General features: G+C 37.4%; 1 protein-coding gene and 2 long non-coding RNA genes across 15 annotated transcripts; 1 reads left to right on the top strand and 2 right to left on the bottom strand.

Annotated features, from left to right (window-relative positions):
* Window positions 1-6,159: 6,159 nt before the first annotated feature.
* Window positions 6,160-12,709, bottom strand: LOC118354791 (uncharacterized). Its single transcript, XR_007410835.1, has 2 exons — window positions 12,393-12,709; window positions 6,160-9,266 (listed from the first exon to the last, which is right to left on the bottom strand). It is a non-coding gene; the product is annotated as an uncharacterized LOC118354791 (long non-coding RNA).
* Window positions 12,710-13,759: 1,050 nt separating this feature from the next.
* On the bottom strand, window positions 13,760-56,574 carry MYSM1 (Myb like, SWIRM and MPN domains 1). Of its 9 annotated transcripts, XM_049110381.1 has the most exons (22): window positions 56,447-56,558; window positions 55,591-55,669; window positions 51,413-51,488; window positions 49,709-49,779; window positions 47,836-47,913; window positions 47,721-47,744; window positions 46,511-46,589; window positions 43,677-43,775; window positions 40,501-41,273; window positions 36,044-36,174; window positions 34,838-34,941; window positions 33,356-33,433; window positions 31,195-31,280; window positions 29,983-30,018; window positions 28,503-28,557; window positions 28,108-28,158; window positions 27,324-27,398; window positions 26,509-26,697; window positions 25,440-25,572; window positions 20,378-20,483; window positions 20,142-20,199; window positions 13,760-19,120 (listed from the first exon to the last, which is right to left on the bottom strand). In XM_049110381.1, the coding sequence occupies exons 1-22, from the start codon at window positions 56,490-56,492 to the stop codon at window positions 18,953-18,955; spliced, it is 2,595 nt and encodes an 864-aa protein (XP_048966338.1). In that variant the 5' UTR covers window positions 56,493-56,558; the 3' UTR covers window positions 13,760-18,952. The 9 variants fall into 9 exon arrangements, with proteins under 9 accessions (XP_048966338.1, XP_048966335.1, XP_048966342.1 ...); XM_049110378.1 differs by lacking the exon at window positions 55,591-55,669 and having other exon boundaries at window positions 56,447-56,574; XM_049110385.1 differs by lacking the exon at window positions 55,591-55,669 and having other exon boundaries at window positions 13,760-17,801; window positions 56,447-56,574.
* On the top strand, window positions 55,776-62,537 carry LOC112647114 (uncharacterized). 5 transcript variants are annotated; one of them, XR_003128097.3, is made up of 5 exons: window positions 55,776-56,048; window positions 57,014-57,214; window positions 58,956-59,069; window positions 59,253-59,443; window positions 62,322-62,537. It is a non-coding gene; the product is annotated as an uncharacterized LOC112647114 (long non-coding RNA). The 5 variants fall into 5 exon arrangements; XR_003128098.3 differs by having other exon boundaries at window positions 59,250-59,443; XR_003128100.3 differs by lacking the exon at window positions 55,776-56,048 and adding an exon at window positions 56,114-56,218.
* Window positions 62,538-64,862: the final 2,325 nt, after the last annotated feature.

Raw genomic sequence — 64,862 nt, 5'->3', positions numbered from 1 at the left:
GAGAAGCTTGACAGGAAATACCACTATCCAGAAACAAACCCAACTCCAAAAAGTGCCCCTCACTGGGCATTGCCCTTGGCCACTGGGAGCTGCTTTACTCCTTCCCAGCAGTAGCCAAGGGCCAATGCCTGGCTGAGGCAGGGGACAAGGGTCCAGTCCTCTTTGCCTCCATTTGGACAACCCTGAAGAGTTGGCTCGAGTGCAAGCTCACTGTAGTATCTGCTGAGGGCTCAGATGTAATCACCCTCTGGTTCTGCCTCCTCTCTGCCCAATCCCACTGTCCTCATTTTCTTACAGTTGTATTTCCTGAGAGCACCTCCCAATCAACCTTGTGCATACAAACTCCTGCACGGAGGGTCTCTCCAGGGCTCTGAGACTAAGACACTACTGTTTTGGGAGTTAGGTGTCTCCTTTATTTCTTTTTTTTTTTTTCCTCCTTTCTTTAAATAGTCCTTCCTATACACTCTCTTTACATTTGTTCATATCATTTACCAATATCTTATATAGTAGTCTGTATTTATTCATTATTTGCTTTTTTCTGTCCCCAGAGCATATGCTCCACGCAGGCAGAGGCTTTGTTTTGTTTTCGGTTGTATTTCTGGCACCTAAAACAGTCCTGGCACTCCTTAACAATAAAGGACTTCTGGGACACCTGGGTGGCTCAGTTGGTTAAGCAACCAACTCTTGATTTCAGCTCAGGTCAGGATCTCAGGGTCATAAGATGGAGCCCCATGCTGGGCTTCACACCAAGCATGGAACTTGCTTGAGATTCTCTTCACTCCCTTTCTCTCTCTGTGCCTTGCCCAGCTCACATGTGTGCATGCCCCCCTAAAAAATTAAAATAAAAAAATAAAGGATTTCTAAATTCACTGAATAATTGATTCCTTTGGGAGTTTTTGAGACATCATAGAGAAGTGGGTGAGATCATGCTCTTCAGTATTAGACAGACTGCTCTATTTCAACCCTGTTACCAAAGGTAACTTTGGGCAGGATTCTTAACCCATCTTAAGCTCAGTTTCCTCATCTATAAAATATGGTAAATAGGACCTACATCCCAGTGTTTTTGAGATAACCAAAGGAGATAATGTACACAAAGCCGATGGTGTCTAACTCGAAGAGTTTCTGCTCTGAAACATGTGAAGTGATAATTATAATTCTGAACAGATTTCTGAAGAAAAAGGGTAATTATAAAAAAAATCACAATTCTAAATTATTTTTCTAGACCATTGTGTTAAAATACTGGGAGAAAATACAATTAGGCAGTAATTATCTCTCCAACCTGCTGCAGGAATATTTTCCCTAATTACAATGTAGATTTCATTAGCTGGTTCTGCAACATTCAGTCCAGGACACAAAAAGCTCATTGGACAAATTACCACCTTGTGCTCACTGGGCACAGGGCCCTTCATCTGAGCAACAAGAGCTCTCCAGCCGTATCATCATCATTTGTAGCAGCCTGCAATGATAGAGGTAATTTGGGAAATCTGGAAGTTGGAGAACTGGTTTCAAAGCTGGGTAATACAGAATTAAGAACATAGAAGGAAGGTTTGACTTTGAGTCCTTGTTACTTCATCTGCTGGCCATGCCAACTTGAACAGGAGACCTATCCACCCATCCATCATCCACCCTCCCATCCATCCATCCGTTCAACCTTTTCTCAGCACTTCTATGTAACAATCACTGTACTAGACCCAGGAGATAGGAATGAACAATTCCAGCCCCCAAGGAGCACACCCTCTAGTGGGAAAGAGAGAAAACAACTTCATGTCCAAGTAGGAAGCATTGGAGTTGTGTGGAAATGTGCCTAGATGGGGCCTAGTCCTGTGTTGGGACCAGCGAAATCAGGTGAGGCTTGCTGGAGAAATTGATTAAGTCAGTCAAAATTCCAGGCAGAGAGAATGACGCATGAGTAGGGATGGAGAAATGAGGCACATTAGCGAACTCTGAATAGTTGAGTAAGACCAGGATAGGGATGCCAGGCAGAGAATGAGGGCCATTAAATGCCTTCTTAACCTATGCTAGGTATTATATACTAGGCACTGGGGATACACAGCTTAAAAAAGGCAGGATCCATACTATTCAGAAGCTCACAGTCCACTGAAGGCAGCAGAAAAGTAAAGAGGCAAGGAAAAACCAGTTCTACTGGGGCTTTGACAGAGGGCTCAGCTGAAGGGCTTTAATCCAGTCTAGAGTAGAGAGTCAAGGCAGGCTTCTAGGTAGAAGGGATGTTTAAATTTTGAAAGTCACACAGAAGACATGGTTGGAACCGGGGGACGTGTTCCATATGAAAGTAGAGGAGTATATAGGCCTGCTGGGTGGAGCTCTGTGTGTTAGGATTCACCAAATAGTTCAATATGATTAGAACGAAGAGTACACGTGTGTGCATGTGCATGTGTGTCTGTGTGTTGGAGGCGGAGGAGAACTGGCAAGACATGAGACTAGAGAAGGGATAGGGGCACATCCTAAGAGTCTTCTAAGCATCTGTGTTGGACCTGGTGCAGAAAGCTTGGTGAGCCTTTGGAAAATCTTAAGCAAAGTACTTACATGCTCAGATTTGTGCTCCATCAAAACAAAACAAAAACAGAACAAAATGCATCTGGCTGTAGTGTAGAGGGTGGAGGGATACCTACGGGAAGCAGAGAGATTACTTTTGAAAATGTTCTTCTTATGAATTCACTTCTCCCAGGTTCGGCCATAATGGGGAAGACAGAGAACCATGTTGAAGCAAAATTTTTAACTGTAAGGTCCATTTCTTCTGTCGAGGTAATAGACTAATAATCCCATGGCTTTATCTACTGCTTCGGGGTGTATGATGGTGCAGGATCTATGAGCATGGGATTTTCTTAGTTTCCCAGAGAAGGCAGGATTTCCCATGAGGTGTGATCCAGGAGCACTGGCAATGGGAAGCCCATCATTTCCCATCCTGGCCTTGACTGAGTCTGTGACTTGAACAAGTCACTTGTCATCTCTGGGTATCAGTTCTCTCACCCAAACATGAGGATATGGAACTAAATTGCTCCTTAGGTTCCTTCCAGGTCTGAAACCAATACCACGATAGCTTGGCGAGCTGATTTTAGAATCCTATGGATCTTGGTATGAATTCTGTTTCTGCCACTTCTGGCTGGATGACCTCGGATAAGCTGCTCCTTGAGCACTCGAAGGCTAAGTTTAAAGTGGGGATAATAGAACTTCCTGCATGGCTATGGTGGGGATTTAATGTGACATTGTACAAAAAGTGTTTAGCCCTGCATCTATAAATGGATGGATGCTATTATTATAAAATGCCTTGATGAATGAAAATGGCTGACCTGGAGAGACCTTAAAAAACAATGAAATTCACCCCTAGATCACACAATGTCAAGGAACTGGACAATGAAATGTGTCACAGTGTTTGTAAATGCATTGATCTGGGCAGTGTTTTCTGAGGATTGGGCTGGTGAACCTTACAGGGCTGGGATCATGGTGCTCATCCACCGTGACAGAGCGCCCTCTGGCGGTCATGGAGTCAACGTTTTCATTAAGATGATTGAAGAGCAGATGTGGCTTTGTGGATTTATAAAGCAAACAGCAAGGATTTGTGTGTTCGTTAATCTTAGATCAAGCTAATATAGCTAATCTTAGATAAAGCTAGTAAAGTGTCATTAATTATATCACCTCTAATAGTAATTCTTTAGTCAACTTTTCCATAAAAGTCATGTTCCAGGCATTTATTAGATCTTGCAGTTCTAAAAGACAAAATTACATTTTAAATTAAAACATAAATTATATCGAACGTTTGAATTGCACATAAAATCTTCACAGTAGTTCTTTGTGCTATGAAATTGAAAATAATTTGGCATCACTCAAAAGGACGGTGCAGTAGCAGAACTGGGGTTTTCTCAAGGTGGCCTGGCTGCAGCAATGGGCTGTGTGACTTTAGGCAAGGTGTTTCATTTCTGGGGACCTGTTTCTTCATCTTAGGATAGAGGACTCTAGGCCCGAACGTTTCCAATGTCTTTTCCAGCTCTCAGAGTCTTTGATTTGAGGGAGAAATGTTTTCCATTATCTTTTATCTTTTTATCTATTAGGACTCTGGCTTCAAAGAAATTTGATGTCCACTTTTCTTTATAAACCGGGGGTCTCAAGCACAGTATGTAAGGCCCATCTGAAGATGAATTTATAACATTCCAGCTATCTGTAGCAGAAATCACTGGTTATTAACAAAGATTCATGTTCTCCTTCCATCGGGTAAAATTTTGTGCAGAAGCAACACCCCAAAAGGACTCCGCTTAGAGTTCCTCTTTGCATCCAGGGGGGACCATATGATTAGTTCTTGACCAAAAAGTTATTAGCCATAAGTAATGTGTGTCCTCCAAGCCAAGGTAGGTAAGTATCAAGTGTGTTCCCCCATTCCTTCTCATTCCCCTTGTCCTCAAGTAGATGACACTTGGGATATGTGGAGTCACAAGATGACAGAGCCACACGGAAAAGTACGTGTGTGCCTGAATTACCTACTGGAGATGTGCTGCCCAGGAGAGCCACCCAATCAGAACACCTGCAATGGACTCTGTGTGAGTGAGAAATAACCTTTCACTATGTTGAGGTGCTGATAGTTAAGGGTGGTTTGGCATAGGAGCTAACTTTAATTATCTCAACATATTCTCCAACTGCATGATGCTGAGATCTAACTTGAGGCATTGTATCAAAGCAAACTGATCTCATAAAAGCATGTTCTCGCACTCTCTCTAGGAGAGAGGTGGAACTAGCTTACTCAGTGTCTGTTTTCTGGTTAGGAGAGCAGTACTGCTCTGAAAAACGTCTTACCAAGATTTCCTTTGAACTATTCAATTTTGTTACACAAAATGAGTCTGATGTAGACAATCTTCTGGTTATGGGTGGGCACAGGCGTTGCAATTACTGCTGAGTCATATCTGTCAGGTGTTTGGGAAAAAAACAAAGTTCAATCACCGCTGATCTAGAAAAAAATGACTAAGCAGTTAAACGGCATTCTGAAACTTTCCAGTTCTTCTGTATTTTGAAGTGACCTTGTTAATGGGGGATTCGTGGGGAAGGTGGGAAAGGAATCACTGATTACGCCTAGTAACAGGTATTGGAGTTATTCATTGATAAGTCTTGTTTTTGATAACAGGAAAAATATGGGAAGACAAAAGCAAGGGTCTTTCTAAAAAAAATTGTGTGATTTTTAAGTAGGCTCCATGCTCGAAACTACAACTGTGAGATCAGAACTGATCAAGAGTCAGATGTTCAACCGACTGAGCCACCCTGGAGCCTGAAAAGCAAGTTTTTTACTTAGCTATATCTCTGCAAACACTGACAATATTTTATTTAAGCTAGCCTTCTAAAAAAAAAAAAAAGCTAGCCTTCTACGGGAAGATAATTGAGACTCAGTGATGTAGAAACACATCAGCGACACTAAGAAAAACCATTACAGTACAAATAGGATTGCAGGATGATGTTGATGTAGAGTTATTGGCTGAGTATGATGCGGGTCACAATCAGGAAATTACAGCAAATGTTTAATAAGCAAGCATCCACACAAGCTGCACAAAGGAATGAACTTCTAATGAAGTAAATGTCTTGTAGAACTAAAACTCTTAGGATTTTATTGTACTTTGCCACCTAAATCATATCATTTAGGAGCCTTGAGTTCAAATTGGTTCTGTAAACGAGATGATAAATGTGGCTGTACTACTCTGAGGAAAATTAGCTTATAGAAATGGAAGATTTTTCTGCAGATACTAACAACATTTAAAGGGTACATAGTTCTTGATCTGGCATCTAAACTTCTAGGAATCTCTTCAGAGAAATACGAAGTGTGCAAGAAAAAAGGAATAATTTTTCATAGAAAAATGGAAACCTCTAAATAAGGTTCATCAATAAAAAACTGATTGGATCAATGATGGCAAATCTGTACTGTAGAATGCTGTGTACCTCTTGCCAAGAATGAATAGATATTTATGTGCTGTTGTAGGAAGAAGTCCTCAATGAGAGGACAGAAACTGAAGATGTATAGTATGACCCAGTAGGTCCTTGTTATGTTTTAAATTGATAGTGAAACAGGGGCCCAAGGGTGCAAGAACACCTGACTCCAGGTTCCTCAAATAGATCAGGTTTGATTGGCCACTCGCCACTGAAAAAATCCAAAGGCAGAGAAGTGGGTGGTGGTGAAACAAGAGAGGAATTTATTTCTGTGAGACCAATATCAGAAAGGTAGGCAGTGGACGAAAGTTACAAAGACTGTCTCCAAAGTGCTGGAAAGACTTCTAGATTTCTTTCAGGAAAATACGAGACAAACGCAGATGGGTACATGCAGCCCGGGGAAGTAAAGGTCAGGTTGATCTCTTCCCTAGGGTCAATCACATGAGGTCTTGCTGGTGTCAGGGCAGTCCCCGTTAGTTGAGGGGGTCGTTTTGGTCCCCATCAGGGGACACTTTGCCCACAGGGTCCTTTGCCTGAGTTAGGAAATGAGCTGGAAAAAAAAGAACTTCATTAATTAGGAAGTGCAGACTGAGGTCAGAATGGAGGTAGTTGATATCTTCTTTTCAAATCCCTACCGTGAAATCTCCATTCCATTTCTACGGAAGGAGATGGGATGACAACCATATCTTCTCTAGCTACTTTCTGCTGCCTGGGATGACGTAGGGGTTTAGGAATGGAACACTTTGACAGGTAGAGGAACTTCATTTTAGGAATTTCTCCCAAATAAGCACTAAGGGCATCTCTAGGCTTGTGTGAATAGCACAGGCTCCCACCTGACAAATACTAAAAGTCAAACAATCATCACAAGAAAAAAGCACAAGAAATATAGCAATGCTTAACAGCATATTTCCATTAGGAAAGAATCTAATTTAGCCAACTGCAAAAAGGATCTAGAGCTAGGGCATCTATAGTAGTGATGTGTTTGTTTAAATCTTTCAAGGCTTCAGTTACATTTTTTGAGTAATTTGGAATATATATACAACATTCTGTTTTAATGAGAGCACAGCTTCCTCTCTGGGCCACAGTCAAGATATCGAGGGCCATTTGGTGGGGAAGAACTATGGTTTTCGAATTTGTGTGGTTTCATCATTTAGAAGGGTGACTGTGTGCTGGGTTTGGTTAAAGGCGGCTGCTATATGCTTGGGTAAAGTCTCTACTTGTAATTCTACACCAGTAGAGGAGGCTCCTCCAACAAATATGGTTAAGGGATAAGACCATCAAGAAGCCTTCTTTGCCTGTGTCTAGCTAGCTTTTAACAGTATCCCAGTTACAAGGAATCAGTGGCAAGTGGGAGATGACTCATCTCAGGAGACATGTGCATCCCCAAGTACACCGTCCAATCCAATCTTCCATCCATTATTTTCATGAGTCCATAGTGAACCCCATAAAGTAGGGGTATGCACTGGCTTTTAAGGAGTGATTTTGCCATCCGAGCCACATAGGATTGGTCAAAGTTATAGCTGAGTTACACAGTCAGTTGTTGGGGGAATCCATCCATCGTCCAGCTGTTGAAATAATCATATGCCTGTGGGGTCCTTATATTATCCCCACAGAATAAGGGAGATTGTCTATACATGGGCTATTGTAGCAATTTCTCTGAGGTTTATTTACCTCAAGTTATCTAGCTTAAGCAAACAATAAACATTCAAAGACCATCAGAACTAGAATCTAACTTCCACAAGGGTGTGTGTTACTGAGACATCATTTTTCTAAAATCACCCTTATTTCATCAAAGATAGCCAAATTACGACTAATTCGTTTGTAAAACAAGTCCAGTTTTACCAAACTTGGCCTAATTTTTTACATAAGCAGAGCAAGAATGATGATTTATGATACAAGTTCTTTTTAAATCTGCTTTGCTGGAAATATAAAGAATTTCTGATTGAACTTTTAACAGCCTCTCAAAGCCAGAAGCCACACCAAATACTTGTCATCTGATTTGCCTGGAATACCTATAGATTTGGGTGAATTCCTCTTCTCAAGGTCCCCCACAATATCCTTAGGTTCCTGCACCTGCCGGGAAGGGACATTCTTTACTCAGCAGGTAAGGCTGCTGGGAACTCTGTAAGCAAGGTATCAGGCCAACATTTCAAGAGGGCTCTATTGGCTCCATAAAGTCAACCTTCATTCCTTAAAGCTATCTGGTCATGTCTGCCTATGCACATCTCTGTCAAATATGACTTTCCAGTCAAAGCCTCAGTAATACAAGCAGTGTTTTCAGTGGTGTCCTACTACCAGGAGAACAGATTCTTTTTTATTTTTTTCACCTCATTAATTTTTATTTGTGTGTGTCTTACATAATTAGATGGGTTTTTAAAAATTTTTTGCACTTTTTTTTATTGGAGTTTGATTTGCCAACATACAGCATATCACCCAGTGCTCATCCCGTCAAGTGCCCCCCTCACTGCCCGTCACCTAGTCACCCTAACCCCCTGCCCACCTCCCTTTCCACTACCCCTTGTTGGTTTCCCAGAGTTAGGAGTCTCTCATGGTCTGTCTCCCTTTCTGATATTTCCCACTCATTTTCTCTCCTTTCCCCTTTATTCCCTTTCACTGTTTTTTATATTCCCCAAATGAATGAGACCATATAATGTTTGTCCTTCTCTGATTTACTTACTTCATTCAGCATAATACCCTTCAGTTCCATCCACATTGAAGCAAATGGTGGGTATTTGTCGTTTCTAATGGCTGAGGAATATTCCATTGTATACATAGACCACATCTTCTTTATCCACTCATCTTTTGATGGGCACCGAGGCTCCTTCCACAGTTGGCTATTGTGGACTTTGCTGCTAGAAACATCGGGGTGCAGGTGTCCCAGCGTTTCACTGCATCTGGATCTTTGGGGTAAATCCCCAGCAGTGCAATTGCTGGGTCATAGGGTAGCTCTATTTCTAACTCTTTGAGGAACCTCCACACAGTTTTCTTTTTTTTCTTTTTTTTTTTTTTTTCCACACAGTTTTCCAGAGAGGCTGTACCAGTTTACATTTCCACCAACAGTGCAAGAGGGTTCCCCTTTCTCCACATCCTCCAAGGAGAACAGATTCTTTTTTTTTTTTTTTTTTTTTTTTTTTTTTTTTTTTTTTTTTGGAGAACAGATTCTTATTGAACTTAGCAAATAATTATAATTGCCATGAAAGAAAGCATACTCGCTGAGAGTTTCTAAATTCTGAGGGTTGAGGTAGGGGGAAAAGTTAAATGTTTAAATTTGTTTACGAAGGAACATTTTCTCATATTTCTGTAAATCATAGATATCTTTAGAGAAAAAGTTTCCTTAAATCTGGAATCTGGGAGAGCAAACATTAGAGAATCAGCAATGTTTCAAGAGTCACAAAAACTATAATCATTTCCTCAATTCATTCAACCCATGTTACTAATTCCTGTTCTGTTTGAATGCAGCTTTCCCTCTAGTTCTCGAAATTCTTACTCAAAGGCAGTTCTCTTAGTTTAAAAGTATCAGAAAACTGTATTTGTCCAAAGTCATTTTTATGCATCTCCTTGATGAAACGCAGTTTTCAAGAGCATCAGAACAAGAACTATAAAGGACAAGACTCAACAATGGGCTTGGTTAGAGATCTGATGAGACTTCATTATAATGCAGTTGACAAGGTAATCCTCTTATCTCTATGACACACATTTCAATAATCAGAATGTCAAGTGACCTTATATCAGAACATATTAAAACTTTAGGGATTTCATATAATTTCTAGAACAGTTACAGCATTTACTCATACAATATAACCCAGGAAGGTTTATCAACATTGGTTTAACATGCTTCCATGTAACTTAACATACCAAATAAACTAGCCTAATTAGTCAAAAAGACTACATTTATAATTTGAATCTTGGGAAGTTTATTAAAAACCTCAGAAGGTTTTTAAGGACATGCTTAAATAAGATTCAGATAATTATAAAACTCAATATTTAATTATTTATTCAAGGTGGCATTAAGAGAGATTGTAAAGGCAGATACAGAAGGTCACACAGTTGTTCGCAAAACTTAGCTCTTTCAATGTGGAGAAGTTTTAACTTTAAAGGAATCAACAACGTGGTTTGATAAAGACAATGTGGTTTTCTGGGCAGATAAAGAAAAAAATTTGTTTACAATTTCTTAACAAGTGCAGACCTACAATCTAAGAGGGAACTTTGTCTTTTTAATAGAGAGAAAAACCAAATCCCAATCTTATACTAGAGTGTTTTTTAAAAAAAAATCACTCATTTCAAATCTTGGTTCTGGCAATACATACAATTCTTTTCCAATGATTCCCCTTCACAAACCTTCTACAAATTTTTCATTCATGAATTTTTCATGCATTTTGTCCTTAGCTTTCTCTCTCTAAATAATCAGTCTTTTTCTAGGACAAAATTACTTTCTTTTCAACAAAAATATATTCCTGTTCTTCATGCCTTTCTTATCAAAAACATAGCTTATTTTCCTTGCATACAAGGTTGCTTTCTTTATCATTTTCTGGCAGTCCTGATTACATTTATCAGAATTTTTACTTAGAACCTTAGTTTCCAGTGCAAACTAGCTAGTGAGTGAGTGTATACTATTACACCAGAATTCTTTAACTCAGTTTATGAATACATTTCCTAATTTCTGGAAACATGTGCTTCTCCACAATAGAATCTTTCAATTACGCATAAGGCCTACCGCAGCGTCTGGGTTCTCTGTAACAAGAAGCCAAAGCCGATACAGCGATGTTTAGTAATTAATATTTCAGTATTTTATCTTTTTTTAAAATAGAAGATAGTATTTTTTTTTTTTTTTTTTTTTTATTCATGAGAGACACCGAGAGAGAGGCAGAGACACAGGCAGAGGGAGAAGCAGGCTCCATGCAGGGAGCCTGATGCGGGACTCGATTCCGGGTCTCCAGGATCACACTCTGGGCCAAAGGCAGACACTTAACCGCTGAGCAACCCAGGTGTCCCTATTTTGTCTTATTTGGAAATTATTTAAATAATTACTGAGTTCAAACCCATTTGTTATTTAACCTAGCAAAACTTCAGTTCTTGGTTACCAAAGATGTTGAAAGCTATACACCTTTTTAGTCAACATACTTGCTCTTAACAATTACCCATGAAAGCTTTATGAGAGAGACAAAATTATCCATCATTTTACATCAAATTGCAACAGATTAAATATGAGTTTAATTCAGGTAGAAATTGATAACTGTATTATATTTGATGTTTGATAGCTCTGAAAGGCACGCCTATTTTAGTTAAACCAGCAAACTTAAATTAGCTTTAATGATGATATGTCACACCTGTGTCCAGTGTGGGTCAGTCCCTCTACTCCCCACTGTCAGTTTTACCTGGGGCTCCTGTGGGGAAATCTCATGTGGGCAGTTTGAGCCCATGGGCCCCTTCATGCTGACTTGGGAGGTGCTTCAGTTTGAACCTCAAAAGGAGATGGCCTGACAGCTTGGGGTGCTTTCACTCAACAGTGATGGTAGGAGGAGCAGGAGGATGGTGTAGGAGGCCACTAAGAAGCACCGGGGGGTGGTGCACACACAGAAGGAGAGGCCAGGGTGCCACTGTCGAGGCTGGAGGTGGACTCAAAGTCTGGACTAACACCCCTTCATCTATCTAACACCCCTTCATCTATCTCTGTCTTCCGTCTCTCTCGCCTTCAGAGTAGGCTTTTACTCCAGTTGATTTTCAGGTCTTTGCACCAAATTATTCAAATTATTGCACCAAATTATTCAAAAATATATCCTAGTGCACTTTCTTGGGAAAACAAAAAGATTCCGTCTTCCTAGGCAAAAGCTCAGAAAGAACACAGAAGAAACACAATTATGGCTAAATGAAGCTCAGAGTACTGATGTTAGCATTCATTCTGCCCCAAAAGTCAGAGCTTCACTGACTGAACCAAACGGCTTTCCAGAACAAATTGGGAGAGCCAAACAACCCTCCCTGCCAGCCCTCACACCACCACCATCATTTGGAGACAACCAGATGAGAGGAAGGAATACCAGAGAGCCATTCGGTGGCCGTCTTTCCTCTGAGCTTCGCATCCATGGGCCAGGCAGTGTTAGAATAAAAAGTCCTCTTCTTAGTCGTAGGGTTATAACTAAAGGTACACCAGCCAATATTCTCCCCAGAGGCCTTCGGGAGGGGTTAGCATCCCCTATCTTGTACACACACACACGCGCACACACACACACACACACACACACACAAATTCCAACAGAGATCTCCCCAAGTGCATACCCTGGCTTCCCGTTTATCTCCCTCCTACCCATTCCTTTCCAAGGGCACCTTCACAAATTAGAACAGCCCCTGCCACAACTCAAGGAACACGAGCCTGAATAAATGGGTTATGAAAACCTGAAATAAATGGTTCCAAAGAACCCAAGAGCAGGGAACCATGGAAGGATGGGTTCCAATGTACACCTGTGGAGGGAACTTACCAGGAGCCAAATTCCTAGGACCTGCTTATTCTTCAACCTGTTTCTCTGCTTCACCAAATGCAGGTAAGGCAGTTGATGCAGTTCAGGGCAAAGTTGCAAGAGAATCTTTGCAACAAAATAAGTTTCAGCAGCTGCCCAGGACTTCCTGTCCTCTGCATTCGGGGGAGGGGGGACATTCACCACAGGAGCTGACTCTGACGACCACAGCCACCTGCTGGGTCAACAGCTGTGCCCTGGTGCACCGCCCACACCAACCGCTCCGTTGGTGGGGGGACCCCAAGGAGGCTGGGCAAACTGAAAAGATAGTTCCACGCTGGCTTGCCAAGAATTGCCAGGTCCCAAACGGGCCTGGTTCAGCCACTTGCCGACAAAACTCAAAGGCAGAGAGGAGTGGAGGTGAAACAAGAAAGGAGTTTATTTCAGCGAGGCCACCACCGGGAAGAGAGCCAACTAGTGGCTCAAAGTCTGTCTCCAAAGTGAGAAGAGACTTCTACTCCCAGGTGTATCAGGAAAACGTGGGGCTAAGTGGACGGGTACAAGCAGGTGGGCAGTGAAGGTCAGGTGGATCACTGTGTCGGGGCCAGTCACGCAGGCTCTTGCTGGCTCAAGGCAGGCCCTGTTAACCAAGGGGTAGTTTTGGTCCCTATCGAAGGATGCTTTGCTCACAGCATCTTTTTGCCCGAGTTGATAAGCTGGGAAGAACTTGGTCAATTAGAAAGTACAGACTGAGGTCAGAATGGAAGTAGGTAAAGTCCTCTTTCAAGAGGTTTTGTATATGATAGGAAAAAAGACTGGGGAGTTAAAGACCGGTGAGTTAATTCTGATCTTAAGATGAGATTTTCTTTCACTTTATAGCTTCTGTATCCTTAGTTGCCTCAATGTGAATTACCTAATGAACACCTCCATATACCCTACCCTCTGGCCAAAGACTCACCATTCTCGATTTCCCACTTCTTATCTCCGAACCTGTGCTAAGGTCACCTCTCTGAAACATCTTTCCCCAAATGTCACTTACCAAACCCTGCCAGGATATCTAAAGATGAGGTCTTCCAAGAAATCGATCTCACTGCTCACATTCTAGAGAATTATTTGTCTAAACACTTATTGCCCTTGAAGTCTTTACAGGCATTTATAATCCATTTCAGTTTGTATCTTAGTGTCTTACCTGTCCATGTTGGGTTTTATGTGTTTCCCACTTACTAGGTAATAGGCTTCTTGTGGGACAAAAATCAAGATTTACTCATCTTTGTGTCCCCTACAAAGCTCAACATAATAAGACATTCAACCAATGTTTGAATTAATGGGGCATATTTGCAATTCAATGTGTATGCTGTTAAAACTTAGAAAGACATCAAATGATTCACCACCACTTTTTCTCAGAATTTTATTTATATAGAATCTTCAGAATGTTTCCCTTTAATTTTTATCACAAGCTAAAAATCTCAAAGCTTAAAATCAGATATTTTATAACATGTCATTGTTTAGTACAGGGAGAAGAGTCCAACCATTTTGAGGAGAAGCTTTCATAACTGTATAAACAATATTTACAATATTATTTAATATAGATTTAGACAACGTGGCATCGTATTTAAATGTACAAAATAGTTTATGTCATATATTTTAATTATAGAACATTCCAAAATTCAAAGTAATAAAAGAAATCCATCAACACTAATAACAATAGCAATAGGTTCATCGATAATCACAGTAAACTTATATGATACATATACATAATACACAATTTACAATTTACACATCAAATACACAAATTCAAAGATCTATGACCAGTCTATTTAAATCATGCTGGATTCTAAATACTATTTTATAATTCATAGCTTGAAACAAATGTTCTGTGGTAACCTATGAAACAGGAGTACAAACTATGAAATCCTAGTTAACATTCTTCTTAAATCCTAAGAGACTACTCTAGGAAACCTCAAAGACAGCACATAAGGCATTTTTCCCTGAAATTAAAATTCTTATGAATATATTCATAAATATATTCAAAGGAAGAAAATACAAACAACCCAGATATCATGAGTTAATTTTACCTTCTCAAATTTAGTTCAGTACAGAGCATCTGGTATAATCACAGCTTCTCTGGGAAGTTTTGATTTTCTCCTGATTTAGGGGGCTAACATATTTATTCTCTGCCTTTTTCCACAAAAAATTTAAGGTGGCTAAAAAGATTCAGAAAATGCCAGAAAGCACAAATTACAGGGCAAATGAAAAAAACAGAGAAAACAGAGTTTTGAGGAATAGAATACATAAAACCATTTAAGAAAAGGTCAGAAATTTAATTAGTTAAAGTATGTGACATTATTCTCCATAGTGATTTCCTGGAAATATTCCAAATTTTATATTGATTTGTAAGAAAACTATTTAAAATTGCTGGTAAACTGAGAATACTGATCAAATTTTGTATTAATCATGATAGAGATGATGATAAAAATGTGCTTTTTCCTTTGTGCTTGGATGAAGTAAGTTTTCCTAAATGCCATGATGTAGGACTCTAGACTTAAGTCTCTTACTGTTGGTAAAGGAGAGTGTCGATAAAAAAAATATAAAGTTTGGGTGCCCTTATTTAATTTCTACTGAGAAATCCATCCACTGAATGCCTGTTGATGACCTGAGGATTGACAGCTGTATGTCAGGTGGTCAGATGTCCATAAGTCTCTTTATCCACAGGTAAAGCATCAATCCTGAAGCATCCTGCCATTACATCACTTCCTGCAAGTCTTCCAGCTCACCTCGTTAGGACCCAGCAAGAAAAACATGACCAACTGAAGAGCAGGAGGCCTGCACAGATTGGCCTGTTGACACTGCAATCACCCTGTTGCCCAGACAGCTGCAGAGGCTCTGACCCTGCTTACTTAACAGTCTGCACATCACAGACCTCACCTCTACTCCTGTGGGGGAGGAGAGTTTTGGAGAGAAGGCATGGAAGCATTAATCAGCTTCCATGAAATATGAATGGGTCTGTTCAACTCTATCCTTCTAGGTCCCGCTTTCAACAAATGTTATATGAACCATCTTGTACCTATGTGCCAAGAGGTAAGAAGTAGAGGGAGCGAGTATAAAGTGGGAGTGTGTTTGAAGGAAATGAAGAAATAAAAGGTGGTAGGATATGTGGCAAGAGCTTCACAACTACAGATTAAGGATCAGACAAAAATATCCACTTGAAAGCTAAAACTAATCACTGTGTATCTTTTTTTTTTTTTTTTTTTTTTTTTAGGAGGATGATTTTTCCCAAGCAACACTCTTTAAGTTTTGGTCATGTCAGTGAAGAACAAGGTTCAAGTCTATAGATTTAAAGCCCCAGGAACTGCAATATTCTTGGTGGTGATGGCAAAGCTACCCCAGGGTTTGTGAGATAAGTTTTACAGGCGACAGAATCATGACTGCTATTTCTCCAGTGATACCCTTGAGAATATAGGAAGGGCCACCTTATCTTTCAGGCACCATGCCTCCAGCCCACAATACTTTTAAGGCCCATAAAAAATGTTTTCATCTTTTAAATTCAGAAGGAAAAAAAAAACAATCTTTTAGATTGAGGACATGTTTATATATAGTATTAGACTCATTTTATATAAATAAAATTGTAGTGAATTAATTTTTAATTTTTTATGGAAGACAACATCTAAGAAGGCAAAAGTGTCTAAGTCCTACATAATGTGGGTTTGAAGACCGTTCAAAGATAAAATAATGGAGGGATGAGGAGAGTCTGATCTTGTTGATCTTATTCCACTGATTTTTCTTTTTTGCATGTTACTTTGGGATTAGATTTTTAATAGAGCTCAGTGTAATACTGCGAAGTACTAGTGTCCATTTCTACTAGTCAAGCAAGAAAAGAAAAAAATTAAGTTCATTATTTTATTGTCATTGTGCAGTCTTAAGAATCAAATCAGGATGAAAAGATCTGGATGTTTTCAGGTCCTGTCTCCACTCCTGTAAGCATCACCTGAGGTAAGTTTCCCTTTGAGTCTCTGCCCCCTGAACTTCCTATGTTAGTTACACTGCCCTCAGTAGACTTCCTCTGTGCTTCTCCAGCACCCTGGCTCTGACTACCCTAAGCAGCCTAAGTTGGCAGTGACAGGAATGTGGGTGGGCACTTGCAATTTCAAAAGTGTTTCAAGAATATGATAAGAGAAAAAAAGAAACAGGGAGAATGAACAATGAAGGAGAGAAGGAAAATATCACAGATTATAATGTTCTAAAATTATATGGTCCAGGAAAAAAAAAGGGGGTAAGAACTTATACTAAAATGTTAACCTGTGGTTTTTTAGATAATAGGATTTATATATTTTTATTTATGTTTCTGTTTTTTAAAAAATATTTTGAGATAAATGTACTCTATCATCAAGAAAAAAAAAACACTCTATATATTATTTTAAAAATTGTGCTCTCCACACTCTAAACTCCAAGGATTACTGTCTTCAAGTTCTTCACAGTATGGCTTAGGTTAGAAAATATGGTTAGTTACTGGCACATAAGGGATCCAGATTTGAGAACAGAATTTTAAACAATTTCCATTATTTTCTATCACCCAAATTAATCGATATTATAGGGAAATGTCAATCAAGAGAGTTAATTCATACCAATTTCTAGGATATGTTCCCAATGTACAATGAGAAAAACACATTAAAAGGAAGAAATACAAACGAATCAATTACTACGTATCATAGAATCAGACTTTCTGTGCTCGGAAGGAAAAACAAAGTCATAAAACTCAGACCCAAACAAAACAAAACAAAAACTCAGACCCATGGATTACAGGTGAAGGGCATGAGGTCCAGACAGATTATGTGATGTTATCACTTCCAGAGAGTGAAACCAGTAACAGAATTAGGAGGAGGACTCAGGTCTCCTGACGTTGGTCTACAGCTCTTAACACCTCTACTCCCAAAGGTAATTGCTTTATAAATTATGTTTCATTGTTTATCCTAACTACATATAGAGAAATGCATTTTAGACCTGGAAGGATGTTAAGAAGGTAAGTTAGTTCTCAGTTATACAAGAACTTAGGCTTAGAGAAGGTCAACTTATATCCACCCCTCCCTTTCACCCAAGTCACAAGGTTGAGCCAAGACCTAGACCATCTAGATCTAGCTCACTACTCCCTCAGACACTGTCATATTCTTCCATGGCTAATGATTACTACCAAAAAAGGTAAAAATACAGAATCATATCCAGGTAAGATGTAATAAAACTATTATTAATAAGAGTGCTTGAAGAACGGGTATAAATCAGTTCTATGGCTAACAGAATAAACTGAAATCCATTTGAGTAAATCAGGCAGCATGATTGCTAATTTTACTTGAAAATGTACTTAAATGTAAATCACAATCTTAAGTTTTGTTGTTTGAAGATGATGTAAACAAGGCCTTTCAGTGTCTCAGGTTCGTATATCTGAAAGTAAATTACAAGTGTTATAATTCTCTAGAGCAGAGTTGGAAGATAATGGCCAGCAATCCATTTTTTGTGAGGCTCACGAGGTAATAAGAATGGTTTTTACATTTTTAAAGGATTATAAAAAAAGTATAAAGCAGAATATCTGATAGACACGGTATTTGACCTGCAAAGCCTAAGTTTTTGACTAACTGTCCCTTTACATAAAAAGTTTGCTCACTTCTGTTCTAGATTTAGAAAGTATTTGAAACTGGGCTAGATACGTAGTATGTCCTGGAAGGCTTTTTTGTTTTTAAAATTAAATATCTGATTTAATATTTAAGTGTTATTATAATTTGCCACTTTCTCCTGATAACAGGTAGTAGGGGAAAAAAAATCCAATACGAGAGTTATGATTATCCGTGTCCTAATTAAATGAGGTTTCATCACACATACGAATATAAGTGGACATATAGTTGAAGCTAATTATTTTATGTATCTGAAATCCATATAAAATGTTTCAGCTAGCTGAAAAAATGGCATATCCTGTAGTATTACTGCTATAAAATAAAATGGAAACAAATAGCTATTAACTGAAAAACTGGCAATTTGATTTTCTCCTTTGGGTTTCTTCTCTATGTTTAAGATTTTCTCCTTATGCCTCCCCTGGCCTCCCACAGCTTGTTGTTAGATTTATTATATCGATAGTTCTCAACCATGTTAATTATCTCGGTGCCATCCATCCATAGCTCATTTGCAACCATAAGCAAATCTCACCAAAGCAGATGGAAAAAAATGGAAGTACTCCTAATGAGACAGAGACATGAGGTACCAAAATTTGGGGAGAAATAAATATTAGAGATACATTCCATTTATCAACCTGAATACAACAGTAAAGCAGACAGCCCTTTGGTCTCCTGCACTGCTTACTGGCCATGGCTGGTCTGCAGCACTGCAGCAGACCCTGCTTCACACAACACTCTGATAATCACTGTATGAAAGCCAGTCCGTATCTCTTTGTCACATCATTTATGTGGCAAAGTTTCGATTTTGTGAGCTAGAGAAAAAATATTAAAGTTGTGCCACTATTAGCAAAATTACAGTAATTTCAAGGATATTACTTTGAAAGCATGATCACTGTATCAAGATTAGAATGTCTTACTTTAAAATAATTACATTAACAGTTCCTTTGTACCCACAGCACAGTTCTCTTCAGCCACTCCATTCTCCTGCTTGCTTTTATAATTGGAAAGGAATAAATTTTCTATTTGAGTTAAGAATTCTTCAGCAATGAAGCAATTAGTCACTTTGCTCAGAGTTTTCCTCAGACACTCCAAAAGCTAGTTGGAAAGAAAAGTTTTATATTTAAAATACGCAAAAAGTATAAGAGGGTTTGCATTACTATCATTATTGTATCCCTTTCCAAATCTCAAATTTTCTAATGTGCAAGTAAGAAACAGTCTCCTTAACCGTGGCTGGAGATGTATTTGTGATGAATAATCAGACAGCCAGATGCAGCAAGTCACTGTTGAGAAATGCTTAGGTTAGTTCCTTTATGATCTTATGTGAGGAGACAAACCTAAGATTTTAAGTGTGATGTTTTCTACTTTGGACAAGTTTGTGACTTTCCTTCTTTTTTCTAAAGTTACATTTACACAGCAAAATAATCCTGTAGAATAAAAATCTGTGTACATATACAGGACTTGACAACTTCAAAATTAGGATGCTAGAGTTTGATTCCTGAAAAATAGGCGTATTAATCTTCCAACAGAACAAGGAGAAAGCAGCTTTAAGAGAGGGAGTAAAAAAATCTAAAAAGAAACTTAGTATGTTTAAATTTTCTATTCTCAAACTGTTACCAAAAAAATAAAAAATAAAAAAGATGTTGCCAGTCTCATGGTCTTTAACTCTTTATACTCATAGAAACAAAACAAGAAGTGAAATAGAAGAATTCAGAACTCTTACTTCCTACCAGAAAGTTAAATAAAATGACCACTTACATGTAATTATTAGATTTATTCTACCATTCTTAAAAATGATCAATTGTTATGCCTAAATGGAAACATGGCCTTGAATTTAACAAAATGAGAAAAGTGTTCTCCACTACATACAATAATCTGCTAAGAAATTTATTGGCCAACACAAATTTATTCTAAAATAATATTATTTCTATAAGCAAGTATGGGCAACAAAACATATTACTAATTATCTCTTAGAAATTAAATTTTTGAAAGGAAAAAGCAATAAAAAAATACACAGAAAATGTATCTACAAAGCATTTGGCATCCTGGGAAAACACATCAAGATGAATAGCTTTAGAATTCATGAACAATAGAACCAATTAAAATGAAGGCAGCTTACTTTCTGCAAACAAGTCAGGTCAGAATCCCGGTGAAAGATTTTATCCATAGGGACACTGCTGTTGGAAGAAATATGAAGACAAACTGATGAAACAAATACCTTAAACTAATCAGTTTTGTAATAAACTGTCACTGATGTCATATATCATAGTTTTATATTTAACTTGGGTTTTCTCTAAAACATAATTTAATGAGAAACACTGCAGATGTGCAACCATCTCCAACCACAGTACATACCTATGGGAGAGCCGGTATTTTTCTATTATCCATCTTGTCTTTTCAAACACTAATCCCCACTGAGGTTCTTCCAGCATCTGTTGTACTTCAAATTTATAAGGTAAACCTAGAAGAGCATAAAGAGGCAGACAGACTATCACCAACTATTTCTTAAGTCTGCAATCTCCTTTCAATTACCTAAAATCCTCACCCTCTCGACTTGGCAGACCAGCTGAACAGCACTTTAAACATAGTGGGCATTCATTAAATATTTACTGCCTGGCTGAACCAGGTCCATCAAGCACATTAATGCCAAGCAATTAATAATAATAAAGAAAAGTAAAAGTACCATTTGCATGACAATTAAATGTAAGGAACTGAGAGGCAGGATGATCACATAATTTATATCCAAACCAAGAGACTTTTGAGTGAAAGGGGGCACTGTTAAAAATTGTCAGAAACACGGGCTTAAACTGACACTGAGCTAGGCAAAACAAGACATTCCATTCCAGTGATTTTTATTTTTAAATAGGTTAAGCTTACAGCAATGCTATAAGGTAGGCAGCATTATTCCTATTTTACAAAGAAACAGGCTGAGACCAGTGAAACAACTTGTTTAGGCTGGGGAAATTGAAGAGCCTGGATTTTAAACCCCAGCAAGTCTGCCTGGCTTCTGAGCCCACACTCACTTTACCTCCTTATAGGAGTTAACACCAGTCAGGAAATAGGATTAACTCTGGAGAAGCAGCAACTGCACTAGAGTCAAAACTGTCAGGCTAAACTCTGGAGGAAAGGAGCCCAAGGGGTAGATACCATGCACACAGCTAGAAAGGAAAAATACCAAGGATGAGCCTATTGGAAATTTCTCATATATCTTTCAAAATCTCCCTATAATTGTATTTGCAGTGTATTAAAAAGAAAAGCTCAGGTGATTCATTACCAAAGGTCAATACCATAAAAATAATAGTAAAATTTACATAATGCTTACTATATGGCAGGCTTACGGTGCTTTATATATGTAAGGCCACTTTAAACTAGCTACCAGTATTATCCTCTATCCCTGCTTTTTCTGGGGCGGGGGGGGAGATTAGGACACTGAGTCACAGAGAGGTTAAATAACCTGTTCATCAGCATATATATATATAATTATGAAGAGGCAGAGCCAAAATCTGAACCCAGGCAGTCTGGCTTAAGTTTGTTATTAACTTTACAATATACTGCCTCTCAACTGGGTTTTTGTCAATATAAGGCTTTTTAAGTAAATACAATGCCAGCAAATCAGAAGGCATGAAGAAAATGAAATGAAAAACACCATGACTAACTTCCTTGAAAAACAAGCTTATTTTGTCAATGTGTTCTAAAAAGCACCCCTATTTTTTTCATGTGGATCTTTTTTTTATTTCTCAATTCTCCTCCATTTCACTTTTTCCCTCCAAAAACTTGAGAAGAGTGACACATTACAGCACACAAGCTATTAAGCAAACTCCTTTTGGTGATATTGATAATTTACTTGAAATGCTCTGATTACTTACTAAGCTCAGACAACAGTATAATCACAAGTTCCTATTGAAGATCTATTATTTGCTAAGCACTTGATATACTAACAACAATTTTTACAACTTCCCTGAAAGCAAGGAAATAGTTTTTTTAAAGATTTTATTTTATGTATTTGAGAGAGAGAGAGCTCACACAAAGGTGGGGGGAGGCAGAGGGAGAGGGAGAAGCTGAGTCCCTGCGGAGTGTGGTGTGGTGATGATGAACACAGGGCTTGATCCCAGGACCCTGAGATCATGACCTTAACCAAAGTCAGATGCCTGCCTGAGCCACCCAGGCGCCTCAGCAAGGTAATAATTTTTTCTCATTTTACAGATGTGGCAAAAGGGAATGAGAGGCTAAGTAATCTGCCCAAGGTAAAATAACCAATAAATGTCAGAACTGGGATCTGAATAATCTAGGCAAGCAACTCCTACTCTTAATGAGAACCAAAAATAAGAATAAAGAATGCATTTTCAGTCTGTGCTGGTGAAAAACTGTAAAAACACACACACAAACTATTCAGCTTTGTTTGGTATTAAGAGTATTTTTCTAAGTTAAAAAAAAAAGCACTAAAATCAGTACAAATTTCTTTTTGTGCTGAATATTTTTAATCCATTAAAATATCAGAAGAAAACTAATCACTAAGTATATTTTTTGCCTATTCCAAGTACAGAAAATGCTTATCCATTAGAAACATTTAAAAGAGAACATGGCTATATACCTAACAGGAAAAAAGAGAGTAGGACAGGAAAGGCAAGGAAAAGAGAACCTAAGTTAAAAGTACTGTAACACAAGGTATCCCATGGCTTCTTGAAAATTCTTGAACCAGAATGTTTCCAAATAAGAGCACAGTGAAGAACCTAGGATTAAGACCTAGTAAGCAGTGTTAAGAGGCATTTAAGAGACAACTCTGCCCAATAGAACTTTCTGCAATGATGAAAATATTGAATACTGTGTGCTGTCTAGTGGTACCTTATGAGAGCATCCAGTACAGTTCCCTCTCATCCTTTCAAGTGATTCCTGCCCCTGCCTCGGTACTTTCTTCCATGCATACACTGCTCTATATTTTGCTTAATACTAAATCTGTCCCTTCCCACAAATCTCTAGAGTTTGGCTCCCCATGAAGCTTTCTGCTCTCGGGTACTCTGTCCTACAAATTTAGTTGACTTTGTCTTCCCTCTGTCACCTCAATTCAGTCTGCCATTCCATAGGTAGGTTTCTCCTCCTTGTGTCATACTGGGAAACTCTTGTTAGGTTGGTAAGCTAGGATAATTTGGGGCTCCCCTCATTTGTTTCCCATCTCTCAGCAATATCCCTTCACTGCCTGATGTTGTGACCTAAACACCACTGTCTTATACATTTGTCCAGTTTTATGGTTGTTTCAGATAGGTCTTTGTTACTTTCTTTGGGCCAGAAGCAGAATTCTAGGAACTGAATTTTAAATTTCATTTAATTCTTAGACTATTTAGTAAATAGTCTTATGCAGCTGGTAGCTACTGTATTCTCTGTATACTCTGATAGCATCAGAGTACAGGCTCATTTCCTAAATTTAGCAGACTGTAAGATTTAAAAAGTGACTTAAATTGAGAATAAGTTAATTGTGATTACTCCTTTTGTAACTTTTTATAAAATTATATTGGGTTAAAGAATGTTATATACATGAGCTATGTTCAAACTGGGCATTTTGGACTAAAGCTAGTGTCAATACTCTTTGTTCAATAAAAACCAGTAGAGTGCTGACCACTCCCTAGGTGCAAGGCAACTATTAATTAGGTGCTGGTGGGGATACACAGACAAAGAACACAGTTTGGGCTCTCTGAGGTTCAGATTTTAGTGTGAAATGTCAAATGGATAGATTAAACTTAAAGGATAAAAGCACCCTGAGGGCAGGAAACAAGTGTTGCAGATGCACAAAGAACAGAGCAACTAATTGCAATGACATGGGGGTAAGCACTACTCTGCCAAAGAGATGGCATCATTAAAGTGACATCATTAAAAACAACGAAGTTAATTTGTTAAACAAACTTTCACTCAATACCTACTTTATGCCAGGCCTTGTGCTAGAGACTGAGGACAGAGAGATGAGTCCAATATAACATCTACCTTCAAGGAGCTCATGAGCTAATGGGGAGCAGTATAATGTTCAGTGACAATATCAAAAAAGGACAGTGAAGGAGAGCAGCTGTGGTAAGGATAGAGAGGAGAAAATAAATATTCCAGAAATGTCATTGTTTCTTCAAGTCTTTTCCTTTCTACACACTTGCCTCTTACATTCCCCTCTTTTCCCTAGTCTGCTACACTAATTCCCTGTCCAGCCAGAGTTGACTGGACTACAAGTAACGTAATTCCCAAAGGAATCAAATCATATGACTGGGCTAAGCCCAGCACATACTTTCTTGGGATAGAATGGAAACAAAGACTAGGAAACCAGTCAGGCACTATAAAGCCTAAACTGAGAGGCCACAGAGAACTGGTAACAGGGTGGTAATTTTTCCTTATTATTATTATTTTTTCCCATTTGAATGCCACTGTAGAGAAAGCCAGTCTATATTCATACAAGATTTCCTGAGAATAGAGACTTTGTCTATTTCACTTACAGCAGTAACTCTAATAACTCTAGGACAGGCATACCTTGGGTTATTATGCTTCATTTTACTGCGCTTCATTTCACAGTTATTGTGTTTTTCACAAATTGAAGGTCTGTGGCAACCCTATAGTCAAGCAAGTCTATCAGCAACATTTTTCCAATAGTATTTGCTGACTTTGTGTCTGTGTCACGTTTTGGCAATTCTTGGAATATTTAAAAATTTTCATTATTATTATATTTGCTATGGTGATATGTAATAAGTGATTATGACTCACTGAAAGCTTAGATGATGGTTAGCATTTTTTAGCAAAAGTACTTTTTAACTAAAATATGTATGCCAGGTAGCCCGGATGGCTCAGCGGTTTAGCGCCACCTTCAGCCCAGTATCCTGGAGACCCGGGATCGAGTCCCACATCAGGTTCCCTGCATGGAGCCTGCTTCTCCCTCTGCCTGTCTCTCTGCTTCTCTCTCTCTGTGTCTCTCATGAATAAATAAATAAAATCTTTACTTAAAAAAAAATAAAGTATGTGTGTCATTTTTTAGATATGATGTTACTGCACACATAATAAACCACAGTAGATTGTAAACATAACTTTTATATGCACTAGGAAACCAAAAAATTCATTATTGTGGCATTTAATTTATCATGGTGGTCTGGAACCAAACCTGCAGTATCTCTGAGGTATGCCTGTACCTAACATGGACACTGCTTGGCCCAAACTTTTCCCCACATTGTAATCCTCCTGCCCAGTGGCCATGATTAACACCGTAGGGACCTGAATCTACAAGGGGATCACCAAAGGGAAGAGGATGGCTGCACTACATGGTATGCAAACAATTATTCCCTAGTTGATGGGACAAACTTCTCAATCACACAGCCTCACATATGTGAGATTTGAAGAAAGGAAGGCTGAGATAGGGTGAAGTTGTTGGGTGAAGCTGTTTTTGTTGAAAACTTACGATAAGAGCCATCTGAGCTAATTTCATCACTTATAACCAGGCAGGTAATCTGGGAATAAGGTAAAGGATTGTTTTGATTATAAGGACTAACAATCATTCCAATGAACTTTGCACCGCCTCTGGAGAAGTAACTCTACAGTGAAAAGAAAAGTAGAATTAGTCTTGACTGCATAAATTTAAAAATCAGTATTTACCCATACCAACATCTTAAACACCTAATGGAAGAAAAAGGAATACAAAGGTGTGTTAAAAACTTTATAGCCAAACAGCAACTAATTGAAATATGTATCATTCCGCACTATTATTTTTCAGGCCAAAATGTGCTCAACCCAACCAGAAATGACCCTTAAAAATTAGATCATGTGGCCTCCAAAATCTGTATTTGCCATGAATATGTTTACAGATTATTTTCACTATAGGTATAATCTTTATCAATACGGTAATAATTTATTAACAGCTACCTATAACAAAAACATTCACCTATCCAACATAAACTATCAGAATAAAACAAAACTTTGTTTTTACCAGAGATGTAAAATAGACTGGTACTGATTACTTCATTCATACCTAGACCCTGTCCTAGTTGTTCCCATCAATTATTTTTTAAAGATTTTATTTTTATTTACAGAGAGGGAACGGTAAGGGGGGAGTAATAGGGGAGGAGGGGGGGGGAGGAAGAGGGAAAGAATCCCAAGCAGACTCCACACTGAGTGTGCAACTTGATGCAGGACTTGATCTCACGACCCTGAGATCATAACCTCAGCTGAAATCAAGAGCCAGATGCTTAACCAAATGAGCCACCCAAGTGCCCCATTCCCATCAATTTTTAAAGGCTCTAGAAGTACTTATCACTGTTAGATGGTTTGTCTGTACTAAATAAAATAGCTAAGTGTTTAAACACATATTACTCTTGTGATCAGAAAAAATGCAGTTATTTCAAAGCTCCAGATGTAAATAGTATTAGAAATGCAATACTTGGCTAGGAATGCTATAAATACATTTATTTCATAGAAAACAACAAAGGAGGAGAAAAGGTGCAATTATTTACACATAAAACCTACAAGCCCACCTGGTATTTGGCTTGAGTGTCAATATCTCGTAAGGAAGGATTTGGATCAAAGGCAGGATGAGAATGATACCATCCAATAACACTATAGCCTCTCACAGCCAAGGTCTCTGAGGCCTGTGTTTGTGAGACAGGATCCATCTCACACTGCAGTCCTGTACTCAGACTATTACATGGCTCTGCTGCACAGACCTATAAAAGATTAATCCTTATATGGTTACACTGAAATCCTGTTAATTCTATTACTTTAATGTTTTAGTTCTTTCATACATAGATACAGAAACTTTTTTAAGCCAGTGAAAGTATTTGGCAGTATCACAGGCAGCCTTTAACTGGCAAATAAATAACACTCCAAAAGTGTGATTGTATGTAGGAACTCAGAATCCATTTTTCTACTCAAACAAGGCCGTAATAATAATTATTTTTCTAAGTCAGCCCTTATCATATCTGTACATAGTCTTTCAATGACTCCTATTATTTATGATAATGATTACAACAGAGTGACGCATGCCAAGTTTCAATTTGGTGCATGCTTCCTGGCCTCTTAAAGTAGTTGTAGCTTTTTATTGGTGAAGGAAATGAGAAGGCAAGGCCTGGCTGGCAGCACTCTCTCTTTCTTGATGGCAAAAGGAACAGGTGCTCAATATGTGGAATGTTAGTTTGCTCCTGGGAATATCTAACACATTTGCATAGTCTCATTTATATCACAGGTAAAAGTCTGTATTTTAATTATATCCACTGAAATCTGTAAAAATATTTGGTATGGCAGCAGGACTAAATAATTTTTAAAAATTATTTTAAAACAATAGAGAACTTACTTCAACTACTTTATCAACTTCTGAGTATCTTCCTCCTAATAGACCAATCACTTCTGCCATAGAGACATGAGCATGCTAAAAAGAAATATAAAATAGACTTAGCTCAAACATACAAATCCATCTGACAAAAAATCAGAATAAAACTCACTTATCACAGAAGAGTCATCTATAAGTATGTTAACTATGCTTTTCTAAAATAAAGTAGCATAGTAGAGGAATTAGATGCTAGGCTCAGTGCAAAGAAATTTAGGATTTCAGATTTATCTTCACTGCCAGCTGGGAAGCTTTGAACCAAATATTTAAATACTCCAAGATACCATTTTTAAATTTAAAAAAAGGAAGATACCATTTGTTTTCCTTACTCAGGAAAGGTATCAGAAGGATACAAAGTAAACTGCTCTGGGTCCTCCTACAGAAAAACACCCTGAACAAACACAACTATTGGAGGTCTTGGTAATTTAGTGCCAACAAGGAGCCTCCCAAATGTAGGAGTTGTGCTTTGTTACAATTATCTAAAAGGCAGCAGACAAAGGATACCAGAAAATGAATATGGGGTTAATGATGATAAACAGTCTGCAAAACTCACATTAATTTATTTTCTCTAAAATATGGAAACATGCAATTGTTTGGCTTTTCTCCAAAAGAAAAGACTTATTTTTAGATTCCTTGTAAAAGAGGATAGTTAAGATCCAAAATACACGTCTTCCATACTCCCTCTTAAGCCTGCAATAAAAATACACAAGAATAGAAATCAGAGTAAGTAAACACAATAGATTATCCTTACCAAATCCATTATTAAAAGTGCTTCTGAAGCCACTTTCACCTGAAATGGCTCCTGAAATATAAAAAAAAAAAAAAAAAATGGGGGAGCATAAAAATAGAGATTTTGTTCTTCCTCACTGGAACGTCCACCCTTTTCTCCTTCACCTGTCACACCAAGTTCTCATCACCAACCAAGGCTCAGCACAAGCCAGAGAATTTTTAATAAACTATCATTCAAAATCCTAGCATGGAAAAATTCTTTAATTTCCCAACTGTATCACTCATTTGACCCTTAATGTACTTTGCCTTGTCCAATCTTTCACATATATATATGCCTCGCACACACAGAAAAAGAAGAAATACTTCATGCCTGACGGGGGCATTATTTATGGCCATTCACTAATGCATAAATAGTACCTGCTTTTCTTCACTGAAAAAATTACAAGGTATCAGCTGGAAGGGATCAAACGAGCTGGAAAAGAAAAAAAAATCATTTCTAATAAAATTCAGTAAGAAGATCAAGAAAATAACATTCATTTAAATTAGAAAATATGTATCAATAATCTAAACCCAAATTTTCAGAAAAATACTAAACTAGGAGAATTTCTTAGGACATTCTATACAACCCTTTGAGAGACGCACTGGTTTTTTGGACTCAATAAAAATATGGGAAATAATAAGACCTTTGGGAGAAAGCAATTCTGTTGTCTTAATTTAATACCCAAAGAAAAGAACATTATAATACACACAAGTGTATTTCAAAAAACTGGAAGAAAATGTAAACAACTCTCTAATATGACATGGGAAAGAAAGTTCAAGAAGGATGTAAGTTTCTCAAAAATACTTGTAAGTACGGTTAACAGCACAGAGTAGGGACTCAATAAATCTTTGCTGAATGAATAAACAACAAGCAGTTCTGATAAAGAAATTAATATATATATATAAAATTCTATGATAAACTCTAATTTTACAATGAAAGAGTAAAAAAAAGACAAAAAGAGGAGAACACAAGTAAGGGTAGATACAAAAGCATGTGTAAATCTAAGAGAAATGTTACAAAAGCTTTAACTGGTAAAGAGCTGAGGTTTGAGAAAGGTATTAGGAACGATTAATAAGGCTTTCTTTAGGCTATGTTCAGAGAAGAAAAAACACACACAAACAAGGAATATGTTTATGTTAACAGGACTGGAAAGAGCAGGACTATTTAGTTCCCATTCTACCAGAGATTGTTAGTGCTAGGAAATCACACACTTTGTAATCCAAGTTCCTAGAACAGTGCCTGATACATAGCAAGCACTCACAAATATTTGTTGAATGAAGGGAAAAGATCCCAATAAAAAAATGCTTCATCAACATAAATAAAAAGAATAGACAGTATATACATCCCAGAGAACTGAAGAAGCATGATGTGAAACTCCACTGATCTTGTTGGAGGAACTTTAAGGAATGGAAAAATTATTGGAGGGCTACAAATAGGCAATTACCGGGCTTGTTTTTATTTTATTTTTTTTTTTAGAGAGAGAATGCATGTGTGTGTGAACTGGGAGGGGGAAGGGGGATAAAAATCTCAACCAGGCTCCAAGCCCAACAGTGAGCCCAACGTGAGGTTCCAACATGGGGCTCTCTCTCACAACCTTGAGATCATGACCTGCTATTGGTGCCCCCGGACTTGTTTTCAAAACATGGGAAAAACAGACTTTAGAAGCAGAGGGTTAAATATTGAGAAATTCTGGAAAAGATTATTAAACAGCTGATTTTGAGCCTTTACCAAATGAAGAGGTGACTACTAAGAATAATAATAATGATCTATGAAAATAGAAGTAAATCTAAATTTTATTTTTGATAGGACTGATCTGCTAGAAACTAGCAGACTCATAAAGATTCAAATATATTTTACCTGAATATAAGCAAGACATCTGCTAAAATTTTTCTTCTGCATAAGATGAAAAGACACGGGTTAACCATGGCAACGTACAGCTGATTGAACAATGAAGTCTGAGCCTTACATTTATCTCAGTTAAACATTTTATTTAATCAGTGGCCAATGACAGAAGAGGTAACTTACTGAAATGCTGATGATTCAAAGTTATGAAGGCAAATATGAGAAAAGTGGATCTGGATTCAGAAAGATCCTGACAAATTGGAACGGGGACTTGGGAGTCACAATAAATCTCACATTTAGATTCAGAGAATCAAATGTCTAGATACTAGATGAGGAGTCTAGTATTTCATAAATTTATTTTTTATTGGTGTTCAATTCAACTTTAAGTTTTAATTTTTATTTTAGAGAGGTGATATATAAATAATATGATGGTCAGCAATAGGATTCCTTAAACTAACTGCCTAGATGTAAATCACAGCCTCATCACTGACAAGCACGGGCAAGTCACTCAACCTTTTTTGTGTCTCAGTTTCCTCATCTATAATGTGGGAATGATATTAACTACTGCATAGGGTACTTATGAGTATTTAAAGAGTTCATATACATGAAGTGCTTAAAGCATAGATAACAGAGTTAGCTATTATAGCTACTATTTTATAAACGAGGACTGAAGGCTTAAGGCTTTATGTAACTTACACCTAGGGACACACTCCTGGTTAAGCATTAGGGCTCTTTCCATTGAAAATGACTTAGTAGCATTCCTAGATAATCTTGTTTTAAAAGGGACACTGACAAAACTATACCCTATTCAATGGGGCATCTGCAAAAAGTGAGTGTCTAGAAAATCAAGACATTTAACTTATTTGGTGACCTTTACTCTTACACGTTACAAATATAAGATTATTTAAGAAACAAAAAACCTTGCTAACAATCAGCACCAATCAAAGAAAGAACCATTTCATGAGGTTACCTGCTGTTTAAAATATCTAAGGAGTTGAATGACTTGTCATAATTAAAGCCCCTTTACAACATATGTTGGATCCTACAGTCACTAAACCCACATAAATTTAAAACTTTTGCTCGAGGTCTTCCAAATTGATAATCAGTGAAATAAAAAATTTCAAAATGTTAGTATTTTTCAACTTAATATAATGTTATATGAGATATTTTTTCCCATGCATTTCCTAATCATTTGTGAGAAGTTAAAAAAATTATATAATGGTATACCTTTTTGTTGGTCTTGGTACTTTTGAGGATTTGACAGGTTTACATTTTTCCTCTTTTCTTCTTGCCAATTCCTCAGCAGAAAGATGCTAAAATACAAAACACCAGTTGATCAGAGTCCATCAGCCACTGAGAGAATTAATAAAAAACAAAAACAACTCTTAGACCATATTTAAGGGCATGTGAGAACGAGATTGACCATGTTCATGTAGATGTTATGTCCTTCTTTCTACTATCAAATTGAAATGCTAGGAAACAGATAAAAAAATTGTTCCCCAATCTACAACCATACCAAACTTAAAACTTATTCCTTCTCTTGTTTTGCTCATTTCAATTAATGGCACCACCCAGGTTCAAAAACCTCAGAAATCACCTGAGTCCCTCCACTTACTTAATCACCAAGTCCTACTGTGTTGAGTTTTCTTCCCCAAGCAGGAGACATTGTAACATAATGGTAAAGAGCACAGATTCTGGAGATAAAAAGCCTGGCTCTGCTACCCACTGGGTGGCCCTGGCCAAGTTACCTTAGTTTTCTGTGCTTTAATTTCCTTACCTTTCACACAGGAACACAAGTAGTAATAACAACAATGTTCTGGTGTTATAGAGATGATTTAATTAATGTTTATAAAATCCTGATAATAATGTGAAGTACAGAACACATCTTTCATCCCACTTCTACTACCACTCTTTACACTCCAGCCCAAATGAACTAGGCATTTTTTCCAGAATATGTCTGATATTTTTTCCCCATCTGTACCTTTATTTAGGCTGCTCCCTTAGCCTGGAATGCCTTCATGCACTAATCCTCCTGCTTATCCTTCATGTCACAGATGAAATATCACATTTTCTGTGACACCACCTCTGATCACACTCTTTGGGGGAGACCTGATACTTCCCTTATTTTTTTCAAGATCTTATTTATTTATTCAGGAGACACAGAGAGAGAGGCAGAGACACAGACAGAGGGAGAAGCTGGCTCTTCGAGGGGAGCCCGATGTGGGACTTGACCCCAAGACCCTGAGCTGAAGGCAGATGCTCAACAACTAAGCTACCCAGGCATCCCAAGACCTCACCTTTCTTAAGACCAATCTTATGGAACTTATCACAGATCATCTTTCCTACCAGAAATATAAGTTCCTTTTAGACAGGAACCACGAATTACTAATGTGCCGATATTGGTGCTTAGGCGTGAGGTTGGGGGCAGGGAATAGGAAAGAGAGAAAGAGAACAATTTTTTTTTTTTTTTGGCACTGAAACCCAGGAGAAGTAACATTTACTGAGTAACTGGTATATGCAAGGCTTATTAAGTGCCTAGTACTAGGACCTCCACACATTTTATCCTACTTCCTTCACTTAATTTTCACAACAGTTCTTTGAGAGATATTATCCACACTTTATAGATAAACCTGAACTTTAGTGGTTAAGAAACTGCTCAAGGTAACAAAGTCAGTTAAGTACCCATTCACAAATTCTTTCCATTCTACTGCACTAGATGTTCACAAATAAATTATATAGATTTAGAATACACACACACACATTCATTGCCTGTGTTTCTCTTTTGGATCAGTTTTTATAAGAAATACTTTAATATTTGTAATTTAAATTATGTCTAATGTGTAGAACAAGATTTTAAATGCCGTATTAAAACAGGGATCCCTGGGTGGCGCAGCGGTTTGGCGCCTGCCTTTGACCCAGGGCGCGATCCTGGAGACCCGGGATCGAATCCCACGTCGGGCTCCCGGTGCATGGAGCCTGCTTCTCCCTCTACCTGAGTCTCTGCCTCTTTCTCTCTCTCTCTGTGACTATCATAAATTAAAAAAAAAAAAAAAAAAAAAAAAAATTTAAAACATTATCCTACAAATGTTTACTAAAATGAATTAGGCATACTAACTTCCTGGCACCTTGGCAGGTATTTTTGAGCTAGAACTAGAATGCAGAGGTAGATAATTAAAATTCAGGAAATGAATCAAACGCCTAGTTAACTGTACCAATGCCTTCTATTTTGTTGTTTATTGGTGATTTTTACACAAGCAAATTAACATGGGTAACATGGGAAGGATACATACACATACAAATGAGTGTAATATATGTGGCATTAAGATATACAAATGTTAATTGGCAGGTTAACTTTTACTGATGAGCTATTTGCAAAGGTCAAAGTTACCTCAAAGGTTTGTCCTTCTAAGTCTTTTGCATCACACCAATTTCCCCATGGGTCTCGGACCCTACGTCTCCTTGTGCGCTGTGGTAAGATTAAAATAATGCAAAAGGTAACAAGATTAACTTGGAGAAATCACAGCACAGTAATATACAATACCAAAATGACATTTTTCTAAAAATCAGTTAATTTTTTTCTTAAAATATTATAATCTCTGATTAGCAATGCATAACCAAATTTTTATTGACTTATTTTTAATAGCACTATCCTCAGAAATAAATCAGTAATGATCCTCTCAAGTTTACTTAGATTTCTTCTTGAATTTTCATTTTTCTTTACCTTTAGCAGCTAAAATACTAGGACAAAAGATATTTTTAAGACCAAAAGAACCATCAAGAAAATGACTTCCCTCTCAACCACTTGTGGTAGAAAGCTTCCAAGAACCCACAGCAAGAAGTAGAATACTGAAAACTAGAAGCAAAATAATTATTTCTCAGGCTTACAAAGGGAAAGATTGCCTAATGGATACAAATAATAAAAAAGCACAAAGTTAACTGACTGGATTACTAATACCCAGTTTTGTAGACCTCAACACTGAAGCCTTTAAAATGCACTGGCTCACAAGCCAACGTACAAATAGCACTCCTTCCAGCAACTATATCTAAAAACATCCTTTCTCACTACAGTAAATCTAAGTAGAAATGGTTTATGGCCTAAATACTCTGAGAAAAATACCCACTTTATTATGGACACTTTTCTTCATTTGCCTCACTTTTTATCAATTCAACCTATTTTATTAGTAAAACCAATGAGGTTTTTTAGAGGACTTGTAGGATCATTTATTTTAAAAATTAGATTCATGAATTTTAAGATATTTAAAACTCAATAACCTCAGGAATTAAAAAAAGACTACAATAGTTTGGATAGCTATTCCAAAAAGCTGAAACCTAAAGTTCAAACTTTAAAACAAAGTAACTAGGCAGCTCCCGTGGCTCAGTGGTTTAGCACTGCCTTCAGCCCAGGGCCTGATCCCGGAGACGCGGGATCGAGTCTCACGTCAGGCTCCCTGCATGGAGCCTTCTTCTCCCTCTGCTTCTCTGCCTCTGTGTGTGTGTCTATCTCTCATGAATAAATAAATAAAATCTTAAAAAAAAAAAAAAGGAACTGAAAGAGAAAAAAAGAGCTTAACTGTATAGATGTAAAGACATGCTAGATAAAGAAACTAGAACCAAGCAGTCTAAGACCATGTCGCCAGCAAAGCACAAGGGTCTGTCAGTGAACTGAGGGCTTTTTTTTTTTTGTTTTTTGCCTTTTAACATGAAACTGAATGGGAACCAAGAAAGTGAATGGCTATGGTGAAATACTTGAGAAAACATGTTCTTCCACTAAATGTCTATTTGTTAAATCACTGGTGAGAAGGAAGCACACCTTACTCAACAGGGCAAGGAGCAATTTGAAGAGGTCTCTTACCAAAGGGTGGCTGCTTACCATAGATTGCAGCCGCTGTGCAAGCTGGTATGCTTCGACTGTATCTTTTCGGTCTCTGACTCGTACTTTGTCAACTGGTTGTGGCCTGTTGTATACAGCCTGTTCTATTGGAATTCAGGAAAAACAATCAATTATTTTCTGAAACTCATTGGTTAACTAGGAAGACACATCTACACAGATGTTAAGTTGTAAGCCAATTTCTAAGTTTTGTTATACCTGATCTTCTAAACCTACTCTACAACCACTTGGAAGTCCTCATGTAAAAGTAATGCTCTTAAGGAAATCTCAATAAAACGGGGTTTTTGTGAGATGGGTAATTTAATTTCTAATTAAATGAGTGCTAAGCCCACTCTTCTGAATTCAGAGGTCTAATGCAGAAAACACGATTTTTCTTGTGTGACTGAGGAAGCTAGGAGATCTTAGTTCTCTTGACCAGCCAGTCCCATGTACAGTGCTTGGGGAAACAAAGACACTGAAATGAAGGACAGACCACAGGGTAGACTCTTAATTTTCTCTCTTTCTCTCTATGAAATAAAATAATCTCTGATAAGAAACTTTCTGGTTAATGGCTTCTCATAGATATATCATAGAATATACTCTTCTGAAACCATGGGTTACAAAGTTCTAATTACTTTATTACTTTGCAACTATGGTTATTATTTTTCTTCAAAATGTTCTGTGTCACATTAATTCAATAAAAGTGAAGAATACATTTAAAATCATGCATATTCATTGACTTTAAATTTGAGAAAAACCTAGTTTTTAGTAAAAGAAACTTTCTTCCATGAAAAATATTTTAGCACTTTTATTACATTTAAGTGTAGAGGCTCATAAGTCGTTTTCTTTAAACACTGCTAGACAGTATTTCTAGCATTAATATAGATTACACAAATTAAATGGGCTATTACTAGAATTTCTTAAAATTACTTTTACTTGACAAAAAGCTGCATTGTTATATTACTTCTACTACTTAAGTAGACTATTTTTCCTTATATACCAATTTCACTGTAGGTTATAGGAAAATACAGTTTAATCAACAGAAATATCTTTAAAAAACTCAATACATTTACTCCATAATGTTATAGCATCTTTCTGAATTCTCTATCTATACTAAATCTGCTTGAATTCTAATCATGAAAGAAGTTAATGGGTGCTCTAACGATAAAAAATGTTGAGTAAAAGATGTTGTTGGGTTTTTATTTTTACCACATCCAAAATTGATTGCTCCTATCAACTCGAGGTATGTATGAATCCGTCCAATACAATTAACATCCCCACAGTTCTTCAGGCCAGGACGTACTGAGGTCTTATTTAAGTATTTCGGTTTGCATATCTCCCTAATTAAGAGATGGAAGTACAGTTATTTTGGATAAATAAAAACATGAAAAAAAGATTTCTGGGGATTACTTTTAATATTTGAAATATCTTAAAAATTTACCCCTTCTCAATTGGTAAATGTGTAGGAAGAACAATGCTAATACATAACACCCAAGTGTACTTTTTCCTGAAATATCTTTAAATGATAAAATAACATACGAGTATAATGTGACTTTTATTATACGAGTATAATGTAATTTTTATTATTACTTTTTTTCCATATGAAATGTAACAGACTCCAGGTATCCCAGGATTTTAAAATTAGAAGCTTTGTCTATAGATCCAAATTCAAGCCTCAATCTTTGAATAAAAAGAGCACTCTGATGATATATCTAAAGTATTTAACATCAGGCTTTTCTAATTTTATATATTACTTAGGTTCATCTACTTTTACATTGCCGGGCAGTATCTTTTAATTATAAGCTACCTTATGATGCTTAAAAGTTTTATATTGGTTTTTAAACATTAGGCAAATATCAAGTGCTTACTCTCTGTGGAAAATAGAAATACATTTACAGGATTTCCAAGGAATCAAGAAATGCCCAAAGACTATGAAAAACTTAAACTTTACATAATAAAAACAGAGATTTACTGAATATACTTATTGTACCATGGTATATAGAGTTTAAGAGTAACGAAGAACTTACTAACAGTAGCAATTACTGAATGCTGTGTCAGTACTAATAATTATACAACTTTAATCCTCATAACTCTACAAAGTACATTTTACTATTCTTACTTTAGAGATGAGGAAACAAAAAAGCAGAGGGATTAAAGTATTCACTTACAAAAATAAAGTCAAGATTTACGTACAGACATTATAAACCAAGTATTCTGATACATTATATAACAGGCATTTCTTATTTATTATATTCTACAAAAAAATTTTTGCATCCTACACGCCAGCCACTGTTGCAGGCAGTAAAGATACAAATATGAATATAAAGTTCCTAATTTTACATGCTAATAGGACAATACGTATAATGAATAATATGTACTATATATTATATATTACTATATATTAATTATATTAACTATATATATTACTATATATTACTATATAAATTATATATAACATATTACTATATTATTATATATAAATAAAACAATGTCAGGTAGCAGTAAATGCTAGGAAGGAAAAAAAAAGGATAGGGGATAGTCAGAGACAACTAGGGACCGACTATCTTAGACAGGATATTCAGTAAGGCCTGTCGAAGCAGAAGCCAAACTTAAAAATCATAAATTCTGGGGATCCCTGGGTGGCTTAGCAGTTTAGCGCCTGCCTTCGGCCCAGGGCGTAATCCTGGAGTCCCAGGATCCAGTCCCACGTCGGGCTCCCTGCATGAAGCCTGCTTTTCCCTCTGTGTCTTTGCCTTTCTTCTCTCTCTCTCTTTCTGTCTTCATGAATAAATAAATAAAATCTTAAAAAAAAACATAAATTCTACAGACATTCAGGGAAGGCAAAGTAATTTATGATGTGGGAGGGTATCAGAAATTTGAGGGGCACTTGGGTGACTCAGTTGGCTAAGCACCTAACTATTGGTTTCCACTCAGGTCAACCATGATCTCAGGATTGTGAGATTGAGTCTCGTGCATTGCCCTGATTCAGTAGGCAGTCTGCTTGGGATCCTCTCCCTCTGCCTTTGCTCCTTCCCTCACTTACATGCTTGCTGTAAAATAAATAAAATCTTAGGGGGGAAAAAAGAAATTCTACTGAGAAGCTGAGATTTCAGTGTGTTTTCACTTCACTTCAGTGTGAAAGAAAAGGAAACAAACTGCACAAATAAAGGTAAGAAAGCAGGAATGAACATGGTATAACTGGCTACCAAAAGTCTATAGGAATCTTAAAAACTATTAATTTAATTAAAGATCACCCAACTCAAAAGTCTTTAAACCGAGCTCAGCACTAGTACAGTGCTGAACAAATGGTAGGGCCTCTAAAGATACCTGTTCATGATTCATTTGGGTCATCTTTTCCCATTTAGTAAATAGAGTGCCTCTGTATTTGCTTAGACAAGCATTGCCCTAAGCACTAGGGGTGTTAACAATGAAAAAACAAAAATCTGCTCCTGTGAAGCCTGTATTATTATGAGGAGGAAAGGGGGAGAAAGGGGAGACAATGTACAAATAAAAACATAATATTTTCAGTAGTAATAAGTCCTACGAAGATCAATAAAATACGGAGTAAGAGAGTGAGAGGCAGACATGTGAACTATTTTATTTTACATAGGGTGGGGGTAGTGAAGTTCTTTCATTTCCATGGAGCAGATCTGAAGGAGACAATGAAGCACAATTCATCAAGATCTTGGGGGCCAGGTTGGGGGAGCATCCAAGGGAGAGTGAAAAGTCTGGGTCAAAGACCTGGATGAAGTGTGAAAATACAGAGTCAAGACTGCAGACCCTGAAATCAACTCCACCTAATGTGACCTTGAACAAGTTCCTTTTCCTCTTTGAACCTCACTTTTCTCATCTGTAAAATGAGGACAAGGTTGTCAAGAGGACTGGGGATGATTTAAATACATTTACATGCATTCCATAGGCATTCAATAATAATGGTATTGGTTACCTTAATAAAACATACTTCTAAACAGGGAGTCAGTTGCATGTGATTTTATGGAAAGGATCTTTTAGCCACAAACAAATCTAGCAGGCCTTTTTATTTTAAAACTTTAACTCTTCTACTTTTTTTTTTTTTTTAACACCACCTCCAGTCCCCTCTTCTATTTCTGAAAAGAATAGCTTTGAGTTCCTATTCGAAACATTTTTCTTTCACTGTTCTGCTAAATCACCATACTGAAACAACATTTAACTGGTTTTATGAACTAAGGCCAGATTAGGAAACTATTAGATTAGATTAGGAAACTACTGCCATATCATTTATACTATCTATGTAAATTATTCTGCCTTATTGGGAATCCAAAATTCAAATAAATCAAATTGATTAAAGTACTATTAAGTCACTCATTGATGATACATGTAGATAAAAAATTTTTGAGTTATTATTTTGAAGTTCTTCAACTTTGGCCATTCATCCTTCTATTTACAAAAACAAAATTAGATACCCATAGAGATCTAATTTGACTGATCTTCTTCAACAGTGTGAACGGATCAGGCAATGTGAAATAATGGAGAGAGTGATAGAGCTGACCTGCACACAGGTCCTTCTGTCAGTAACTGGTTGTATGATCAAAGGCCCCTAAACTTTGCGAGACCACAAAATCGATCAGACACAAAAAAACACCACCTGCCTATTTTATAGGATTGTTCTGAGGAATCAAACATGGAAAAGCTTTCTGTAAACTGTAAAGCACTATGCAAATATCAGTTGTTCCTTGTAATTATTCTTTCATTTGATACCCCCTGTACCCAGAAATTTTACTTTAGCCATCCCAAGCATCAGCAAGACAATCACATGTCAAGAACAAGAACAAAAATCTTTCATTTAGAATAGAACTATCTTTAAAAGCCAAATTAATATTGTGGGAGTAATGAAGGGTACTGATGTAACAAGCCTGGTTACATGTTTTCCTTTGGCAAATCTTCCTAGGTTACAGCACAAGTCCTCTGTAAAAATGGCCCTATGCAACTCAGTATCTCCTAAAGCAATAACAATTATGAATGTTTGATAACATCTTAATTAAACTATGGAAAATTCAAATTATTTGCAGAGCACTTAGGCTGAGAAGGTGGGAAATTCTTTGGTTTATGCCCTATCCAATGCTAAATAATTCAAATTTTGACAATTTAGAAGATAAATGTCACATATCAGAAAAAGTCTTGTATACTGATGAAGCTGGATGAAGGGATTATTAACACATTATGTTACAAGTTCAAAGCTGAAAGCACCTATGGAGAATGGTTTCTGTAATCTAGCCACATTTAATGACAGAAATATATCTGTCAACAAAAGTTTCTTTTTGTACTTACAAATACGTGATAAACTAGGAAAGATGTTCTCCCCCTTTTTCTGGTATAGTAGTGTTTTCTGTTTCTTCCGAATACTGTCCTAAGAAACTGCTTCTCAAAGCAAATTATCCCTGTTATCCAGGACCAAATACTCTTAATGAACAGACAGATGGGTTGAGATAGCTAGAGATAACAATATTTACCAAAGCTTTCAAAGAAAATTTCACTATGAGAAATTTTAAGTCTTGCCTATTAAAATATATTCACATGTTCAAGCTCTCTGTATCACTAGCAATGTAAAATTCTGCATAGGCCTAATTAAAATATTCTAGAGCATGGTTAAGTTTTAAAACAGTATCTAAAATATAGTTCTTCCTTACCACTGATCCAAAATGTAATTCCTAATTTTCAAATAGCGTTCTGGTGTTTTAGCATGGCGTCCCTCAAAAAACTCAGGAATTGCTTGTTTTTCTTCTTCTTGAATGGTATTTCTATCTATTTCTACTTCTTGTTCTGGTGGCTTAAGCTCTTCTTCCTCATGGCTCTCGTCCTCCATTTGATAGGAAGAATGAAAAAGCAATTCATTATCACTCAAGTGTTTCTGAACTTCACAAGGCTCTGGAGAAGACAATGGCCTGGCATCATCCATTATTCCACTTCCATCATGTTTTTCAGAGTTTTTCATCATTTTATTACATTTCTGATCATTTAATTCAAGGGACTTTTTGTCACTAGTGTTCTGTGTTTCAGTCCAAAATTTACTTCCTGAGCTTGAAAGTGCTTCCATTTCTCCCTGCTTTATATTCTGAAAATATTCCTTGGAAGATTTAGATACAGAATCTTCTTGGTTGTAAGAAGCAATAAATTCCCCTTGGCTGGATTCATGACTTATACTACTAGGAATGTTTAATAAGACATCATTGCTAGAATTCTTTTGGGGAGCTTGAGAAGTCAACTCATCTGCCTCATCTGTGATGTCTATTTCTTCATCATCAGATAACTGCTCAATTTTTATAGCATTCAAGTTGGGATCAGCACGTCCCCTTAGATCTGATGGCGTCCATGCCTTTGTGCCTTCACCTTCAGTTTTAATCTGAAGATCACTGCTGCTCTTCTGATTTGGTGTTTCCTTCTCTGGACCATCTAATTTTACCTTATTAAAAAATCAAGATAAAAGCCCCATAATATTAATATTTTAAAATTTAACTACTGCCATATATATAATAAATACAGTATTATTAAACTGAGTACATGTCAATGGTATAATTATACCTTTATTGTGCTTTTCTTCTAAGGATTTACAACTGCATTTTGAATGTAAAATATCATTCCAATTTTCCATCAATATATTTTTGACTCATTCATGGCTGGGTGATTTTATTAATTAAATAATCATGACCTATTTACAACTACTATCTTGTTTTTCAATATTAAGTTTAAAACAGGAATCTGGCTCAGAACAACCACAGAGAATGAACAACTGTCATACTAAAGTATTCTTTAAGGTATTAAAATATTTTTAATGGCTAATTTCTTAGAGTATCAGATACCTCAGCTGATTATTTTTTATAATGCTAAACAGCATTATAACATATTAAAGGAATCTGTCACATATCTTTAATTTAGTAAATTAAATTCATCTTTCATTTAAATTCAGATATACAAGAAACAAATATTTTCAAAGGTTCATTTAATGTAGCTGCAGTATTACACAACTAACAATTTAAGGCATGAAATTATCTTCTTTATGTACTTTTATAACATAAATATCTAGTCATGGAAAAGAAAATGATTGTCAATGAATAAAAATGATTTAGAATAAAATCTTTACATACAGTTTTTGAAAAATCTTGTATATGTCTGGCATACCCAAGGGAGGATAGCTCCTAAAAAGAGCTTACCTGCAGATCCTGTATCACAACAGAATCCCAGAATCTAGTATTTGAGGTTAACTGGCTTACTATTTAGAAAACAAAAAGGTAGCAGGAAAGAAAAGGAGTTTTGGACACATGGCCTTGGAACACCCTTTAATGACCTTGCTATTTACTTGAAGTCTCCTGTTTTAACCTTAAAAATTCAGGTAAGATTTGTATTATATTTTGTATGAATGTCTCCTTTAGCATCATGATGTCTCCTTTCCCCAAGTTTTTAAGTAAAACTGACACCCCAATATGTTCTGCATGTTCCAATCTGAGTAGGAATAGGAGTAATAGGAATACGGAATAGGATTAACCAAGTTAAGCTTTATTCTCTTCCAGAATACCTTAACTTTGCCTGACTGCCTTGAAAATGCTTTTGCTTGGTTAAAGAGGGAGTAGATGATTGATATTACTTACTTCCTATGCTCAAATGACACTAAATTATCTAAATCTTGTATTCAGAGAAAAACTCATTATTTGCATTAAAAGAAAACAGCAAATTTCACTTAAGACCCTTTCAAATTCTATATAATTCTGTTTCCAGAACTCAAGCAGGGAATATACTAAAAATTTCTAAATATCACAACTACGTGGTTAAACACGCACAGATTACTTGAAAGATTAAAGAACCAGACCAAATATAATTATCCTTTTCTGAATCCTGCAACTTATTGAAGTTTTCAGATAATTCCTCATAAAAATTATAAAAGTTTCATCACCGCTATTAAATAGATTTTAGCATCATGTTAGCATTTATGGCTCTAAGCTCTAATCATTCCTAAAAACTACAATGCAAATCTTTGGACAGAAGTTCTGAGGCTACTAGGATGGCCCGGGTGCCTAGAGATCATGGCCCAGCAGAGAAGTGAGCTGAAGCCACAGATCGTGGAGTCCTGAGAATGTAATGGAAGCTGCCGTCATGAAGATGGAGCAGGAACAAAATGTTCAGAGTAGGAGCCAGTCCAAGCTTTTGGAACATTCAGCATCAATTTTGTTTTGGAGCCGTTAACCTCCAAGTAAAGTCCAGGAATTTCCCCAGCCTGTCTTGAAGCCAGAACAGAGGTAAGCTCTGTGCCAACGTGGGGCTTGGACGCATGACTTCGAGAGCAGGAGTAGCACACTCTGCAGACTGAGCCAGCCAGGTGCCCCTAACAACTTGCATTTTCAAACATCATTCTGCAGCTTGTGGGCTTGTTTTTCTGGACTGGGTCTTGCACTCACATATTGAAAAGACTGGTTTTTAAGTCAGACTCTTCAGAATTTACAATATGTATCTTGCTAATAAAAGGAACAATAATAAAAACAAAAAAGCTACAAAGTAAATCTTTAAAATGAAAAGATATTTTTCTAGGAAACAATGCCTTCTAATAGCAGTCTATACTCAAAACACTGAAGATATACTTTGAGATTTTTAAAGATAAACATGCATTGAGTACTTTATGAATATAAAATTCTTTCACTACAAAAACTCTGAACATTGACTTTAATGCTTGAATTAAAGAACTACTTTTGCTTACTAATTTTATTGCAAATATTATTAATATTATTAAAATTATTATAAAATATAAATATAAAATATTATTATTAATATTATTAATATTAATAATTATTAACTAGGACATTTATATCCTGCTTACCTTATTTTTAAAGTACTGCCTGGCATAACTCTTAACTTGTAAAACAGTGCGACTTCCAATTAGTTTTGCAATTTTGGTCCACCTTCGGCCAAATTTAGCCTATGTTATCAAAATGGAAAAGAAATTGATCTTGATTAATGTATTTATTAATATTCCAAGCAACTGCACATTTTTAAAAAGCTAAAAAAAGAAAACCAAACCCATCTTTATTTTCTAAAGCACACAATGAAGCCTTATAGATAAGCTAAGACTCTTAAATCAAAGTCCATACTCTTTTGGAATCTCAACATCTGAAAAGTGACCACAATGATTTAGAAATTAGTTTTCTTTTTCCAGCTATCTAAATGAAGATCCACCACTTTTATGTATTCCTAACAGTATATACTCATATTGCACATTACCATGCTCCAAATCTGGAAAACTGTCTGAAAAAGAGGCAGGTTATATTTTCTACTTCTAGAATCAACTGATTATATACCTGACACTAATTTCAAAATATCTTTTTTTACCCATATTCCACCTGGTACAATATTCAATACCTGTCCCATAGCAGATACTTTTACTCCACACAGGTATCACAGAAAACAGACTTAGAAGAATGAAGGAATCACAAATGAAGCAACCTGCAACCGACACCTCCCTATACACCTGTACTGTTAAAGGCTGTGTGCCTGCTAACAACGAAGCTGTGGTAGGGAAAAAACTGAGATCCTAAGGGAGCTCTGGTGCTTTCTGAAGCAAAGAAAGGAATGCAATATAATTTTAAAGCTAAAGGGAATTTTTAGGTATCAAGTCTAATATTTGATACCTAAATCTTCACAGTATCTCCACAACTCACTCAGGGAAGCTGATCCCAACGGCCAAATTTACAGAATAGGTTATGATATCTACAGGTCATGACTTATGGTGGCAAATCATCTTCAAAACCTGACCCAAATGATAAACAAATATATATTTATTTCTGATATTCATGAGAAAATCTGACATGCAATTTCTTAAAATTAAAAGTACTTACAGGAAAATTCTCAGTAAGTATAAATTAATTACTTAAGATGGTTATTAATAAATACGTAGCTAAGATCAACTTACTGAAGAATTAGTTATACATATTGTGGGATAAAGGCAAATCAATCACTTCCTAGGATGGAGCACTTTGAGACATGCCAAAGATCTATAACCAGTTGAGATTGTGGGGGCTTGGGCATTATGGAAATTGGAGAGGATACACCAACAAGAGGAACAAAGCAAACATTCACCAATTTTAAAAGAGAGCAAAGAAAGAGATCTATGCCCAAAAGGGAAGGAAAAAATCTTCCTTCACCATCTGGTACCACGTAATTCCCTTCTCTAAAGCCTGAGAGAGCTCACTGTATAAGCAAACTGTATCAAAAGGTTAAAAAGGGTGGGGATACAACCAACGATTCCACGTATTTCTGTGGGAAAACATTCTAGGTTTAAAATATCCATTTATCTATCTATCTATCTATCTATCTATCTATCTATCTATATAAATAAATGCCTATTGGCATAAATAGGGACAAAATATCTCTAGAAGGACACGCAAAGAACAGGTGACAATTGTTACCTAAGGCAAAGAGAACTAACGGCACAGGCAGGAGTGACTGGGAAACTTAACACCTCTAACTTCAAATACTCTTTGAAGTTTGATCCATGAAGATGTAGCCCCTATTGTTACCACCAGTGTCAACAATAACCAAAAATTCACAATTCATTTTTGTGTGTGTGTATACAAACACATACACATATATATAATAGCCTTCGGTATGGGGCAAAACACCAAAGTAAGCAGCAATCTTAAATAAGTGATTGTTTAATTAAAGTTAGGTTATAAAAATGATAATCATGCAAAAAAAATGAAATACCAATATAAAAAATATCAACAGTACAGGAGAAAAACCTCAGGAGAGAAAACCTTAAGATAGTTTATTTATTCATATAAAGACATCACAGAATATATAGATGTCATGGCAAGGTCTATATAAATACAAATACATCTTATTTCCCATAATCTATAGAAATGTTAACAATGATATTTCAATTTGCATTCATAAATCTCACATATTACATAAATATCTTATAAATAATATATAAATATACATAATTTCAAAATTGATTGGTATAATACTGGTAACATGTATCTTAAAGGAAAAGCTATAGCCTACTCTTAATACCATAAAAAATTTTTCTATTTTATTAAAAGTTTCTTCACATTAATAGAATTTTCAGAATTAGAAACCAGTGTACATTTTTTTTCTATTATGTAACTTATGGATATTTAAATACATGTCAGTGAAACATTCATGCAACAGAAATGTTTCTGGTCTTTAACTACGTCCACTAAAAAAATATCCAGACTGTGTGCAGAATGCCAAATATCTGAATAAAAAAGGATTCAGCTGATTATGCAGACAGTTCCAAATATACAAGGTTTTTTGCCTTTGTTATTTGTTTTTTTTTTCTAAGAGAAAACATTAGATAACTAAGTAATTTTGCCTTTTAATCCAGGTAGTTGATGTATACAGACAGAGCTCAGTATCTTGTGTTTTATTATTACCAAAAAACGTGGGGTGTGTGTGTGTGTGTGTGTGTGTGTGTGTGAAAACTATCTAAAATACTGATCCAAATCTATTTTAATAACTTAGGTCTGAGTTAAAGGGAATTCTCTCATACTATACTACAAATATCATCACAATAGAAAAACTAAAGATGTGATCATTAAAAGAAATTTCTAGTCTTCACAAATTAACCTTATAATTCTATCAATATTGGCTTCTAAAATTATTTTACTATAAATTAAAAATTGCTCTATTTACCAGCCCTTGTTCAAACAGCTCTTTTTCTTCTATCGTCCACTTTACTGAGTAACTGGCTGATTTTGTAGGAGAGTGTGCCCTGAGGGGAAAAAAAAAGGAAATGCAAAAAAAAAGTCTGAAATGGAACATTCCATATTTATGCAGCTAAAGGTTATAGACAGCCATAGGCTAAATTCAATACTGTGAATCTAAGAGTTAAAAAAGAAGAAAAGGCTGCAGCCTCTACCTGGGGGATGGATTTACCCTGTCTTGTATACTTCTCTAGCTTAGGATGTTAGGAGCCCCAAAAGAATAATCCTTGGGTCTGAGTGAAGATAACACTAAAAGACATCAAAGGAAGTCAAAGTGATAACAAACAAATAGGCTTCCTTAGACTGGACACAAATCAGCAGACATTATGACATTTCCAAATCCTAAAAGGCCTGTTAAGTGTTTAAGTTGGCTCCAGAAATATTATCTCTTTGATTCTTCAGTGTAAATCTATGTAAATATCAAGCCAAAAAAGAAGAAACTATATTTATTATTTTTGAAATGTAGTCCTTAAGAAATTAAAATTAAAAACAGAGATGAAGCTCATCAATTTAATTCAAACCATTAATCTCATTAACTTTGCTGTTATTTATTCAGCAAAATGCAAAATCCAAAGTCTGCTCACTGCTCAAACCCTTTGCAATGGTAAATCTATAAGTCTACCCTTTGAGGGATCATAAACATGAAAGCTTATAAACACTAAATAACATCAAATTTTCTTCAATTATAAGGAAAGGATATTTATAAAATAGTTAATACTTAATTTCTCTAGATAATTTTTGAAAACCACAAATTCAAATTAAATTTTTATTTGAAATGAGTGAAAATTAACTGAATAGAATAATAGAAATCAAGCCAATTCCTAATATATAGTATATGTGCTGCCGAAGTGAGCACAAGCCAATTCCTAATATATTAGATAGCAGTTTTTAAAAATTTCCCCACAAATCCCTAGGAAACCATCTTCCATAATCTAATGGAATTGCTTACATAGACAGGACCTTATATTCTGACATAGGAATAACACCATAAAATTATCTCATGGCATTCCAACATCGGTCTAAGAAATTTTGATTTTATAGTTTTGTACAACCCAAGGTCAAGAGTTTTTCTACAGGCCAACTATAATTTTTGTTTAATTCTCCTATAACTTTACAATATAAAACATAGAAGTACATACATGATTTTTGCTGTTTTCTGCAGGCTGCACCACATGAAAAAGAAAATAAGGAAGCTTTTCAATATGTTTTTAAAAATATAGTTCAGACTTCTAAAAATATTAAAAATTGATTTACCTCTTCATGTATTTTTTATCATCTTCCTTTTGATCAAGCCAGAATTTTTCTGGAAGTGAGTTTTTAGATAAGTAATACCTGTGTAATTATTAAAGAAACTTAAAAAATAATAATAAAATCATATCGTTTTTGTGTGACTTCTATTAAATAGGCACTTATTCAAGAAAATCATACTTGAATCCTAGCTAAACTAATTTTTCTTAAAACCTTTTCCAGATAGGCAAAAACTATGATAAAAATATTTATACCTCACAAGGCTGTTATATGGATTAAATACTACATGTGAAACCACACAAACATAGGACCTGCACAAAATGTGCTACATAAATGTTAGCTTCTCCTATATTCCTTACTAGAAGTGTCTAAGAGAAGAAATAGTCACAGTGTTTCACTTAAATTTTTCCTAAAATATGGAGAATGTAATAGATGAATTTGATTGGTTATCCAGAATTAACTAGGGAGTATATTTTCATAGTTCTAAAGGTAACAGAGTTTAGGGTATTCTCTACGTTAATAAAAATAATTCAAGTCAAATCTACCATGGACATTCCCCCTTGAACTTCTTAAAACTGGCCTACTGTAATACTCCTCAATTAGTCTGACATATGCTTCCCTTAATAAATATTGACTATATATCTTGTATGTCAGGCAATATGCTAAGTACAAGGAGCTGAGGATGAAGATCTAAGAAAAGATCCCTGTACTGCAAGAGCTCACTTAGTTCTTACTCTCATTTTTTCTGTTTCTAAATCTGGAAGTGAACCTGTGACTACTTAAGTGTTCATTCGTAACAGACTTACACTGTTCAATGTATCAGCCAATAGCTACATATAAACAAAGAATGTAAAAACTTCAATAAATTTTTTCTGTTAAACGTTTAAATATTATTTTAAATATACTGGGTTAAATAAAGTATCTTATTAAAATGGATTTCACCTGTTTTAAATGTGGCTATGAGAAAATTTTAAATGATATATGAGTCTTGCACTATTTTTCTACTGAAAAGCAATGATCTAGGCTGTGATGTTTGGGGAAAGAAAGAGAATAAAAAAGTCTAAAAAGTGTAACCTATGATAATTAAAGGTGTAGACACTCTGAAATCAATAATAGCAATAACTGGGAATAAAGGGAACAGAGAAATTCTGGCTTAAAAAGGAGGATATCCATAAAATACAGATGAGAGTTAAAAATAAACCAGTATTTATTAGACTATTATTAATAGTTAAAAATCAAAATCAGAAATCAGCTCATTCAATCCTTTCATTTTGCATATAAGAAAATGGAGTCCCAAAGAAGTTAAGTTTCCATTACCAAATAGATGAGAGAAACAAGGACAAGAAGCTAGTGGCTAAACTGTGGATAAAGATCTACAACTTCTGAAGGGAAAATCTTCCTGCAGTATTTGTTTTGTGCTTTTTACTTAGATTCCTCCCACATAACACCTGTAAACTGGTAGAGTAAGAAGTGAGAACTTTTACATATTCTAATTGTGTCCCTGGATAAATTAACATCTCTGCGTTTTAGCTTCTAAAACTGAAGATGGAAGCTTGGACTAAATGATCTTGGACATGGACTAAAGGTTCTAGCTGATTTTAAAATATTCTATAATCTCTACTCAACATTCAGATAGTACAGAGTTAGGTGACAACAGAAACTCAAACATATTGGGTTACATCTCAGATTCTGTAGTAAAACAGAGAAATAAACAGAGGAATAAAATGCTTTTTGCATAGGTAGGTACCACACGATGTAATTATAACCTGGGGCCAAATAAGGTTCATCTAGTAACAACAGTAGTCTCTTTTGTTAAGTCTTGCATTTATAAACTTTTAATCCTGCAACCTTTATTTTCCTTATAATCATTAAAGGATACTCTTCTTCCAACAACATCTTCTCAATGACAGCTCTGTTCTCTTCACTGATGGTGCTATCCAGAGTCCAAGGCTATTAAAAAAAAAAGAATGTATTTTTCTTTTTACTTAACTGGTTTTTGAAATTATCTTCTATGTTTAAAACAATAAAGTTACCATTTACTATGCAGACATATCTGACTCCCAGGATAACATTGTGAGATAGGAATTATTACTTCACTGATGCATCCATAGCAAGGCAAGTGTTTCAAGTGAAGGAGTAGAGATATGACACAGGACTGCTGGATTCCAAGGCTCAGGCTCCTACTCATGGTAAAGTTGTAACAGCTATCAATCAAGTATGAGAAGTATCAGGTAGTGAGCATGTTGCTAGAAATTTCACCCTATCTTCAAAACTCACAATTCTTTTTTTTTTCCCGTGAGCCACAATCTCTCCGTAAGTGGTCATACATGTTTTCAGCCCTCAAAACTTAAAAATTTGCAGCTCAGATCTCTTCAAGCTCTTCTATCTAGAAAATTTTCAGCTCAGGTCTCTTCAAGCTCTTCTATCTAGAAAATTCTCAGCTCAGGTCTCTTCAAGCTCTATCTAGGGCTTGAAACTCTTCAAGCTCTTCAAGCACTTCAAGCTCTTCTTTCTATCTAGACTGTTATGTCCAATTGACCATTCACAATGTCCACCTGGATATTTAGTAGGCTTCTCAAAGTTAACATATTCAAATCTCGCTAACATCTACCTTTAACAGTTTCTCCCTATGTCTCCAACTTTGTAAATAGCAGTATTAGTCACCTAGTTATTTCACCTAGAAACCTAGGAATCATCCTGGATTCTTCCCTTTTTTTCTCAATCTTATATCCAATCTACCAAGCAGTTCTACCTCCAAAATAGAATTAAAATCTATCCATCTTTACAACAATCTCAGCCAAGCTACCACCAACTCTTGCTTAGATTACCACAGATGTTTCCTAACTGGTCTTTTGATTCTACTCTTGCTTCATACAAGCATGACAGAACTCTGGTCTGCCTCTCCAACCCTGTCACAGCTGCCACTCCCCCCTTTCCTACCATATTCTAGACACTGGCTTTCAAACAGAGCCTTTGTGCTGCTATTCCTTCTGCCTAGAATGTTTTTCCTCAACTCTTCACACATCTACTCCTATTATTTTTCAACTTAACTGTCACCTTCTGTTTCCCTCAATGACAACTTTATCTAAAATAGGTTCCCCACCTTGTTACTCTCAGCCAGCATCTCAGGTTTCTTTATGGTCTATAATTACTATGTCTACCTGTTTATTGCCTAATTCCCTTTTAATGCATAAGCAACTTGAGAGCAAGACTATGTCTGTCTCGATTATAGCTGTATCCCCCAAACCCAGTGTAGTGTCTGGCATATAGTAAGTATTCAATAAATAACTGCTATATGAAAGAAATGAACCCTGCAATGATCGCCATCTTTTAAATGAAGAAAAGGAGGTTCACAAATCTAGTAAGTCGTAGAACGAGGATTTGTACCTAAATCTAGGTGGCTCCAAAGTTGTTTCCCAACAGGTCATTTCAAAGTCAAAAGAAATAAGAATAAGTTTATTTTTAAAGTAAGAAAAATGTTTTTGGCATATTACCCCTGGAACTGCTGAGAACTAGCACTAAGGAAAAAAGAGGTATTCTTTTTAAAAGCTTAGTGCACCTATTATTTTCATAAAATACTTACAATAAGACCATTCTCAGTTCTCCACGATGAATCAAGATAGTGATCTTGTAAAACAGATGCTGTATTTCCATCACTTCTGTAATAATTAAGAAAATGGGTAAAAAAGTGCTATTATACCGATTAATAAGTACCATTTAAACAGCACGGTGACTGGCAGGGTACAGATGTTAAACAAATATTTCATTCCCCTCTTCTCCTAAGAGACTTAACATTGCAGAAATGCCTCCTCTATTTCTTTAATTTGTGGAATATAAACTGTCTTTAAGCCACCCTATCTCAACTGCTAACCAGCAAAGTCTGTTCTCTTCTCTTGTTTCCTAAGAAATAACTTCATGAAAAAAAATACCCCAAAGCAGCAACCACAACATGCTCTATGGCCATGAACCAACACTTCAGAGTTCTTTTGAGGAGCATCCATATGTATATAGGAATTCAAATTTACAATCAATTCTTTTAGTGATAGCTAAAGCATAAAAGTCATCAATAACAGCGCTGCCCTGAAAAATGCCAAAAAAAAAAAAAAAAAGATGATCAAAGATCCAAAATAAAAAAAAACAGGACAATAAAAAGAAAATTTGATATTAATAAAAAAAATTAACTTGGGTTATTTGGGGCCTTTTCTATGTTCATGGGGGATTAAACTTTGTTAATTCTCACTCCTTTCACTGAATTAATAAAAATTCTCTAAAGTCACCTTGTTCACTTCTTACAAAAAAGATGAAAAGTTTTAGAAGACCAAACTATGATATAATTAAATTCAATATTTGTTTTTTTATATCTTGAAGTTATAAAGTTTCCCAGAAAATTACTGACTTTTCCCAGACCTAGTCTGTGATAAGAATTTTTGTACCTCTCAGACTGCAAAAAGCTTTATCTTTTTGAATCTTCAATTAATTCTAAAGTGGTTACAATAAGTTGTGGAACTAATGGGCTTTCTACAATAAACTAAAAGCAGTAACTTCCCTCAGTTGATGGCAAAAGGTTTTAATTCAGGTGTTAGCTCTGATTTGGTAGAGGCTGCCAGGAATGCTAAAGAAAGGATTCTGAGACATGGATCAGCAGAAGGAAACCTTTGCTTAATGAGGTCTGCCAAGGATAAGGATGCAGAAAGTGGGACTAGTATCACTTCCGGTCTTTCTTTTTTTAAAGATTTTATTTATTTGAGATAGAGAGCAAGCGAGATTAGAACACAGGAGAGGAAGAAGCAGACTACCTGCTGAGCAGAGAGCCTGATGTGGGGGGCTTGATCCCAGGACCTCAAGATCATGATCTGAGCCAAAGGCAGATGCTTAAATGATGGAGCCACCCAGGCGCCCCTCATTTCAGGAGTGGCGCCCCTCACTTAATGCAGACATCTCTTTACACAGAGCTCCTCAATAAGGATTAGCAACTTCCATACCTCTGGTGTATACATCTGGACACCTACCTGAATCCCCATAGATAGCACAAATTAACAAGTTTAAACCTTCCCTGAGAAATTCCTGTCAAATCTGCTACTCTTCCATTGTTCCCTGTTTCAGACAAAGGCATATCCATTCTGCTAGTTGCCCAAGCCAGAAATCTGAGCCTGCCCATATTTTCCTCACAATGTACATTCAATTGGTTGCTAATTCTATGGCTTCTTCCCTTTTCAAATTCAGCCTACCACTACATCCATGCTGACCTCTGAAGTCCTATAGTTCCAGGGCCACTTTTCCAGGGTAAGTATACATGATAAAGCTAACACAACAACCACTTTCTCTTCTCTATCTTTTTCCAGTTATCCCCATCTGGCCCACATGTAAGTTTTACTGTTTCTTACCCAATAAAAATGTTAGTTCTATAAGAGCAAGGAGTTAGTTTTGGAACTGCTAGAGACGCAAGCCTTGGCATAGAAAAGGTGCTCAGTCAACATCTGTTGAATGACTAAATGAACAAGGTAGGTGGGACATGGATCATCCACATCTGTAGGAGTTAAGGAAGGAAGGAAGATTTTCTCATAAAGCAAATCGAAGTTTGAAGGGAATAATATGATGAGATTTGGATGTAACAAAGACTGCTCTAATTTCAGGCAAGAATAGAAGGGGGTGGGACGCCTGGGTGGCTCAGCAGTTGGGCTCCTGCCTTCAGCTCAGGGAGTGATCCTGGAGTCCTGGGATCGGGATTGAGTTCCGCATCAGGCTCCCTGCATGGAGCCTGCTTCTCCCTCTGCCTGTGTCTCTGCCTCTCTCATGAGTAAATAAATAAAATCTTAAAAAAAAAAAAAAAAAAAAAAAGAATAGAAGGGAGCTAAAGAGACAAGGAGCAGTTAAAAGGAAGTGATTATATAAATACTAAAGAAGTGACAGTAACTTAGACCTACAGAATAAGCAGTGTGAACAGCAAAGTGAATACATTTGAGAGGACACTTCAAATTAACAGACCTTTAGCAACTAATAGAAGGGTGGAAGGAAAGAGGTACAGAAAAGGGATAAAGTGTAGGTCCGTGCCTTGAGTTACTGGGTGAATGGTGCCATTTATTGAACTAGAGAACTTGGAGAAGCAGATGGCAGGTATAGTGGGAAACGTTTATAAGCGGAGATTGAGATGCTTGTGGAACATCCAAGAACAGACAGATTCAGAGAATTAGATAAATGGATCTAAAGCTCAAGAGAGAGCTTTGGGTTGGTGACAGATTTGGGAAACATCAGTATGTAATAGGTGGAACTTTAGGAAATCACCATTTTTTTTAATGGTCAAAAATGGTTGAACAGTGACAAAACTTTATATGATCCAACCTAACGAAATTAAAGTCTTGAGAGATGATATAACCAGGGACTGTGTGGTGAGTGAGAAGTCTTATGACAAAACCCCTTGGAACACTGATTTAAAGGACAAATAGGAGAAAAGGAAGATGAGGAGGAAAGGTAGAAGTGAAAGGGAAATCAAGGTTTCAGTGCCACCTCTTAACTTTGGTACCTAGAATTTCACAAGTACTTAAAAGCGTGTTTTCAATTAATCCTCAAGGGTTCCACAGATATTATCATTAGCTGTACCAACACATTTCAGAGGGCACCATTCACCAAAATATAATGTTAATGATGTTCCTTGGAGTTGGGTAAGGCAATGGCTCTCACCGTCAGGGACCAATACCCTTTGTAATCTGGCTTGCGTGAGTCTAAGATGATCATAAGCGTCACCAGAAGATTTAAGGCTCGAGCATAATAGAAAGAGAAAGGAAAGAAAAAAGGAAGGCAGAAAAATTAAACATGATCAGAAAAATAAAGAAGAACCCATGGAAAAGGGGCAGAGCCACGGCTCTCAGATGACCTTTTGTGATTCCAAGGCCAATTCACTTTTCTCTGGACTGCAGGTAAGTATCCCTGCCTACTTGTCAGACTTACTGTGAAAAGTAAATTAAATCATGCAAGCAAGAGCACTAAAACTAACCTGATAACTTGATCTACACAAATGTGAAAAATGATTGGTTTTTTTTTTGTATATTTTTTATTGGAGTTCGATTTGCCAACATACAGCATAACACCCAGTGCTCATCCCCTCAAGTGCCCCCCTCAGTGCCTGTCACCCAATCACCCCATCCCCCGCCCACTTTCCCTTCCACCACCCCTCGTTCATTTCCCAGAGTTAGGTGTCTCTCATGTTCTGTCATCTTCACTGGTATTTTCACTCATTTTCTTTCCTTTCCCCTTTATTCCCTTTCACTATTTGAAAAATGATTGTTAATAAAAGTTCCCTATTTACCAGTATAGCTTTGGACTGCTTTGCCTAAAGGTTTGGGAGAGAATGACCATATGAATTTAATTACTCCTCACATTTTTATACCGTTTCAGGGTTCAGCAGAACTTTACACCCGCTACTTTAGTCCCCCAGGGGCAGAGCGGGTACTGCTCTCCATAATTTATAGAGGCCCTACTATGAGGTTGGAATGAATGAAATTTTACCATTTATTTTAAAGCTAAAAATGGTCTAAGACTGGCGATTCCCCATGGTTCAGTCAACCTAACAGACTTCTAACGAGGTTGTTTTTTATTTTATTATTTTATTTATTTTATTTTATTTTTTTGGTTGTTGATATTTTATAAGCAACATAAACTGGCTCAGTTTAGAACTTGTGATTCCTGACCAGTCCAGGCCTCTTTCCAATCCTAAACGGTGGCTGGGCAAGCACATTTTGAAGATAGTATGCATCGATTTCTTACTTGGAAAGCAAGCAAAGGGCTGGATCTCTCAAGCTGGAGGATGCTGCTTGGAACCACACTGGCCTGTTCGGCAGGAAATCTGCATTAAATAAACCGTGGGCCCTCACTAGGTTCTCACGATACCCTTCACGCGAGGGTAAGGAGGTGGGGAAGAAGGGAAAACATTTACCGATAGGTCACAATGACCCTGGGAGGCACACACCAGGCCTGTCAGCTTCCCCAGGAGCTAGCTGTCTGAAGCCCCGGCAAGTTACCTGTCTGGCCCAAGGTCACGGGGCTAAGGGACGGGCAAGGCCGGCCCACGCTGGAGACCCCAGAGCTGTGCGGCCCTGCCTCCCTGGAAGTTCTTCACAACTAACCCCAGGTCGGGGAGGAAACCTGTCGTCGGGAGGCAAAGAAACGGCACGGCCAAGGTCACCGGGCTTACAAGCGCTGGGAACAGGGATCCCGCGGCTCAGGTGCGGTGCAGAGGCTCCGCCCTGGGTCAGGTCGCCGTCCACCGGGGGGGGGGGGGGGGGGGGGGGCGGGGTGGATTCCGGCGTGGACACCACGGAAGTAGCAATCTAATCGCTGGTCAGAGTGCAGTGTGCTAGGCGAGGTCGGCGCGCTCCGAATACCGCGGCCAGAGGTGGGAACGGCCGTCCGACACGAGCCCCGGGTCCCCGCCCGCCCGGCTCAGCGGCAGCTTACAGGCCAGGCCGTGTGGGCGCGGCGCCGGTCCGGCCGCCGGGACACCCTGGCCCGGCGGATGGGCTTCCGCGCCCCGGGTCCCTGCCGGACCCCAAGCCTCTCTGGGGTACTCTCCTCGCGCCCGCGCTCCTCCCCGTCCCTGCGAGACCCGGTCTCTACGCCTCACCCGGGCTGTGCCGCGGCTGGCACCACGTCCCCTTCGATATCCACATCCGCCTCTTCAGCCGCCATGATGGGACCTAACCCCATCCGTCCTCCCGAGAGATCCCGCGAGAGGTGGAGGCCTGGGGGCGGGGCCGCGTGCGTCATGGGGCGGGGCTTAAGCCTCGTCCAGCCCCCTCCAGGGCGGGGGGCGGGGCCTCCAGGGAAAAGAGCGCGGCCTTCTCTGAGGCTTGGTCCTCAGATACACACCCTGGGCTTGGAAGCGGCTGTGCTCCGGGGCAAATTCTTGGCTCCTCACTTCTCTCATTGGTAAAATGGGGATAATAGTAAATGGCTACCTGGATTGCTAAAAAGATGAAGCTGGACCTGCTTGGGGTCCAATGAAGGACCCTTACCTGTTGGTTTTCTTTCTTTCTTTTTTGTTTTCTTTAAGGAAAAGGATGATTCAGCGATTATGTGAAGTACTAAACAACTTCCATTTTAAAATACAAAAAAAAAAAAAAACATTTAAGAATGTGACTTAGTTTATAGAGGTCTTTACAATTAATTAAAAATTCTTTCTCATGACCAGTGATGTTTACAATAACCCAGGGAGGACTGGTATCAACTGGTATCAACACTTTACAGATGAGGAAACTGAGGCTCAGAAAACTGCAATGACCATCAAAGAATGCATAGCTAGTCAAAGACGGAGCTGGGACCAGAATATGGGTCTTTTGATCCTGTACTGAGTGCTCACCCTCTACAAATCATGTGGCAGGAACTGCAAAAGGTAAACCATTTCTCTCAGAGAATTTATGACTTCTCAAGAAATTAGATACTGGCCTTGAGTATGCACCTACTAGCATTTATCGCTCGCATTATTGTAACTGTTCATTCACTTGTCTGGCTCCAGCACGAGACTGTGAATCCTTAAAGTACAAAAGCTATAGCTGCTATTCCTTGTACTAGTCCTCATACTGGCAACATTCAGTATGGTGTCTGACATGTCATAGGTGCTCAATAAATGTTGAACTGATGAATGAATGAATGAATGAAACAATTTAAGTGTGCTCAAGACAGCCTTCTGTCTCAGCCAGCCTTTCTACTGTTATACCTCCTCACATCACTTTTTGCTAACTTTGCACAGAGAACAGAGGACAAAATGATCAGATTTAACTGAGATATCTCTAGGTTTCATAGCATGTTTTCATAGTATGTTTCATAGTATGTTCGAAGGAGTTTTCAAGTGATCGTATAAACATATGACTCTTCCCTTCACAATGAACTTTTATGATTATTCTTGGCCCTTTAAATTTAGTTATTTATAATACCTAACACAAACATTTTCATTCACTATGATGCCCTGCTTTCTGTAAACTGAAACTGAATGAATGTCAGATTAATTTTAGAGCAGAAAGGAAGGAAGATTAATTACAAATAGAGAGGGTGGGTCAGGGCTAATATGATCACTTGTCATATCCCCGATATTGTGTAAGGTGTTATCACTTTTGGACCTCCCAAGAATCATGCAAAGTAAGTATTATCACCCTACCCCAGCCTCTGTTTTAGAAGTGAGGAAACCAAAATTCAGAAAAATTACAGTTCTATAGCTGAGTACTAGAGGTGGGATCCCAACCCAAGTCTTTATCCTTCTATACTTAATCTATTGTATTTTAATTCACAACAGAAAGAATAAGGTCTTTTGCAATACTACGTAAACTGGTATTTTCTCATCTGGCTTAAGAGTAAATCATAATCATAATTTTCAGACTTCTTTGAGGTGCTTAAATCTAGAAATGAGTGGAAACTGTATTTTGAAGGTTGGAAACTTACCTTGAGTTTACAAATTCCTTTTCTGTCCCACATTATTTTCTGTCCCTCTATTTCCCTCATTGATGCTGAAACAGAATTTGCGAGAGGTGCCGTACCTGTAAGTCTTCACAAATGTTTTTAGAGGAACATTTAGTCAAAGTATCTGACTCACATTTTAACTGCGTAGTGTTTGAATCCATTGAAAAGACAGTTTATTCATTTCATTTCTCCCTATTTCTGGAGAAAAGGGATCACTGCATTTTTATTGAAAAAGCAAAGTATAATTGCAATATTAATCCATGAAAAGCTGGCATGTTAGCGTTCATGCTAATTAGCCCAGATTTGTAAAGTGCTTTAAAAGCAGGAACTGTCACACAACTGCTCACTAATGTTATTGTTACATTATGATCCAAACTGTCAGCTAAATGATTGCCAGGGATTTAAGAGTTCCCATTTTAAAAAGAAAATGGCCAGTGAGCGGGTAGGAAAACCACTTTATCTACACAGAGGTGAAATAATAGATGAATGCAGACGTAGACTTAGGAGCTACACTTGGCAGGCATTGGATATGGCTTGAATTGTTCCAGGAAAACAAGCTGCATTTTATTTTATTTTCCCTCCCCAGTTCCCTGAAATCGCATAAGGTAGCTACTGAAAAAGCTGTTCTCAATATGTTGTAAGGAACGTCTGCCAATGCACTTCTTACATTTTAATTACAGTAATGCTACATCCATCTGACATTATTCGGAAGGGAAAGTGAAGATGCCAACATTAATGAGCTCCTACTGTGTGCCAGGCATTTTACAGACATTATTTCTTTGCAGCCCTTTGAGGTAAGGAATTATTTTCACTTACAGATGTGGTAACTGAGGTTCAGAATAGTTAAGCAATTTACCCAAGAATCTGGGCTTACCGTGTTTTATTTTTTTTATTTTTTATTTTTTTTCCTTACATCATGGTGTCTTAGGTTAGGTTCTAATAGCATCATTCAGAATTGCGTTGTTTCTTTCCAGCAGCTGCCATTGGTAGGATGATGCCTCTTTCTCAGTAGCTCCAGGAGGATGCGTGTGGTTGGCTGGGCTTGGGTCACATGCCATCTAAGAAGCCAGGTGGACTCAGTTCCACCAGCAGCACATGGAATGAGGAGTGGTGGCTCCTGGAGCAAAATAAGGGTACTGTTTCCAGAGGGAGGAAGAATGGATGCTGGGTAAGTAAAACAACAGATGCCCACTATACTGTTCTATGTTGCAATTCCCCTCTGTTCCCTCAGGCCTTTAGTACAATCTGTTAACAGCTATAGGCTCATGTCGGCACTGCATCGGGCAAATTACTCAACCCCTCTAGACTGCTGCTTCTTCATTTATAAAATGACTTATGAAATAATCTCCAGAGGTAAAATTCTTTGATTGTGTTCATTTCACAGACATTTATGAATGCTGTCATGGGCAAGACGGGGATGGAATTGTCAAAGTCTGTGTGGGTTTGTATATGGTTGGATGCTTAGTTAAATATGGACCATAACCAAAATATTCTCTCTGCCTGGAATCTGCCACACTTCCCCAGTTCCCAGCCCATCCACATTCAGGGGCACTCTGCCTTCTGCCCTTAGCTCCCCATCTCTCTCCCTCTGAATGGGCTGATTCTGACTCAGCTTTAGTTAACTGTTGCCATTTTGGAACTCTGGCTCAGAGTTGCCAAGCCTTCTGATTCGTCTTTTAAGTCAAGCCAGAAATCAAAATTAATTTGTGAAAAACAGTTCAAATTTTTAAAATACACTATTGGACCAAATGAACACGTATGTGGGCTACATCTGACCTGCACATTGTAACTATTGCCCTAAATCGTTCTCTCCTACTAAATGTAGGACTTCAGTGTTCTGATTTTTCCACTAGTCTGCCTGTTGCACTACTAACGTCTTAAGGGTAGGGAACATGTTTCTGTTCCTCTTTGTATCCATAGCACCCAGCACAATGCCTGATACATAATAACCACTTAACAATTCTTTCATTGAGGAGCACCTGGGTAGCTCAGTGGGTTAAGTGGTTGCCTTTGGCTCAGGTCATGATGGAGCCAGGTCCTGGGATCAAGCCCCGTGTAGGGCTCCCTGGTCAGCAGGGAATCTGCTTCTCCCCCTGTCCTTCTCTCTGATATCTCTTTCTCTCTCTCTCAAATAAATAAAATCTTTTAAACAATGTAATAATAATAATAGTTTGTTGAATGAATGAGTGAAACAAGTAGAAAAAAATAAAGCCAGAGGTTTCTTTTAATAGTTGAATACAGAAAACTTCCTTTATAAACACATAATCAATGGATATTTTAAATGAGAACTATATAAATTCATGATACATATATATGTATAAAACAATTGCATTATGATCCTGACAAGAAATACATAACGCAATAGACAAAGGAACAATTATAAACCTACATAGATTCTCAAAGTCTCTCCTCATTAGTGAAGGAGAGATGTATGAAGTTTTATTGCCTGTATATTTATTTTATACACTGCCTATACTTTTGGAGGGGAGAGAGGGGAGGCAGAAAGCAAGTAACCAACTCAAGGGGAAAAGTTCATTCTGTAATGATTCTGAAGGGGTGTTTAAGATGAAATGTAAAACTGTTATGACTCTCATTTTTATAACTCGCACATGAGCAAGTATGTGTGCACAAAATCCAGTCCAATGTCCTTCCTTTTACTAAATAGTTCCCTTTCTATAGGAAGAGTCAGCTTCAGTGTGGTGCTCTTGCATAACATCTTCCTGCCCGACCATACAAACCCCCGTCTCTGTGACCCAAAAGCCACAGCAAGGCTTGTGTCAGAGGGCCTGTCACTCTGGCCAGTAATTGTCTGGCCCTGCCTGTGTCCACACTAGCCTGAGACTTCCTTGACGACAGGAACCATGTCTATGTTATCCACACCTAGCACACAGTAGGTGCCCTACCGGCGTTTGGATGGACAGCATGTCCTCTATATTGTGAAGCATATTGTTATCTCAAAGCTTCAAGATATTTCATTCAATTAAGTGTTTATTTTTTTTTTAAGATTTTATTTATTTATTCATGAGAGACACAGAGAGGCAGAGACAGAGGCAGAGGGAGAAGTAGGCTCCCTGCAAGGAGCCTGATGTGGGACTTGATCCCAGATCCTGGGATCACGCCCTGAGCTGAAGGCAGACGCTCAACTGCTGAGCCACTCAGGCATCCCTTCAGTAAGTGTTTATTGAACACCTATGTGTCAAAAACTATTCTGCACATTTGGGATACACCAATAAATAAAAAGGGCAAAGTTTCCTACCCTGATAGAAGTCACATCCTAGCAAAGGGGAAGAGAAACAATAGACATAATAAATTAATTACATATTTGTTGAGGATGATTAAGTGCTATGGAAAAAGAGAAAAAAAGTAGGGCAGGACATGGACCTCAAGAGTTCAGAGCGGTGTAGGGGTGCAGGTTTTAAAAAGGAGGTTCAGGGATCCCTGGGTGGCGCAGTGGTTTGGCGCCTGCCTTTGGCCCAGGGCGCGATCCTGGAGACCCGGGATCGAATCCCACGTCGGGCTCCCGGTGCATGGAGCCTGCTTCTCCCTCTGCCTATGTCTCTGCCTTTCTCTCTCTCTCTGACTATCATAAATAAATAAAATAAAAATAAATAAATAAAATAAAAAAAAATTTAAAAAAAGGAGGTTCAGCATAGACCTTGTTGGGAAGGAGGCATTTGAGCAGTCTTGCCATGCTGAGGGAGTTGCCAAGCTGATGTCAGGAGAAAATGATCAGATGGAAGAAAGAGCTGGTACATACACTCTGGGTGGGAGTGTCCCTGGTGGAGGCCCGCAAGGTGGAGGAAAGTGAACACACAGAAGAGCAGGAGGAGAGGAGGCTAGAAAGGTAACAGGACCACATTTCGTAGAGCTGTAGGTGTCATTGTAAGGACAATAGTTTTCATTCTGAGTGAACTGGGGAGTCACTGTAGGGCTCCAGTGAGATTAAAGATAGATATTAGCAATATAAGTTACATACTGAAATGTATTTAGGATTATAAACGGAGTGGTTGGTAACATGACCCACGTAATGTTTCTTTTTTTGTCAGGTTTCCTGAAGAAAAAAATTCCACGAACTATAACTGATACTTTTGTTAAAATAATTCCTTTTTCCCGGGATCATGGATGAGTACATCTTTGTCTATGCTGTTTTTTGTTTTGAGCCCACCCGACCTATTTCTCCTTTTTTAAAACTGCATCCTGAGTTCTCATTTGAATGGTCATATTGGCTACTTGAGAAATAAACTGGCTGCCATAACACTTCCCATTAATTTAAAATGTGTGTTTTTTTTTTACCACATTGAGGGGTCCTAAGTCCATATGCTGCTTGCTGTTTACTCTGCTGAGTTCAGTAGGCTCTGAAATGAACAAGATCTTGTCACCACTGATTAGAAATTCATACTCAATATATGAATGGATCATCACAAAGCGACAGAACAAAGGCCATGAAGCAGAGGTCTGTGACTGGCACCATGGAGGTGTGATGGGGCAAGGCTAATTCTGTGCAAGTTAGGAAAATGACCTCTTGTGCACTGCCTGTCATCCTCTTTAGATCACTTTTACTTCAATGATTGCCATGGCAACCAGCTTCACACAGGTGTACCCTGACAGCACCACACATCTCCTACTTTCTGCACCAGAAAGTACACTCACGCACAATGCAGGAAAGCAAGGGTGTTAACACTGATGTGTGTGTGTGTGTGGTGGGGGGAGTTGACCAATGGGGAGCAAATCCAATAGGATGGAGCCCCTTTATTTACAGAATAGAGCAAAGCAGTAACTTACTCTTGAATTGACCTTCCCTCCTTTACTGTTATGCTCTTTCCTGTCCTTCATAATCCTTGGGACTACTTCCCAAACAAATGAGTGTCTGAAGCCCGGGTCCCAGACCCTTCTTTCCTGGGAAAGCTAAGAGAAGACAGTGATATTAGACTTGGTTTTTGAAAGCTGAGCAACAGCTTTCCAAGTGTAGAAAGAGGGTAAGTGCATTCCAGGCAAAAAAGATTAAAAAAAAAAAAAAAAAAGGCAGGAGCAAAGACAATGAGGCATGGACAGTACAAGGCAGGGCTAGGGATTTGCAGCAACCTGCTGTGGCTGCAGCATAGGGTATATAGAGGATATGAAGAGGAGAAAACTAGTGAGAAGATTTGTTCATTGAGAAATACCTATCAGAAATACACTAAGCTGAAAATATTGAAAAAAAATGTTCCCCCAAAGTTTTCTTTGTTATTTGTTTCTCATCATAAATATTCACATTGTTCTAGGGGCGCCCAGATAGGTCAGCCTGTAGGGCGAACGACTCTTGGCCTCAGGGTCATGAGCTGAAACCCTACATTGAGCATGGAGCCTACTTAAAAAACAATATAAAATGCTATTAAAAAATAAGCATTCACATTGTTTTTCATTTCTGGGAAGTCAATGACCCATGGACTGAGTAATAACTGTAAGCCATGCACTCAAGAGAAAATTGAATATTTGGGTGAAAGGCCCAATTCTGGAAAATAAAACCTCTCCTAGTGTGCATATTACCAGCAGGTATGTAAAACAAATTTTATTCCGACCAGAAGAGAAGTCCTGAAATCCTGAAAATTTTCAAAGAAGCAAAATAAATAGAAATGAATTTTATAATATCCATTACTGTTGCTTAAAGTTGTGTGAAATACCAGTGCACTTTCATTGTTTTATTATTATGAACAAAACAATTTATAAGTGCTTTTGTGTAATCATTCCTACTTATTTACCTTGAATTACCCATTAAGGGCTTAAGTTCTTCAACTACAAAAACTCTTCCAGGGAGGGACAATACATTTCAGTTTGAAAGGAAATTTTGGATCTCTTTGTTTTAGCACTGTCTCTGTTCTGCCTTATGCAATAATTATCATATTTCATTGAATCTAAACTTTATTGTCATGGATGGTAAGTTATTCTGTTATTTTATGTGCCATTAAGAAAGAAAAAGCTCTGCCAATTACATTCTGACATGTTGTTGATTGTAAGATGCATCCTGTTTTCAGAGATTTGAGAAAATACGTTACTTGAAATTGATGCCTGCAATTTCATCTCACCCACATTGTGAGCTTCAAGGGGCTGGAAGTGGGATAGGGGGTGCGGTGTGGGGATATGGATTTGACTTGTTCAACTTTCATTCTTTCTAATACTCGATAGAATTCCTGGTACATGTATGTGCTCAGTAAATGTTTGTTGAATTATACTAAATGGATTTCTATGTATCTTCACCCGCTCTGACATAGGGCATTTCATGGGATAAGAGTTTCATCATCCATCACAGAACCCTGCGAAGTATCATGAAATAGACCCAGTTACAATTCAACATTGATGAAAATATCACATTACCGTCTTTTCTTCATACTGACTTGAGAACTTATCACGTGCGATTTTCCACAATGTGTTTCATATATGTTTGTTTCCATGCCATGGATTATATTCTTTCACATTCATAAGAAAACCAAAGACCTCTTTAAAATAATGGTTTAGTGAAATGTGGTAGTAAAAACAATCCTGACAGTACAGATATTGTGTTAATTATTTACATGTGAGGGTGTGTTTGAAAGGCCACATGCTGTCCCTAA

This window comes from Canis lupus, chromosome 5 (genome assembly GCF_003254725.2).
Source record: "Canis lupus dingo isolate Sandy chromosome 5, ASM325472v2, whole genome shotgun sequence".
NCBI lineage: Eukaryota > Metazoa > Chordata > Mammalia > Carnivora > Canidae > Canis > Canis lupus.
This window is presented reverse-complemented; position numbering and strand designations above follow the sequence as displayed.

Bases quoted from the DNA above. Each gene is read 5' to 3' on its own strand.
- MYSM1 (XM_049110381.1), bottom strand. From the start codon at position 56,492: ATGTGGATATCGAAGGGGACGTGGTGCCAGCCGCGGCACAGCCCGG. The intron at 43,776-46,510 runs GTAAATAGAGCA...TTGATAACATAG, and splicing joins AGCTGTTTGAACAAGGGCTG to GCTAAATTTGGCCGAAGGTG. The intron at 41,274-43,676 runs GTAAGCAGGATA...TTTTTTAATAAG, and splicing joins GGCAGTACTTTAAAAATAAG to GTAAAATTAGATGGTCCAGA.